Raw genomic sequence first — 72,089 nt, 5'->3', positions numbered from 1 at the left:
TGATCCACAGACGGCAGAATATACTTTTCCCGGCACACAAACTCATTCAAGCCGGTATAGTCCACACAGTCTCAGGCGTGGACTGTTTTTTCTTTGGTACGACCACCATACCGGCACACCAGTCTGTTGGCTCCTCCACACGGCTGATGATGCCCAGCTCTTCCATTTGCTGGAGCTCTTCCTTGACTTTCCCCACCAGCGGCAGCGGAATTCTGCTAGGGGTTTTCAGTGAGAAAGGCACAGCGTTTGGTTTAAGTCTGATGTGATACGCCTGTTTCACCTCACCTAGCCCACTGCACAGTCTAGGGTATGTCGACTTGAGAGTGTCCAAATCCACGCTGTCAACACGTTTGAGCAGGCCAAGGGCTGTAATGGCTTGAAATCCAAGCAAGGGCGTGCTCAGATTTTTGACCACATACATTTTTCTGCATGTTCTGCTTGTTTCCACTCCTCAGCTGAAGTCTGGCGAACCCTGACACATCCAGCGGAAACCGTCCCGGACCAAGCAAGGGTCTCTCTGCCTTCTGGAGAACAGGCTGCTGTGTATCGGAAAATATGCTGTTTATATCAGTCTGTGACACAGCAGTGACATCCGCTCCAGTGTCGAGTTTGAACCGGATTGTGGTGTTCCTTATTCTTATGTTAGTGGTCCATGCAGCTTTGTCGGACGTCACAGAACCCAGGAAGAAACTGTCATCCTCCTCCTCTGTCTCAATACCGTCCATGTTTTCGCCTGCACGACAGACACGCTGAAAATGACATTTTTTCCCACATGAATGACACTTTGCATCGTTGGCAGGGCACTCATGTCTAGGATGAGGTGGGCCACCACATTTGTAGCACTGGGAGCTGTGTGGATGTCTACTCTGGCTGCTGAAGTGTGGCCTTGCTCCATCACTTGTGTATTTGTTGAATTTGTGCGTCTCTCTTTGCCTTTTGCCTTCAAACACTCTGTCCACAGTGGCAGCATCCATCTGCACTACACTACTGGCATCACTCCTCAGTGTGTTTTGTTGCTTTTTTATCTCCTCTGATTTTCTTGTCATGTTAACGGCTTTTTCCAGGTTTAAATCCTTCTCCATTTGCATACGTTCGGAGAGCTTTGCATCAGAAAGTCCCACTACGATCCTATCTCTGATTAGCTCGTCATGCAATGTCCTATAATTGCAGTGCTCTGCTATTGCATGTAGGGCAGTTACGAAAACGTCAACTGTTTCATTTGCCTCCTGTTTGCGCATGTTAAAACGTGCGCGCTCATATACAATGTTTTTCTAACAATGAAGAAAGACTAAAATCCGTCCCTCACTTTTGTGTATACCTGTTGGTCTGCAGCACTTAGTTTTAAGCCTCTCAAGATATGGGGGGTGACAAGTGCCCTCACACACACAAACAGCATGCACTGTATACTAGCATTGCCCACACGGTGCGTGTCGTCTCAGCCTTTTTATCATTGGTTCCCAATGGGAGTGATGGCGGCGACGTGGCGACGTAGTACGTGAGGGAACTTTGATAGCGGCGACGTATGCGGCGATGTTACCTTTGTCTGCAATGATGGACGCCGCTATGCCAAGCGTCTGCAATGCTGGACGCCGCTATCGAACGCCAACTGTGCCAAAACGTCTGAAATCACGTTTGTGTACACACGTCAATTTTTGACGTGTACAGACGTCATAAACGGACGTGTGTACACAAACGTCATTTCAGACGTTTTGGCACAGTTGGCGTTCGATACGCCGCTACGCCAAGCGTCTGCAACGATGGACGCCGCTATGTCAAGCGTCTGCAACGATGGACGCCGCTACGCCAAACGTCTGCAACGATGGACGCCGCTACGCCAAGCGTCTGCCATTATGTGGTAAGTTAGCTATAACCGGTCTCAGGTTGGCAACTGTAGGCTAGCTAGCTAACTATCGGAGATAAAAAAATTAAGTAGCCCACATGATCAACTGTGGCTTTTTCAGCTAGGTAGTGTTGGGCTGTATTGGCAGACCTTAATTAGACTCAGAAATTTGTGTTGTGTGTAAATATAGTTTTAAGTACGTTTTCATGTCATGTTTGATATGTATTAGTTTCGTATTTTATGCATCACATTCTAGTAATGTTTTCAGTGTTGTAAAATGTATATTTGCTGGTTTGATAGCCTAGAGTTTTGTCGTGCAGAGGCCCAAAATGTGTTTACATATTCTCTTGTAGTCTTGATGCAAAGGCTTATTTGTCTTACTGCAGCCAAGTACCGGTGATGGCCATTTGAATTTGTATGTGTCAGGCAATTGTTTCTTCATATAGCCGGCGTCGCTATTTTAGTATGCAGGATGGGTTTACAAAAGGAGAAGCTAAACCTATCACTGAGTTTGATTAGCCTCCTATACTTGCTCAGGTTAGGTGCGCCAGGTTTATTTGCATTTAAAATACCTTTGTTATTGTTTGCTCTGAAGGTAGCGTTTGTTTCTGTATTGATTTTGTTACATAGTCATAATGTATTGATTATCCTACTATTTTGATAATAAACAGTCTGCTTTCAATGTTTGAACAATAGTATTTGCTGGAGTCCTAAGTCACTATCAAGAGAGAGCCTTTTTATGTGTCCTTGACAAACAAGAGGTGAATATGAGTTGTATGTGCTGGTTTTAAAATGTAATCCCATTTTATGTATTTTAAGTTGTTTTGTGTCCACAGGATTGGTTTTCACCACTGTTCTACCATTTAGTCTGATTGTTAGCTGAGTTCCAGTTCAAGTCTTTTATTATCAGATGCACAGAACAACATAAGGTCAGACTGGGCACTGAAATTCTTAGGACAAGACAACGCAAACCAACCCGGCATAACATATAAGTACTCTGAACATATTACATCTATGATAACTAAATAAAAACTCCTAAATATACAAAATAATATACAATACAATATACTAAACATGTAATACACATAATAACCTATACTAACCGTTTAAATCTATACTAACCTAAAGACAAGTGGGGTAACAATTAGTGCAATATTGCTGATAATACAACCAGTAGCTGAAAGTGACAGTTTGTAAATTAGCTCGTGAGAAAGTGGTGAGAATGTATCAGTCTCCATTCAGAAGCCTGATGGCCCTTGGAAAGAAACTATTCTCCAGTCTACGTGTGCGAGAAGGAATGCTTAAATATTGCCCGCCAGAAGGCAACAGGGAAAAAAGACTGAAGGATGGGTGGTAACAGTCAGCTTTCCTGAAGCATCGTGTGTGGTAGGTGTTCTGTAGGGCTGGAAGCTTCCTGCTGATGATGAACTCAGCAGACCTGACCACACCACGTAGGGCCTTGCGGCCCCTGTCTGTGCTTCTCCCATACCACACCGAGATGCAACCAGTCAGTATGCTCTCTATTGTGCATCTGTAAAAGTTAGTGAGGATGACTGAGTCCATGCCAAACATTTTTTCAGTCTCCTCAGGAAGAACAGGCATTTCCGGGCAGCTTTAACTACCGTGTGAGCAGACCAGGTGAGATCATTGCTGATGTTCACCCCGAGGAACCTGACGCAGCTGACCTGCTTGCAGCTGACCTGAAGCAGCATGCTCCTCCTCCTGCCGCCTCCTATAGTTCACAATAATCTCCTTAGTCTTGCTGACATTGAGAGGTTATTGTCCTGACACCATGATGTCAGGGTATCAACCTCCTCTCTGTAGGCTGATTCGTCACTATCAGAGATGAGGCCCACAATGGTTGTGTCGGCAGCAAACTTAACAAGGAGGTTGGAACTGTGCGTTGCAAGGAGAGCAGCAGAGGGCTGATCACACAGCCTGGGGGGTGCCTGTGTTGGGGATCAGTGTGGATGAGGTGCGGTCAGCTATTCTCACCACCTGTGGCCTCCCCGTCAGGAAGTTGAAGATCCCCTTGCATAGGGAGGTGCTTAGTCCAAGGTCCACAGGCTACGAGCTGAGTCTGGAGGGGATTATGGTATTGACTGCTGAGCTGTAGTCAATGTACAGCACCTTCACATACGTATTCCTTTGTCCAGGTGGGAGAGAGCAGTGGGCATAGTCAGGGTGATGGCATTGTCTGTAGACCTGTTGTACCGGTATGCAAACTGCATAGGGTCCAGGGTGGGAAGCAGCGATGAGCAAATGAATGTTTTGACTAGCCACTTGAAGCACTTCATGATGACAGAGGTCAGTGCTATCGGCCAATAGTCGTTCATGCAGTTGACCTTGGTGTTTTGGGGCACAGGGACGGTGGTGGTCCTCTTGAAGCAGGTGGGGAGTACAGACAGGCTGAGGGAGAGGTTAAAGATGTCTCAGCTAATATAAAAAGGTTAAAATCAGACTATTATTGTTATTAACAATTGTTATGTTGATTTATTTGTTGTTACTTTTAGAACATACAATAATAGCATTTATGGGTGTACAATTACTTGTGTAAGCATCATTATTTGAATTAAAAAACTAGTCAAGAGTGGTTATAGTGGTTTGGTTCAATATTGAAGAATTACATGAATTAGAATATTTGGGTTTGGGTATTGTGTGCCGTGTTAGATGGGTCTTGATCTGGTCTGGGTCCTCAGGAGGTATAGATGTACATTCATAGAATGGTCATATTTGAATGGAGTCATGAATTTGTCATAAGACTCTTAGATATTGTATTCATTGAGATTAGCAGACGCTTTTGTACAAAGTGACATAAAAATATGGGATTTAGTGCTAGTTGGCACAGCAAGTAAACTAACAATTTAGTGTAATTGAAGGATATCGATACACATTTGTACTTTTCTCCAAACTATCATATTCTTACTCAACATATCGATAACACAGGCCAACTGACAACTGGGACTGGGCTGTGAGTGTGAGGAAAGGCAAAAAACAATGACAGCTACAGTAGCCTGCCTAGCCAGCCAGTTGCACAGTTTGGTGACGGTTTTTTAAATTATAGTTACAAAGTAAAAACGAATGGGTGAAACTTATTGGTTAGTTACAACTTTTAATTGACAAAATTACAACTGATGTTAAGAAACTTGACTTTAATCGAAGGATCGCCTCACATGGTCACTTCCGGTTCCTTTCCGGTCTCTGGTGAGCTAGCTATCTTCCTAGCTATCCACAAAATGTCAGACGCTTGGCGTAGCGGCGTCCATCATTGCAGACGCTTGGCGTAGCGGCGTCCATGATTGTCAGGCGTAGCGACGGTTGTGTTTTGTTCTGCTGTGCGAGGGTATGGCGAGCGGATATGGCGAGCGGAAAGGGACATGGATAACCTGCCTAAGGAGACTGTCGTTTGACATCTACTTCTGGATAAATTGATACGTCGTCAGACCTATTTGTGGATTACGTACTTGTGGATAACGTCGTCGCCATACTTTTAAGTACATTTTAGAGTAAATTTATAGTTATAAAGTTTTTGCCAGTTCATCATTTTTGGAGCTTTTAACACGAAGCAAAGGCATTGTCAGAAGATGACTAGTCGTAGCCCGACATTTAAAACATTTTATAGTCGGTTGACTGATCGCGTTGTTGTACCCAGTCAAAAGAATAAACACACAGGAACATCATGAACATTCAATGGTCTAGCCCAGTTATCCTGGCAAAACATGTAACATAAAGTTCTATATGTATAGGCCAGGACACGGTCCAAGTAGCCTAGGCATACGTAAAATTGAAAGCTAATTCCTTTGGAATGTCTACTTGATGTTACATGTTGATGTTTAGCCTATTCCAGACATGAAAATCCCTCACCTTTCGGCGAAAATCGCAGTTTTGAAACCAAAATAGGTGACCTACGTGAATCGTGTAGATCAGAGGTCGCCAACCTGTCGATCGCGATCGACGTGTCGATCTCGGAGACTTTCCCTGTCGATCTCCAAAATAATTTCAGAAATACTGATCTCCGACTAATTCATGAACGCGGAGGATTCTTAAACTGAACGCGCGTTCTCTTGTACCTGGATTTGCATATTGGCCTGTGCGTGTTGCAAAGCAATTCACCGACAGAATAAATGGGCGTTTTTTCCCGAAGACGACCTTTGAGAGACCTGCTATCCCAGGATACCTGTGGGCGTGGTTGCCGTTGGTTTGTTTATTTACCCGGCCGTGTTGTCCACATAGTGTTAGCAAGCATGGCAGAGGCACCACGAAAGAGGGCGAAAAACTACAGTTTCCATCATGAATGGGAGGAGGAATTCATCTTTACCTTGGTAAAAGACAAAGGCCCTCTTGGCTCTCGACGAAGGCGGTCGCATTTTTCTATCCTCCCCTCCCTGACCTTCCCTGCTTCGCTCTGTCTTGTCTGTCTTGTCTGTCTCAAGATACTCTCTCACCATCACTCTCCGAAACTGGAAGCATGGAATTAATTAGCTGGTCTCTCAATGCAATTGACACCATCTTCTCGAAGAGAAGATCGGGTTCGGGGGAACCCAAATGTCCGGACGGGACGTTTGCAGCTGGCTACACGATGGACGCGTGGGACAATTGGCGTGTCGTGTGTCTAGCGGCGCTTTCCGTTGAGGATGTTGAAGACATCTTTATTTTCGGAACCATGATTACAGGCTTTCTGCTGTGTGGATTAGGCGGTTGGCTTGTGTATCGGAAAGTCAAGGAAACGGCTGCAGCCATCAAAAGCCCCCTTAGGCTGCCCGACCTGATTGAGACGGTGGGCAGAGCCGTTGGAGCACTGACTGTGAACTTACAGCAGAATAGGGAGTACAACAGGGATAAGTTCGCGGCTCAGCAAAGAAGGTTTGAGGATCTGGAGGCCTTCCTGAAGGGTGGACGTGAAAATTGAGTCGCATCTACTCGTCTAAACATCTACACCAATCTCATCTACTTTCGGCCCCGTAACCAGCTCAGGCCTTGGCCAAGGCCGTTGCTGGAAAACAACTCCCCTGGAGAGCGCTGAAGCGAGACTATCTTGCTCTTCCCTTCCCACTCCCCCACCATCAACATCTGTGGCTTGGTCTCTACCCGGGTCATGACCAAGGACGTCTCCTTGCCAACACTATCTGCATAGAGAGACTCGGACTGATTGTGGCCTAGGTCGAGGGCGCCAACCCAGACCTACTCACACACTAACTTTCACCTACTACAGATACCACCACCCCCCCATCCCCATCCAACGCCTTTGATTGCTTTTCCCTGGGTGGCTGGCGGGTCTGTGTCCAGCGCCTATTACGGTCGCAGGTCCAGATGCTGCTGGTCTACCCCACCGCCCTTTCCCATTGCAAGTGTTTGTAATGTTGTGTTGTTAATGTTTGTGGGCTTATGTGCTGAGGTTTTTGCCTGTTCCCATACTGTACTCCTCTAGGAGCATTGTATGGGGGTTGCCTTTTTCTCTCCTCCTCTCTCCTCATGTTATGCTTTGCTGTAATCTTTCTGGTGGGCGCCTTTGATGGCTGCCTAGGTAGGCTCTCCTGCCAAATCAAATTCCGTGTCTGTGCAAACTTTCATGGCCAATAAACATCAATTCAATACAAGAGTGTGTGTATGTTGTGCCACCAGCCACAGGCACTGTCTAAGCGAGGGAATTTGGAGCGGCACCACAACACTAACCATCCGAAATTCAAAGACTGCTATCCACCAAAGAGCGCAATCCGCGCCAAAAAAGTTCAGGAGCTGAAAGTGGAGTTGAAGGCTCAACAGTCGCTTTTCTCACAACCTACGTCTCAAAGTAAGGCTGCAACTGAGGCGTCATTTCGTATTAGCCACATTTTGGCTAAACACAAGAGACCTTTTACAGATGGGGATTTGTTTAAGGAACTATTGACCGTCACCGCAGAGACTGTTTGCAGCACCTTCAAAAACAAAGAGGACATAAAAGCTGCATTCCGTGCTGTGCCTCTTGGTCCTACAACAGTGACACGAAGGATCGAGTTACTGTCGGATAACGTTGGTCAACAGGTGTTGGAGGACTTGTCACTGTGAATATTTTTCACTGCAGTTTGATGAATCGCTGGATGTAATGGACACGGCTCAGCTTGTTGTATTTGTCAGAATGGCTTTCCAGGACTTTACAACAAAGGAGGACTTCCTCACTCTTCTCCAGTTAAAAGAGAGAACGAGAGGTGAGGATATTTACAACGTTTTTAAAAGCTATGTCCGTGAAAAGAACATCCCCATTCAGAAACTGGTGGCAATCACTACCGATGGGGCACCGGCAATGTGCGGTGTGCACGCTGGTTTTATAGCACTGTGCCGTAATGATCCGGATTTCCCCGACTTCATGAAGTATCACTGTGTGATTCATCAGCAAGCCTTGGCTGGGAAAGTTGTGGACTTTTCTCATGTCATGTCACTGGTGTTCAAAGTGGTAAACTCGATTTGAGCAAAAGCGCTTCAGCATCGCTTATTCAAGGCGTTATTGGATGAGCTCGATTCGGCGTATGGAGACCTGCTTCTGCATGCTGATGTCAGGTGGTTGAGTCGCGGAAAAGTGCTGCAGCGATTTGTTGACTTGCTGCCTGAGATTAAGACGTTTCTGTCGAAAAGGAACGAGGAGCACGAGGAACTTTCAACGGATGCGTGGCTACTGGACCTGGGGTTTCTGACGGACCTAACCGGAAAACTGAACTCGCTCAACCACGAACTCCAGGGAAAAGACCGGCACCTCCTCCACATGATCAGCGCAGTGAATGCGTTCAAGGCCAAACTCTGTGTCTGGACCACGAATCTGAGGAAAGGGACGCTGACACACTTTACAAACCTGGAAAAAATGTCACAGTCCATCAAAGACTCTTCTGACTTTCACCCTGAGCAGTACTGTGTGCACCTGGACAAACTGGCAGCGGAGTTCAGTCGACGTTTTGGTGAGTTAGAAATCATGAAGGATATTGCTGCATTTCTTTCAAACCCATTCCTGCCTATTAATACAGAGGAGGTTGCAGACCAATTCGAGAAAGCATTTGCTTTGCCAAGTGGAGTGGACATGGAGATGCTTGATTTGCAAAATGACATTGAGCTGAAAGCCAGGTCAAGGGACAGTGACTTTTGGGGACTTGTAAGCCGAGAGAAGTTTCCTCTCCTCAGTGCATGTGCACTAAAAGTGAGTGCCTACTTTGGATTGACCTACCTCTGTGAAATGGCATTTTCACAGATGAAAATCACCAAATCCAAGTACAGGAGCCGGCTTACTGACAGACACCTCACAGACTGCCTCAGACTGGCTGTCTCTGCTTATGAGCCAAACTACAAGGTACTCACAGACAGTGTTCAGTCACAGCCATCACACTGACTTGTCACATGAGAAATTTGTCAGTGTTGTGTTGTAACTTCAGTTTATAAATAAAACCGTTCATATCCAGCCTGCTCATTGCAAAAGTGTTTTTTCTTGTTCATATTGTTCACAAAGTGTTTGATTTCATTCAATTACAATAAGGCCAAATATAAAGTTAAGTTGTAAGTTCAGTCTGGAGTCTGTTCTGTCTCTCAACGCCTCAATAGGTAGATCTTCGGGTCACCAAGGCAAAGGTCGGTGATCTTTGGCCTAAAAAGGTTGGTGACCACTGGTGTAGATTCAAAAAAAAAAATTGGGGAGGGGGGGGGGGTTGGTATTCATATTCAGTGAACTGCGAACAGGTGCGCGTGTCAGATGGGAGCGCGAGTGCATGGAAATATTAACGCAAAGGTCCTTGCATCACCAGTGCAGACCAGCATCAGAAGCTGAAAGCACTCCTGGCCTCGGCGATTTACTGGACTGAATTTGGTGAATGATGGTTTCAATCATTTTTATATTTTCTGCTATTTTAAGTTTAGTTACCCAGGAGCTCTGTTGACATAGACTTAGCTAACGTTAGCTACAGCTTGATGAATTGAGTCATTGAACACAGCAGAAGAGAACGCAACGTTAGCCAGCTAGCTAAAGCTCCCGTGGAAAATTCCAAATGAACGTATGCAGCCCTTAATGCCGCTTACACACAACAGTGACACTGACAGAAAAGCTACTTTGAGACAATATAAAGATGGAAAACCAGGCTAAGAAACGTAAACGTAATTGCCTTCACTAGACAACGTTATGTTTGTTTCAAGCTCCAAAAACCATTTTTCGCTCAAATCAGGCAAAAAAATTCACTCGCGCGCTATGCGCGCTCGCATTAACCATGGAAGTCCCTAACTAGCATCACACCAGACAGAATTTGCATGCATTAGCAAGGCGCTCGGTGTGGTGGCATATACGGGACCGGTTCTGGTGGGCCGGTCTGGATCAAAGTCCAGCGCCTATTTTTACTTCCAGTCCGTCCCTGCCGTTCTATCAATAAGCAGACCTGCCAACCTGTACGCAATTTGTGTAGCGGATACGCATTTTGACTTCAAAATACGCTGGTACTTGTATTGGCTGTCAATCATGATGGAAGAGTAGACAAGTTAAGTTACAGCATGTCCACCATCTTTTGGGGGGTTATGCATGAAGCCATTTGGGGTGCCCTTACCACATTGTGCCTCATATACTGTCAATGTTAGACCCAGTGACAGGCTGGCATGAAATGGCTTGCATAACACTTAGTAAGGAGGCCATAATACATTTTGACTCATGGCTTAAGTTACGTTTCTCCAGTTCTCCCCAGGTTGGCAAAAAAGTATCTCAAAATGATTCAGATTGATGCTTTAAAATATGGAATATTCAAATTTTCCTTTTGGGGTAGCATGCACCCAGACCCCCTTAGAGAGGTAATATCCTTCTCACCTTTTTCACCCCTGACCCGTTTTCATGCCTGCTATTCAATTTAACAACTTCAGAAGGACAAGACAGGCAGTGGATAAAATACTGGTTGAGAATGTCTATTGTGGTGCTATTACTAGAAACATTGGGACTCCAGTTCCAAGAGTGGATGGCGGGAGAAGCCCATATGAAAGTAACAGCCTATTCTATCTATTGCTAGATAGGCCTACTAACTAGCCTGCCAGATCATTTAGAGTTGGCCTTAAGTTTTCTTCACTTTACATCTATGGACTAAGTAGAATAACTGATTTATAGCCTAGGCCTTATAATAAGATAGACCTGTATAAACGATTAGGCTAATATTTTGCTAAACATGTAAATCTAACTAGGAAGAGAGATCATATTTCTTCCATTAATAGCTTCTCTCAACTGCCTCCCTGTAAATACAGAATCTAATAATAAATCCTTCATCTCACCTACAAAGCACATTGATGGTTGGACACCATCATAATTTATAGAGCTTGTAAGGCTGGGTGTCACCCTGTCAGTCTCTGCTTGATGGGACTCACTCGCAAGGCCCTACGTAGTGTGGTCCGGCCTGCTAAGTTCATCATTGGCAGGATGCTCCCTGCCCTACAGGACACCTACCACACACGATGCCTCAGGAAAGCTGGCAGGATCCTAAGAGACTGTTACCACCCATCCTTCAGTCTTTTCCCCCTGTTGCCTTCTGAATGCACATTGATATGTATATTGATACATTGTCGACACACTCACTAGTCATTTTACACATTACATGGTTTTTCTTCTTCGAGTAGTCATCATGAACTGTGGAAGGGACATGGCAGCCTTTTTTGCCCCAGTAAATAAAAAAGTTACAGAAACATATCTAGGTATTGAGAGAGCTGAGGAGCTGGAAGACACCAGTACTAAAGGTGCAGACACCTGCACTTTATAGATCTATAATAAATACGTTGAATTTATCTTGAACTTGTACTTGGTGATTCACTTCATTGACTTGGTACTTTCACAGCAATTGGGTACTATCTAATACATCTTCAGTATTAACCCTGAAAGTTGTGAATTTGATGGTATAGAATCATGTTGAAAGCAATATCAATAGGCTAGTGACAAATAAACTTTGGTATCCTGTTATAACAGTGTGCTAGGGTCTGTTAGTGTAGCGTCCACACAAAAAATGAAAACCTTCACTGATGGTCTGAATATGTTTAATTTGCTGTCTTGCACTTCTACACCAGAGCTAAGCAGAAAAGTGTAGTCAGAGGCAAAATTATCAATTAAAACTCCATTAGCAACAGGCTACATTCATTAGTAATGTATTAGAACCACCAAGTTAGCAAACACATCAAACAAACTCAATACAACTAGACGATACTGTTGCCACATGTTGGGAAATAACCAAATACAAGCAATATAACAATTGTAATGAATGCAAACTTTACAAGCACCAAATACACTGTATTGTGGTCACCTAGACTGTTCTAGGTTGTGGTTCAGTGAAAGCACAGCTTCTTCAGTTGGCTAAATACTACTTGAGAAAGCTCACAGATGTTCACAGATGTCAATAGGACATTACAATTACCTGAATGACTTGTAGTGATCGGGAGGTTATGCCTGTTCTGATGATGGCATAAACCATGTTAGATTGTTGGCTCTGAGCATTGTTTGGTTCTCTTCTCCCTGTCTGTTTCTGTGTCTTTGTTTCTGTTGCAGGATGGCAGGCAGGTAGAGGAGCTGTGATTGCTGCAAGGGTACACCTGGGATCAGTACCTCGGTTCTTAATAAGCTGTGCCCTAATATGCTTGGTCTCTCTATAACTAGCAGGAACATCATCACTGTTTGCTTTTTAGTTTGTAATGATTCTCTACACTCTACACTTGCACTGATCCCACATCCACTCCCTACACTACTAATTTGCATGACCCTCACATCCAACTGTTTCTTTGTAAGCCCTTTTTATTGAATAAATACACTGTTATCCTTATTTTCTGTTCCTTGTCACTGCCTGAAGTGCCTACGTATCTATCTATTCTTCCTTCATATATGAACCCGGTTATGACAGCTTTAAACAAGCACTGGTTGGCTACACACCTTATGCCGGGCTTATACAGATGTGTGTATTGGCACTTTGAAAGGTTTAAATGATTATATCCACATATCAATGTATAATTATTAAATGTCAAAATGTTCAAAATGTGAATAGCCTACAAACAATTAGAATACTACAGGCTAGAGGCGATTCTAGGTTTTAAAACATGCTCAAAATGAATACTGGATCTTAATGTATAATTAATCATTAGAGTACAACAAACCATGATATAACATACAACTCTGACATCACTTTAACATGTTCTAAAAACCTTTAATCGTTTGTGTACATTAGTTTGAAAATGTAATTTTTTCATCCCAACAGTAGGGGGTGCAAAAGCACCCCCTGCACCTGTTGTAAAATCCTCTATGCTACAGACTGTGCACAGTTGGCTACTCTTACACTATAGCTCTCAATAAAGAAATGTTAACATATTAAACACGTAGCCTTGCGACTTTATTTCACTCAATAAGGTTTGAAAAAACAAGTCAGTGACGGCGGCGATGTAGCTACTTAGTAGGTGTGTTGTTTGGCGACGACGGCTTAGTGACGACGTACTTATCTCAGACGTACTTAGTAGGCGTAAGTATTTTGTATACTTTCGAACATGCGTCGCCGCGACGTCGCCGCCGGTAGACGTTCCTTACATGCCGTCTATGGAAGGCCTAGTGGGCAAGTATTAAGACGCCCCCGTGTGTTAGCACGCGTAATTAACGCCGACTTGGCATGCAAAGTCGGCGTCTTTTGCGCCTTGTTTGACACGGCCTCGTCTCAACCACGCGTAAAAAACGCCGACTTCCATACAAAGTACGTCTTTTTCGCCTCGAATTGAGGCGTGTCACGTGACACGTTGCATTTACACACGTACATTACGTCTCAAACTTTGAGACGTGTCGAGCAAACCACACGAAATTAACGCCTGGTTTGGCACAATCAGCGTCTGGTTTTCCAAAATTAAAGTCTGCTTGCTTGAATCTCCGATGGGAAATTATGACAACAATTGTAACAACTAATACGTAAGTCAAGTAGGTCAAAGGATGCTCATGCGAGCTACTATCAAATGCAATGTTGGTTAGCTAGTTAGCTATTAGTATGAAGTTGGTGGTCACAATTGCATTCCTAAAAAGGGGTGCAGACTAAAGACAAATAAATGCAGTAATATCAGGCTGGCTGGTTGTCTGGCTTGAAGCTTTGTGAACTTTCCTTGCACTGCGATTGCGTTGCCTCAGTATTGTGCGCGATTTGGTTTCACTACCAACATTCCTTAATGTAAGAGGCAATGTGCAAACTCAGTTGGTGGCAAAATACAACTGTTGTTACTATTCATGTCAAGTGTATTTTATTGTCATTTTCAAATACTTATGGTTATACAAACGAAACAGAGTTTCCCCAGGACCATGATGCCATATTAAAAAACATGACAGTAAGGTGCCAGGGTCAACGTATATGTAGCCTACAGTGACATGACAGTATGTACAGTGACAGGGCAGTATTGCCAGTGACAGGACAGTATGTTCAGTGACAGGGCAGTATGTACAGTGACAGGACAGTATGTAGTGACAGGACAGTATGTAGTGACAGGACAGTATGCAGTGACAGGACAGTATGTACAGTGACAGGGCAGTATGTACAGTGACAGGACAGTATGTACAGTGATTAGAGGTAGTAGTTATGAAGTGATATGTTTTCATGCCAATATATTGTGATGCCAATTTGTTGAGCGGTCATCTTCCTTGTATAGACCTAGAAAAGTGAAATACACAGCCACGGTGACATAAATAAAGGTTCATCTGCTGTCCTTCACGTTCACACACTGTTGTCCTTATACTTAACAAATCATCTATGATGTCTCAAAGGCCCAACTCATTTTCAGGTCTCCTTCTGGCAGCAACCATGCTGCTGGATTTCACTGTGCAACCAGGCCTACCCAAGCTGCTGCTGGGCCAAGGGCTAATTGGAATGGCAAACTGGGACTTGCAGATGACCTGAAATAAATATTTGTCTTTAACGAGTGTCTAACTTTAACACTGCTACAGAGAATAATAATGATGATCAATTGGAGATGTATCAGAATATCTGGTTCTTCGGAAAGATGGTACTGTTTGCACTACAGAATGAAACACACAGAACACGTTGGCTATATTTCAGAGGTAATAGAATTGTTTTTGTTATTGTTTTTGATAATTTGTTTCTCTATTACCTCTGTTTTATTTTTTCCCTTCTCATGGAAAAAAACACATTTACCAACCAAACAACAATTGCAATTGACTTAATGACAATAACACAAACAATAGTAATTCCCCAAATCAATATGAAAGTGTCAATACATTGTTCTCCCTGATTCCCTTAAGTTTTATCTATTTATTCTTATTGGCTTGTGACTTATTTTTGCTTTTAAAATATCTATGGGATTATCACTATATTATATTGATTTAGTTGTGGGACTCTTATTTTGGAAAACGGGCTTGACTTTTTGGATATTATTTTATTCTAATTAAATGAGAGGATTATTGATTTTGATTGAAAGTACAAGTATAAAAAACAACAAATATATGAATACACAAGTCAAGTAGTAGAACAACTAATTCTAAAAAATTCCCTCACTCCAACCTCATCTCTAAATCACAGCATATACAAAACACAGTGCTGCGGCGTGAACTCACGCGCACTCACAAAGATTTTGTACAAGTCTTTCAAAACAACAAACAACACAAAAATGATCAGTCCGGGTCCAAGTGTCTGGCTCCAGGGTAGTCACAAAACAAATCAAATAGAATCAGGCTCTTGTCCTACCAGTCGTAGCAAGGCGCTTTCTGCTTGATCTCTCAGGCAGCCAGCAGATAGTTGGCCACAGTAGCTAGCAACCCGTAGATGGCTCGGTAAGGCTCTCCAGTTCACACCACTCCAACACTGGTACTCAAAGAACCGATCGGGTGTAGCAGGCGAAATCCAAGTCAGTTCGCTGGATTCTCCCCAAGGAATGTAGAAAAATGTAGAAGAAAAGAAAAAAAGGACACAGCTGAGGCAGCTAACAGTTCTCCAACCGTACTGTAGCAGAGCTTCTTCGGCTAGCCCACCGTAAAAACAAACCACTTCCGGAAAACAAGAAAACAAGAAAAATGACAAATATTCTCTCAATCGATACTCATTCACAAAACAATAACATATATTACTAGCTAACCAAATCAATATCTTCGTCTCTTTCTTTCTTTCTTCTCAGTAAAATGCTATTTGTTTTTCTTTCTTTCTGGTCCCTCGTCTCTCGTCTCCCTCTAGTTCGGTTAGCCTTCCTTTCTCCGCCCGAGAGCGCGCGAGACCCCCAAACTTTCCCGCCTGCACCCCAAAAGATGCATTCACAGCAAGTTATCACATGAAACAAATATGTACATGGATCCACAGCATCAACCTGGGACAAAACCACACCGGCATCACTTTTCTTAATCAACAAATAAATAATAGTTCTTGTATATTACTTTTGTGAATATAATAGTTATTTATTTGTAACTCTTTATAAATAATTTTATTTTACATTTAATTAATTTGTGCCCTGTAACCCTGGGTTACATAGGCCTACTGCTTTTAACTTGTTGAACGCTGTTAAACACTGCCATGGTCAGCAAACACTAGCCATGGCTCTACTTCAGAAAGGATACTGTTCACAGCTGTATGAGTCAATAGGACATTACCATTACCTGAATGACTTGTAGTGGTCAGGAGGTTATGCCTGTTCTGATGATAGCATAAACCATGTTAGATTGTTGGCTCTATGTGCATTGTTTGGGTCTCCTTTCTCTGTCTTCTGTTTCTGTGTCTTTGGTTCTGTTGCAGGATGGCAGGCAGGTAGAGGCGCTGTGATTGCTGCTAGAGCACACCTGTAATCTGTGCCTCGGTCCTTAATAAGTTGTGCCCTAACAAGCTGGGTCTCTCCATTACTATCAGGAATGTCATTACTGTTTGCTTTTTAGTTTGTAATGATTCTCTACACTCAACACTTGCACTGATCCCACACCCATTCCCTACACTACTAATTTACCAACAGTTTCTTTGTAAGCACTTTTTATTAAATAAATACATGTTTATTCTTATTACCGTGGCTTGTCACTTCCTGAAGTTCTTATCTAATCTTCCTATGAATCCAGTTATGACAGCATTAAACAAGCACTGGTTGGCTACACACCTCATGCCAGGCTTATACAGATGTGTGTATTGGCACTTTGTAAGGTTTAGTGTAGGCTACTACCTCATGTGAATGAATACATTCAACGTTTGTGTAGTGACCTGTATCCATTTACGACATGTCTAGCACCTCTAGTCTAAGGAAAATACTATATTTTGACTATCTTTCTGTCCCCTGGTCCTCCCCCAGCACCAAGGGTGTTCCCAGAGGCCAACACCTGTGACATAACCCTGAGACTGCCCATACACACAACCCAGTTCAAACAGTACATGAAGTCTGGGATAATACAGTCACCCACCTTTGGGCAGGCATAATGTCACGGCCACAGCCGTGCCCCCGTTTTTGGTTTTGCCCTGCCCTACTTGTGTCTGCCATTGTCTTCACCCGCGTCTCGTTGAGTGGTTTCAGTTCTTGTTTGTATTATCGTGTCCACCTGTGTCTTGTTTGGTTCTGTGTATTTTAGGTTCCTGTTTTGTGTCTAGTCTTTGTCTTGTCCTTACTCTTGTTAACGTAATACCCTGTCCAGTGCCGGTCTTTCCTATAGGCGACATAGGCAGCCGCCTAGGGCGGCATAAGAGTGGGTGCTGGTGAAAAATCAGTCTAGGGCGCCAAATGTGCTTGGACCGCTACTGACCCTGGCTGTTTCCCGTTTAAAAGAATAAACCCTTTGTTTGAGGCAAAGTCTGGCTACTCTCCTGCGTTTGGGTCCTACCACCACACACCGTAAAACATAAGGCATAATTGAATTAATTAAAGACATCAAATTAAATTGTATAACCTTACTTTTAGAGTGTTTGATTTTAAAAGGGTTTCTTAGTAGCATTGGCTTCTGAGTGTAGGTGGCAACCTACAGATATTACCGTTGGACTTACAAAAATGTCTTATAATTCTTTAAACTTCTCTTTAATCAATGCATCTGCGGTCGTAATCCTGAATGGAAGTTTAGTTAAAATCTAGTATTTTTCAGACCTTTACCAAGACACTGTAGCCTAATGATGGTACATTGTGTTAGTTTGGAGTATGTTATAAGGCTGAATGTAGGGGAAAGTGTATTACATGAGAAGGAAATGTAACAAAAGGTTAGGGTATGATTTCCCAGATAATGAAAATGGTGTTACCCATATAGATGGTGTCACTAAAGGATAAAATGACCTGAGCGTCAGGTCACCTCATAAAAGTAGAGGACGCATTGAGTTATTTGTTATGGAAAATTATCCCTAGTGAGCGGGCACTGTGAAGATAAATTAAAGTTATCACAATTATTTTATTGGTAGCCTAATACTGCATTGCGAGAGCAGGTTTCTTCTCTTTTGTGTTTTTCTGCAGACATTGAGAACTTGGGTTGGACATCTTTGAACAGTGCTAGTTCATGACTATACCATATCAAGCTTGATTGTCTATTCGCCTACCATTTAGTTAGCTGACGATTAGCAGTGTACGATATTTTGTGTTAACCGGGTTCATAGGAAGATTAGATTGATACTTTATTGCTCCAGAAGTAAATTAAGGAAGTGGAAAGCCACATGAATATGGATAACAGTGTATTTCTTCAATAGAAAGTGCTTACAAAAAAACGGTTGTATGTGACGGTCATGTAAATTAGTAGTGTAGGGAGTGGATGTGGGATCAGTGCAAGTGTAGAGAATCATTACAAACTAAAAGGCAAACAGTGATAATGTTCCTGCTAGTAATGGAGAGACCCAGCTTGTTAGGGCACAGCTTATTAAGGACCAAGGCACAGGTCACAGGTGTGCCCCTGCAGCAATCACAGCTCCTCTACCTGCCTGCCATCCTGCAACAGAACCAAAGACACAGAAACAGAAAACAGGGAGAGGAGACCCAAACAATACACAGAGCCAACAATCTAACATGGTTTATGCTATCATCAGAACAGGCATAACCTCCTGACCACTACAAGTCATTCAGGTAATGGTAATGTCCTATTGATTCATACAGCTGTGAACAGTATCCTTTCTGAAGTAGAGCCATGGCTTGTGTTTGCTGACCATGGCAGTGTTTAACAGCGTTCAACTCAAATTAAAAGCAGTAGGCCTACATCTTACACAGCAGAAATAAAAATGTATTTCACGTCATCTGCAAGTCCCAGTGTGCCATTCCAATCAGCCCTTGGCCCAGCAGCAGCAGCTTGGGTAGGCCTGGTTGCACAGTGAAACCCACCTGTAAGGTTGCTGCCAGAAGGTGACCTGAGAAGGAGTTGGGCCTTTAGGACATCATAGATGATTTGTTAAGTATAAGGACAACAGTGTGTGAATGTGAGGACAGCCGATGAACCTTTATTTATTGGCTGTGTATTTCACTTTTGTAGGTCTATACAAGGAAGATGACCGCTCAACAAATTGGCATCGCAATATATTGGCACGAGAACCTGTCACTTCATAACTGCTACCTCCAATCACTGTACACACTGTCCTGTCACTGTCATACTGTCCTGTCACTGCATACTGTCCTGTCACTGTACATACTGTCTTGTCACTGAACATACTGTCCTGTTACTGTACATACTGTCCTGTCACTGAACATACTGTCTTGTCACTGCATACTGTCCTGTCACTGTACATACTGTCCTGTCACTGCATACTGTCCTGTCACTATACATACTGTCCTGTCACTGTACATACTGTCCTGTCACTGTACATAGTGTCTTGTCACTGTATATACTGTCCTGTCACTGTACATACTGTCCTGTCACTGTACATACTGTCCTGTCACTGTAGGCTACATATACGCTGGCACCTTACTGTCATGTTTTTTAACATGGCATCATGGTCCTGGGGAAACTCTTGTTTCGTTTGTACTACCATATGTAATTGAAAATGACAATAAAATACACTTGACATGATTAGTAACAACAGTTGTATTTTGCCACCAACTGAGTTTGCGCATTGCCTCTTAAGGAATGTTGGCAGTGAAACCAAATCGCGCACAATACTGAGGCAACGCAATCGCAGTGCAAGGAAAGTTCACAAAGCTTCAAGCCAGACAACCAGCCAGCCTGATATTACTGCATTTATTTGTCTTTAGTCTGCACCCCTTTTTAGGAATGCAATTGTGACCACCAACTTCATACTAATAGCTAACTAGCTAACCAACATTGCATTTGATAGTAGCTCGCATGAGCATCCTTTGAACTTCTCGACTTACGTATTAGTTGTTACAATTGTTGTCATAATTTCCCATCGGAGATTCAAGCAAGCAGACTTTAATTTTGGAAAACCAGACGCTGATTGTGCCAAACCAGGCGTTAATTTCGTGTGGTTTGCTCGACACGTCTCAAAGTTTGAGACGTAATGTACGTGTGTAAATGCAACGTGTCACGTGACACGCCTCAATTCGAGGCGAAAAAGACGTACTTTGTATGGAAGTCGGCGTTTTTTACGCGTGGTTGAGACGAGGCCGTGTCAAACAAGGCGCAAAAGACGCCGACTTTGCATGCCAAGTCGGCGTTAATTACGCGTGCTAACACACGGGGGCGTCTTAATACTTGCCCACTAGGCCTTCCATAGCCGTCGCCGCCACGTCGCCGCCAGTCTCTCGTTTGCAGTCCCATTCACTTCCATTCAAAAAATCCACACGTTCAGGCGGCGACGTATGGTTATATGGAAGCAAATCGTGACCAAAATTCAAATGAAAATGCATTTCCAGAAATGCATTTTCATTTTAAGAATGTGGCTGCATTATTTGACTCATAAATCAAATTAGTATTCAATCATCCTATTTGCATTTTCATTTTCTTCTTTAAGACTGCTCATTCTTTCCCTTAATTAAAATGAAAACGAAAAAGACATTTGAAATTTAATTTTCAAAATATGCCCCAGCAAATAGATACCAAAATTCAATTTGAAATGTAAAATTTGAAAATGAAAATGCATTTCCAGAAATGCATTTTCATTTTAAGAACGTGGCTGCAAAATCGTGACCACAATTCAAATTCAAATGCATTTCCAGAATTGCATTTTCATTTTCAAGAACGTGGCTGCAAAATCGTGACCACAATTCAAATTCAAATGCATTTCCAGAAATGCATTTTCATTTTAAGAACGTGGCTGCAAAATCGTGACCACAATTCAAATTCAAATGTATTTCCAGAAATGCATTTTCATTTTAAGAATGTGGCTGCATTATTTGACTCATAAATCAAATTAGTACTGATTAGTACTGAGCGGACATTGCATTTTCATTTTCATGTTCTGCCCGCAAAGAACTGCCCATAATTCGAAAACGAAAATGCATTCTGAGCGGCGCAGTAGAGTGACGTCAGTAGCCGTTCTTCTTCAGCTCCCTGCTGACCGAGCTACCCATCTTGTTCGGTAGGGGGCGGTGTGCACATACGCATTGCATTACATGACAAATGTGCCGGGAAATTGATTGAATTGCCGGGTCTTTAGAGGACGCATCCAAATCATGGCGCTCCCTCAAATTGTGCAGACACTGATGGAATTAGCTGAGCTGGTAGAAACTAATAATATATCTGAGTCTGATGCCCGTGACCGAGTAGAACAAGTCACAGAGAGCTTGGCTGCATACTCTGCCGTCACAGACGTACACATTAATGAGGTTGCCATAGTAAACCTCTCTTCAGTCCTGGAACGGCTGGATGCTGTGGTGGAGCCTCAAATGGGACGGGGACGACCAACCATCCACATCCCGTTCGAGTCCATCGAAAACTATTTATTAAATGGTCTACTTTTTCCTGTGAAAGCAAGCTGTTTCACCTTTGGCCTGGTTCAGACAAAATCTGAATTTCCGCAATCTGAATTTGAATTTCCGCAATCTGAATTTCAAGAATCTGAATTCCTGCAATCTGAATTTTAGAATGTTTTATTTTTGGATCAAAATAATTCAGTTGTATTAAATTTGGCATACAAATAATTCAGATATTATATATTCAACAGCAATATATTTCAGTTTTATGAAATTCGACACACAAATATTTCAGATCTTTCATATTCAAATTCAGATACTTTTGTCAGCTTTCTAGCTCCATAAATCCGTTGCTTTGGATCCTCCGACGGATGGTCTGGTGGCCGACAACAGCTCCGCTATGTCCTTTATTTTTAAACCATTTAATAAATAGTTTTCGATGGACTCGAACGGGATGTGGATGGTTGGTCGTCCCCGTCCCATTTGAGGCTCCACAGCATCCAGCCGTTCCAGGACTGAAGAGAGGTTTACTATGGCAACCTCATTAATGTGTACGTCTGTGACGGCAGAGTATGCAGCCAAGCTCTCTGTGACTTGTTCTACTCGGTCACGGGCATCAGACTCAGATATATTATTAGTTTCTACCAGCTCAGCTAATTCTATCAGTGTCTGCACAATTTGAGGGAGCGCCATGATCTGTGATGCGTCCTCTAAAGACCCGGCAATTCAATCAATTTCCCGGCACATTTGCCATGTAATGCAATGCGTATGTGCACACCGCCGCCTACCGAACAAGATGGGTAGCTCGGTCAGCAGGGAGCTGAAGAAGAGCGGCTACTGACGTCACTCAACTGCGCCGCTCAGAATGCATTTTCGTTTTCGAATTATGGGCAGTTCTTTGCGGGCAGAACATGAAAATGAAAATGCAATGTCCGCTCAGTACTAATCAGTACTAATTTGATTTATGAGTCAAATAATGCAGCCACATTCTTAAAATGAAAATGCATTTCTGAAAATGCATTTGAATTTGAATTGTGGTCACGATTTTGCAGCCACGTTCTTGAAAATGAAAATGCATTTCTGGAAATGCATTTGAATTTGAATTGTGGTCACGATTTTGCAGCCACGTTCTTAAAATGAAAATGCATTTCTGGAAATGCATTTTCATTTTCAAATTTTACATTTCAAATTGAATTTTGGTATCTATTTGCTGGGGCATATTTTGAAAATTAAATTTCAAATGTCTTTTTCGTTTTCATTTTAATTAAGGGAAAGAATGAGCAGTCTTAAAGAAGAAAATGAAAATGCAAATAGGATGATTGAATACTAATTTGATTTATGAGTCAAATAATGCAGCCACATTCTTAAAATGAAAATGCATTTCTGGAAATGCATTTTCATTTGAATTTTGGTCACGATTTGCTTCCATATGGTTAGGCTGCTCCTTCTCCTTCTCCTGGTAAGCCTAGGAATGTCCCTTTCCGCTCGCCATACACAGCACTTCTGACACCATGTCAAGACAGACTGTGTACTAAGGTTGACATGTTTATTCAGTTGCTGTTTGATTTAGGCTACTGAAATTATTATGTTCTACTAGCCATTGCCTTCTTCAGCAAGTCACTGTATTTCCAAACCCAGATAGTGTAACTGAGACGACACAGTAAAAATTACTCTTTCAAGTAATAAGCCCCCGTCAGGGCTCAACATTAACATTTTTTGCCACTTACTGACCTCTCCAAAAGTTGTAATTTATCATTGTTAAAACAAAACCAAAGACTTATAAGTTATGTTAGTCTGTTAAAATGTTTAACCATTTATCGAACACATCCTGGATATAAAAAGAACAAAAATGAAATCACATTTCTAGTGATAGAAAAAAAAGAAGGTAATAGGCTACTCAGCAAAACAATTGACTTTTAATCTCAAACATGACGTGCTCTCTTCCCTGCTGATAGCCATCTCTGCACAACTCTGTCTGGCTGAAACGGAATCCTCTGGTCCCTCAATGCTAATATATAAAAGCTTCCATAGCATTTCATCAGTATGATACGAAGTACCCAAGTCGACTCCGTTCATCTGCTGCAGTTCAATATCCCTGGGGAACGAGGTGAACGGCTGGACCGTCTTAATTACGTGATACGCTGTTGTTATAAGTCGTGCAATAACACAATGGGCATCTGCATTTAAATTCCTGACCAGCATGGCAACGGCCATGGAAGATGGATTGACAACCATCCGTTTAGCTGTCACGCACACCAGGTGCTGTCTGCTAGCATGGCTGGTCAGGGATTGTTTTCGAAAATTGTCTGTGCCTGTGTAAAAAGATCCACTTTTGCATGCTTTAGGAGGGAGGGCTCTACTTTGCTGCCATCTTCACTTTATTGTCTAGCGCCAGACTCGCGCCAGTTGTTAAAAAATGTATCGAGATTATAGAATTACAATTTGACAACCACTCGTCACTCACTACTCAACTCTTGATTTGCCAACTGTGCGCTCCACAAAGTGTTAAGTTATTTATGCATTTAGCAGATAGCAAAAAATATGAAGGATGTTAACATTTACAATGCAAATTTTTATTCAATCAATAATTTGCAGTGGCCCGATCGGGCCAGTGAGTTACCAGTTCAACTGTCCCAACGTTACTTTTTACTGGCCCCGGGCCATCGGGCCATCGTTATTGTCAAGCCCTGCCCCATTCAAGTGTTTAGCATTAAATTGTACTGTCTATAGAGATCTTGGGACAAAGCCACATTTTTGTTCTAAAACCGGGCTATAAACCGCTTCGAATCATAAACCGTACAACCACAAGAAAACTGTACTATTGGGGTACTGGCCGCGGCTTTATTTTCCAAAATTATATCAGTTTAAGTGTGGGTATAATAGCGCCATTGATAGCCCAAGTAACATTCTGCAGGAATATGTCATGGTCCAAGAAATCTTAGTGTCATAAGGACAGCTGAAAATGGATCTGACTGAAATAAATGAAGTGTAGGATTATGCTACACGGCCCACCTTGACCAAATCTTCATAGCTGTATGTCCTAATGATGCAATAATGAGTAATGTGTTAAGCAAAACTACTTTTCAGTTCTGCAACACAGAGCCAAAATGTTATTGATTTCAGTTTATTTTAGGCAAAATAAGCTAATTCTTTGCTTTCTGTGGGCTGAAATGTTTATTACAGTCTAATGTGTACCTATTTATTTGATTTTATGTTTTATGTTCAATGTGCCAGTAGTATGGTTTATGCAAGAGTGCTGTACTACATTTCATGATTATATTTGACTGACTAAGCATTGTATGTAATTTCAGTCTCTCAAGGAGTAACTATTGTCTGATTAATGGGATTACATTTTATCCCTGTCTGTAATCTTTGTAGTCCTGGGGTACATTTGCCTCAGTTTTTCTAATCAGAAGATTGTCAGGCATATGTTAATTACCATGGTATTCTCAAGGTATGTGTGTTTGTTTGGAAGTGCCCCATACCATGGTTGATTGTTGTTGATTGTTAAGTGCCTTAACTTTTTACTGTTTTTAGCATGATTTAATATGTAGCTGCACAGCAGTAGAGTGTGTTTCCAAATAAAAGTTTACACATCTGGTAATCCTTTCTCTCCTTGTCTCTCACACTGTATGGAAAGTGATGTATTATGGAGCGATATCCTACGGTGGCCCTGAAGTGCAACACACAACGGCAAATAGAAAAACACAACGGCAAATAGCAAAACACAACGGCAAATAGCAAAACACAGGCAAATAGCAAAACACAACGGCAAATAGTAAAACACAACGGCGAATAGGAAAACACAACGGCGATTAGGAAAACACAACGGCGAATAGGGAAACGCAACGGCAAATAAGAAAACGACAAATAGGAAAACACAACGACATTAACTTCTGACGGAAAAGGTAGAGCCTATCTAGCAGAAGATGGACCCTCCTGATTGGACAGACGGACTGTCTGTCTTATAACAGGAAGGAGAACGCCTATTTTGAAACCATGAATCCTCGAAAATACTTTCACTATTTTTAAGAATGATTTTGATGCAAGGCATAGGCTACATACAAGTGATAGTTGATATGTTGTCAACTAATCACAACATCAGGATGAGTATAAGCACTTGAAGTCACGTTTGTCAAATTAGTTCTAGTTATCGGTGTTTGTTGGCATACAAAGTTAGTCTTCTCTTATTAGCGTAGTTAGTGATTAGAGTTAGCAACAATAGGGGTTGTGCGCAACATTCTTCCGGGTTCTACAAAACAGATGTAACTACTTCCGGCCGGCCGCTTTTGAGGTAAACACAGCGTAGTAAAGGCCACCTACTATAGCCGGTGTTTAAAGGAGCTACCCTTAATTACAATTTCCCATGTACACAGGATTGCCAAACGGACTTCCAGAGCCCCGAGTACCCTGGGGAGTACCCTTTTTTTTGTTGCTCACAGACGATTAAAATAGTCAAACGAAGACTGTACCTCTAGAAGTCCAAGTGGACTCAAAGAATGGAGTGTTTGGCAATCAACTGCAACAACTACCAGTGTGACAGTATTTATTTACATGTCAATTTTGTCGGTAACGTAATCTTATACACCTGCTAACTTTAATGTTTTTTTGGGCCTAGTAGTAGGCTAGTAAACGTCATTCCTTCTAGGAACGATAGGTCCTAGCTATAGAAACCAGAATAATGATATGGATATGAAACTAAATTAAAATGAGCTTCTTAAATTAATTTGCTGAATTCATATATTTCATTGATAACTTAGCACTAGTTGTGTAGCTATGTAGCCTACTGTAACGTTGTAGTTAATGTGTAGAGCTAGTGTTAGTGCTACCTCCTGGGAAACGGTCGAAGCGTTAGGCTATTATAACGTTATATGAACTCATCACTTTATTCCTGTCACACTTAGCCTAATGTAGAGAGTAATACAACTTATAAAATCCTTGAACTTCCCTGTCAATATAAGTTATTTGGATCACCTAGCGCTGCAGATGTGTACAGAAGTGAGAATCGGAAACGATTACATCTGTTTTCCGGTTCGAACGCTGGGACGCTCCGCATAACCCTTATTAATTGCAGATCAAGGGTTCCTATCGTCCAGCTAGCTCTCAATGCTCGGCAGAAATTTCAGGTCCACTCACTAAAAACAATGACCCTCTCACTGGACATATTGTATAATAAAATGTTTTTCAGGTCCACTCACTAAAAACAATGACCCTCTCACTGGACATATTGTATAATAAAATGTTTTAATGAATGCAATTGGTTGCCTTGTATATTCTGTTCTATTTACCAAACTCCTTGTTTTAAATTGAGAAGTTGCTGGTGTGATTGCTATCTAGATTAGATTCAACTTGCATCAAGTAGGATACTACAAATATAAATGTTCAAGTTCAAGTCTTTTATTGTCAGGTGCACAGATCAACACAGGGTCCGACTGGGCACGGAAAGTCTTAGGACAAGAAGCAAAGCAACCTGGCATAAAATAAGCAGTGATGGGCAGTAACTTCGCTACTTGTAGCGACGCTGCTAGCTTAACTACATTTGTCAGTAGCTTGGCTGTAACGTCGCTATTTATTAAAACTAAGTAACTTTTCAGTAGCTACCCAGACAGCATTTACATCTGTGCCAGATCCGTTTTCGAATCAGCTGATTCGCGCAGCAGTCGCACTCACAATGTAGCCTGGTCCTAACCAGCCCCTTGTACATTTCATTTGTACAGAGGGTCTGTGATGTCTCAATTGACAAACGTTAACTTCCTTGAAGGCGGGTCCTCTGTTGTATTGGATCCACCCAGAGCCACTCTGATTTGCCATAGCCAATCGCAAGCGTTCGCCTTAGCCAACTCCTTCACCACTACTGTAACGGAGCTAGTTGCGTAGCTGGAAAATCAAACTTTTCCACAACATCATGGCCACCAACAAAACTCAGCAAGGAATGTTCTTGCTCCGGCTTTAACCTATATTCGGCAGCGTTGCCACAACCGCAGAATAGTTTAGCTCGCATCTTTCTCCGCCGCCATTACTGAACTACTCAAACAAGTGCACGACATTAACGTCATCGTTCTCAGCCACTCCCTCTGTTCGCTGATTGGACCTACAAAAAATTTGTTTCTGGAAACCGACTTCAGAAACGACATCCCAGACCCAGTACAGAAGCAAAATCCTAATTGAGCGGAAGTACGTAGGAGGGCAGAGCCAGGCTACTCACAATGCAGATCTGCACCAAATCTGGGCCAGACCTCTATAGCAATTCTCGCTGTGACATTCCGTCCGGCGGGTGCGGCGCCGATCCGGGGCAGCTGCGCAGACCAGACGCGCCACAACTGAATTGACGTCCGCCCGGCGGGTGTGGGCCGGATCAGAGCCATATACAAATATGATAAAAAGTATTTTTCTATGGGTCTGGGCCGGATCCGCGGCAGCTGCGCAGACCAGACGCGCCACAACTGAATCGAGTCCGCACGGCGGGTGTGGGCCGGATCCACGGGAGTTACGCAGGCCAGACGCGCCACAACTAACGGAACACTTTTCCCCCGCATAAACCTGCCACTCTATCTGACTGCAGAGTGGGAGACCGCAGGCTGCAACATCGTTGTGATTGTTGTGATTTATGATTGTTGGTGAGTGCATTATTAGTAGGCCAGTTATCTGGCTGACAGTTGTGTTGATCACTAAAATTGTATTGACTTGGCATGCAGTTTGTTTAACTGAAAGTAATGTATCAAGCTACTTTTGACTGATTTTTGTAACTTAGCTTGCTAAATTTTTATGACAGCTTCTGTGTAGTAAAGCTGAATGTATTGTTGAGTAGCTAGTAGCTTAGCTCACTACACATTTACATTTGTGCATTTAGCAGATGCTTTTATCCAAAGCGACTTTCAAGAGAGAGCTTAACAAAAGAGCATAGGTCACTGATCATAACAACGAGGTAGTCCCAAACATTGCAAGCAGTCAAAACATGAAGCATACATTGTGAAAAAACTAAACAAGTGCCAAAAGGGAAGACCCATAAGAGCATGCAGTTATACAAGTAACAAATTAAGACAACATGAACCACAAAAAGTGCAGGACTGTACCCGTAGAAGAACAGGTACTGTTGATTCTACCCGTAGAATCAACAGTAAAATATTTCACAGCGAGTATAAGACTTAACTTCGTTATAACTAACCTACAAGAGCAACACATATCAAGTAGCTTGCCCATCACTGCATATAAGTACACAGAACATAACACGTTGTTAACGTGGTAAATTGCAAGTGGGCTGATGAATAAAAAAACGTGTTTAAAAGTCCCATTTACTTCAACAGTCGAAAGTTAAATGTTCAGTAGAACAATAGTCCTCAATCATTAGGCTACAGTACGCAGCTAGCATAGCCATTCCTAGCTCTGCTTCACAATATGGCTGCCTATTGTTACAGATTAATCATGTAATACATGACTGTTAATAAAGTATGAGACATATACATGATGCAACACACCAGTAACCAATTGATATTATGTGTTAGTATACCGAAAATGTCAGTAAATCGAGATAGTGCTGCTGTCTGTCCCGTCGAAAACCATTCAAACGTGTTTTTTCACCGCTCCTTCCTGTTAAAAGACAGACAGTCTGTCTGTCCAATCAGGAGGGTCTGTCTTCTGCTAGATAGGCCCTACCTTTTCCGTCAGAAGTTAATGTGGTTGTGTTTTCCTATTTGCCGTTGCGTTTTCCTATTTTCCGTAGCGTTTTCCTATTTGCCGTTGCGTTTTCCAATTTGCCGTTGCGTTTTCCTATTTGCCGTTGTGTTTTTCTATTTGCCGTTGTGTTTTACTATTCGCCGTTGTGTTTTACTATTTGCCGTTGTGTTTTTCTATTCGCCGTTGTGTTTTACTATTTGCCGTTGTGTTTTGCTATTTGCCGTTGTGTGTTGCACTTCAGGGCCACCGTAGATATCACCCTTCGGATTATGCAATACATGAGCATGGTTTAACATCGTTTTTGGCGCCATCCTCTGGTAAATGTCTTATTTCAAGTACAATCTGAGGGGATTAATTATAAAATATGGGATTGGCCTTCCAGTCATGTACAGAACCTTTTAAAATATTCAGACCCCTTATCTTTTTTTGACCTTTTGTTGTTATAGAGATTGAAATTAATCAGTATTTTTCATCCATCATTCTCTTTCATCCCTTCATACAACAATTATGTTGAGGCATAGATCTGTAAAACACTGTTAAAACATTTGAATTTCCTAGGACCACAAAGGGCTCCAACTATGTAAAATGAAAGAAGCTTGGAACCACCTATTGTGTTCCTAGAGCTTATTATCCTTCCAAGAAACTTGGCAAACAAGGTCCTCTGTCAGGGAGATGACCAAGTGCCCAATAGCCATTGTACACATGGACTTACATTTAGCAAATTTCACTTCAATGCCACGTGGAAAATCTTGCAAAAACATGAATACGTAGTGTGCATTTCATGACCAATGCCATTCCTACAGCACTACGCTATGAGGATGCTTTTCATTAGCAGGGACTGTGAGACTGGTCAAGATTAACGGAATGATGATTGGAGCCAAATATCTATGTTGGATTTCCGAGTTACATTGGGACACGTTATAAATAATGGGTCTGAATAATAATATTCCACAAATGTTTTTAGTTTGTAAAAGAAGTATTGGCATATTGTGTAAGGATGGATTATGACTTATAATAGGCTATTACATCCCTTTTAAATTTAATTGAAAAATAAATTAATTAAGTGTATGACAACAAACTATGAAAGGGTTTGAATACCTTCCAAAGTCACTGTACTAAAATACTGACATACTTTTAACCCCCCCCCCCCCCCCCTCTTTCTCTCTCTGGGAGTTTGAGTGTGGGTCTCAGTTATTGGAACAATAAATGATGACGTCCAAAGGCATGACAAAAACAACATTGTTGAGGATGCAACCCAATGACAAGAGTGAAACTGCTGTATTCTCAGCCTACTCCTTTCCCCTCAATCCCAAAATTGCAGTTCCACTCAAAACATTTTTTTTTTACCTTTCTAAGGTCTGCTCTTTGCATTTGGATATCATTCAAAAAGACAACTAGTAGCTGAGGTTGCAGACTTTTTATTAAAGTTGAGAAACGGCCATGCTACCTCAATGGATTCAAAGAAAAAGGAGGAGTTTAGATGAGGGCATTATGAGAGGAGCCTGTGCCATCATGCTTTTTTATCCTCCAGTCTGCTTTCATCAGTCATGTTGACAGTGGATAAACCTTCACCACACAAAAAAGGTATTGATATGTTGACATCTTATATATATATGTTTTGGAATGGTCAGAGCTGAACTTTTAATTTAACATGTTTTTGGCTTGGGAACCCATTCATTTGTACAAACACACTGTGAAGTTCGCAGTCCCATTGTTGTTTTATGCAAAAGTCTGAGGCTGGATAGGACACACCAGAGACTTATGCAAATGATCCTCCATCTGTATGTGTGGGGGATTGAAAAGGTGAACGTTCCTCTACCAACCCACTTAGGTAAATGCAGATGAGCATCAGTTTTTCTCAAATTCCATTAATAGGACAAGAGGCATATATAAATGTGAAACTTTTTGCGGGATCTTCAAACTAAGGTGAGTTATCTTTTTATGCCGTCATTAATTGTTTATTTATGAGTCCATTATGTTTAGGTTTTACATAACTAATCCATAATGTCATATAAATCTTTGTGCCGTGTTAATAATCTATGTGAATGTGGGTTGACTTGGTCTGTATTGTTTTGACTGCGAGAGATAGGCAAACAGGAGTAACTGTGGTGAACACTGAATGGGGATACCCTCCAACCTATGAATATGAGAACAGCAATCTCATGTGGGGGGAAAAATTTGAAAGTACACAGCACATTAGAATAACCTCAAGATCATTTTACTTGTAGCACTGACTGCTGCATTGTTCCAGCAAAGGTACAATCCTTTAGGAAAATAAGCAGTATTTATCATTTCAGATATTAAGATGAGCACTGACATAGTGGAACAGTCTCACCATGAACAAACAGGTAAGCATGTTGTAGTTGACTATCATTTCATTCTTTTCTCCGGAAGCATATCTCCAAATATTATGCCGACATATCTGGAAAAGTTATCATATTTGCTTTTAGTCACCTCTTTTGCCCTCGATGTTCATCTTTTCTTTCCTGTGAGTAAAAAAAACATATTAGTATTTAGTACTTATTATACACAGTACATACAGAGAGTATGTATTCAGTTATGTTACAGTCAAACATTTTAAAATACACATTGGTTTATGTTCTGTATTTCATCCTTGTCCAATCAATAATTTAACCACAATATTTTTGCCAAATGGCCATGTAGTTGATACTTGCCTGGAAATATACTTTGTGAAATGAACGTTTGAGAAAATAGAAACAATTTTTTTAAATTAAAAAACAAAAAAAGAAAGACAACTTTGTCATAAAATTCTCTTCAATCACAGAAAATGATCAGTGATTATGTCAGCATTTGCTTAATAGTATACAACTAATTTAGCAAATGTGCTCATTGTTGCCCTAAAATCAAATAGTAACAGCCAAAAAGTTTTGTTGAAAACTACATTTAGACACATTGCTGTCCATACCAGTATCTTCCTCAATCTCATTTCATTGAAAAAAAGGCTGTGTTGACTGTCAGTTGGAAGGCCTACCAGGATGCACCCGAGGCTGTTTGCAGAGAAGCACTCCAAGCCATTTGTTGTGTGCTGACACACTAGGTAGTAAAATACAGAACAAACTGCATGAAAAATGGAACTTAGATTCACAACAAAAGAGAAGTGAATATTTTCAGTTGTTTAACCCCTGAATTGGTCCAATTGCAGAAATGACAACTATAATCTTATCTTAATGATCCCAAAAACATTATATACCCTCTGGAAATAAGACAGTCAATACTTATATTCAGAACTGTTCAGAGTGATTATATAAGTCTCAGAATCATTCAAAAATGTATTTAATAGATTTTTACATTGAGTATTCTTTATGCTAAAATATCAGCCTTACTACTAAGATGTATTTATTTTATTTATTGTGCATAAAATGTTGGTTAGAAATATATTTCTCTGTATTTAAGTAAATGGATGTCCCCTAAGCAAATGCAATGCACAATATAAGACCTACATTTCGTCACTTGGTGACAAATGTGACGTGATGGAATGCAGAGCACCCACTAAGGTCTAGATCACAGAGTCATTTTGTATGTATGTGTGTCTGTGTTAGTATACTAGTGTTGCGAAATAGAGAGACACAGACATACAGATGCACCTGTGAGTCTGTAAACATTAAAATGGAAGGGCCTGAAAAGGTTGCCATGGCTACAGTCAGCTCATTTGCATGGGTTGATGATTTCCATACTGGAAGTTTGGTCGTAGAGAGGGGTTGTATTTCCATATTGTGGGTCTAGCAGGCATGCCACCCACCGCAAACTCCCAGAGGTCCCATTTGACATTCAAATAAGGGAAGATTACCTGCCTTGGCACAGTACACCTTTGAACCCAGGCATATATCATGTTTTTTTTCTAGAAAGGAAAGGGTTTATTTGAGATTATGTGAATGTGCCATTTTGGACAAGGCATTATTCACCACTGTAATGCTATGGTGCTTGTACCATAGAAAAGAAAATACAAAACATGATGGTACATAAATTGTGTTTATGGTGTTTTTTCTTTGCAGACATTGAACAAAATGGCATTGACTTCTCCAGACAAGTGAGTATTAATTTCCACACTTTTCTTCAGAACTAAACTTTCTTAAATGGAAATGATCTTAATAAACATAGGTTAACATAGATGACCTTTTGTCAATACATAATAACATAATTAATGTAGCTTTTACTCCAAACCCCCTGACTGACTTACCGTACAGTAACTGAAGTATTGCCAGTATTGTTTATGCTTGAGAGAATCTTTCTAGTGGATGTTTACCAACCCACCTGTCCACAGTCATTATAAAAAAGGACGTCAAATTAACATTTAAGATAAGCACATTCTCCCATATCTGGGTACATAGCCTAATGTGACATTCAGTATTGTACTACAGCCACTGAAATTGACTTTGGTAAAACCCTTAGGGGAAACAATTGTGTTTCTTAGTTTATTTTACTGTTTAAACATTTCAAACAACTTCTGGCTATTCTGAACATCCCTCAAATATTCCTTCAAACTTTGGCAAGATGGGTGATTGCCTGTAGTCCTCATAGTTACAGGAACTGCCCTAAGCTTTAGAATACATTTGCATAGCCTACTGCATTGCCCGAGGGGAGGGTGGGACTGTATTGCTGTTTGTATCTCGTGTAGCAAGTCCTGCAATCTAACTTAACCGGTTTAAGAGCTCACATGCATGTGAATGCACACACAAACACATGCATACAAACACAAACACACACCATCCACTATTAGAACACAGGTGAATGTCAACTTAGGGTAGTTCTGTAGAAACCGCCAACTAAATCCATGGAGAGAAAAAAGGTTTATAGTTGCATAGTCTTTGTTCAAGGAAAATGTTTTCCTGTTAAAGTAGGAGGAGTGTCATTAGTGGTGGTGTTTTGTTGCCAGATCAAGACAGAGGACATCAATGACTCCCCTCACTCAGTCACCTCTCTGAAGACATGTCATCTGACACAAGGCTCACCGGTGCATGGTGGTCAGCTGAGCGGGGTGAGACACTATGGTTATACTCTGTCTCAATAGATGCATGCACACTGCATGTTGTACTGCAATGCAGGACTGGCATTTATTGGCACAAGCTAACTATTCTTGGGTGTGTGTGGGCATGCATATCCATGTGTTGTAACCCTCCATGGAGAGTCCCAGGATGCATCTGTATGATAACACTACCCAGGGATAAAAAGGAGCAGGACTGGGAGGGTCCGAGAACCTCAATTAGTCTTAGGACCCACAGTTTGGGTGGTCTCACAAAATTGATCTTTTACATAATGTATCACATAGGGATGCACCAATATGGACATTTTGGCCGATAGCAATAACCTAGGCTGACCAGATGTCCTCTTTTACCCAGACATGTCCTCTTTTTGAGACCAAAAAAATGCGTCCGGCAGGGATTCCAAAATCGTCCGGGATTTTGCCTCGTTGGATATTTGTGTTTTTTCTGGGTCTTTCACAAACTAATTATTATGCCCGGCCTTACAAGTTTTGGAAGGGTATCTCCCATAGAGTTAATATAACGTATCTCCCTTAAGTTCCACCTTCTTGCGCGAGCTCTGACCGTAGAGAGAACTGTCATTGGTCAACCGCCTTTTCAGTGTTGCCAGATGCACGATAATTATCCTCCAAATACGATGATTGTGAGCCTTTGGTATGATACCATTTCCAATCTGGCAACAATGAGCACCTTGACGCCTTTGTTGAATATATGAGCAGGACTGAAAAGTGTCTTAATTTTCTTATGTTAATATGTGACCATAAACAATTTGTTATTTAGAATTTTGTATTTGTTATCATTATTGCTTTAATATAACAAGCATTAAACAACCACTGAAAGCCACAGAAGCACTGGACTAAATGCCCCCCCCCCCCCCCCCCCCCCCCCCGCGACGAAGTGTCCTCTTTTTCACAAACTCAAATCTGGTCACCCTAAATAACCGATAACTCTTTATATGTGGAAGCCGATAACCGAAACATGCCAATCAATACAGAGTCTGAGTGTGGTTACAAAAACAAAAGGCAAACAAATATAGTGGATAACGGCTTTTATTAAAACCTTAACTGCGTAAAACATCTACATCTTTCTTTTACCAAAATGATCAGATTCTTACATTTTGCAAAAAAATAAGCGGTTCAACGTGTGGAAATTATCCATAATTTATAGGCTTTAATTTATCAAACACATTTTGTTATTGGACCGATAACAATAACACTAAAGATTGTTTTTTGCGGCCAATACAGATATGGCCGCCGATATATCTTGCATCCCTAGTATCACATTAGTAAGGCTTCATAAATGTGAATATCAGATCGGCTTATGTTATGTTATTGTCCATAATTGTCCAATTCCAAATGTAGGATTTCATAACAAAACAGTAAAAAGTGGAAAAAAGTAAAGAATAAGATAGTGTACCAAAATAGCCTTCCGATTTATGGGTTATGACATTTAAGAAGGGACCCCTCCCTGTTACTATCCCTGTTCTACAGGAGCTGCCCTCCCTACATACCATGCAGCAACTGGTCCTGATGCCAGGAGCTCACCCATCATCCTTCCTGCTCTCACAGACTCAGACAAACCACCAAGGTAAATACCCATTTGTGTCTAAAAATATATTTATAAACACTGTATTATTACGTCAACAGACTAATCCTTTTGTTAGACTGAATTCAGTCACTCTCTATTAGTCATAGGGAGTATTCAACAGTTCAGCACCAACTGTAAAAAAAAACAATAATAAAAAAAACTAGGTGATCAATTGCTGAAACACTCTTTACTTTAATTCATTATTTTATTATCTCTATCTTTCTGCTGCTGTAAACACCCAATATCTTGTTCAGCACTTTTGCAGCAGAACCTCTTGTCCCTGCCGACCCAGAGTCAGTCAGGCCTCTTGCAGCACCAGCCTGGATTAGCTCTCACACCCCAGGTAAGCCTAACCCTGAGGGGGAGAAGGTCTCATCCCACAGAACCACATCACTCACATAATTGTTCTTTTGTATACGTGGAAGAAAACTATGAGGTTCATTTGCTGCCATAATCCCAGTCAAGGTAAAAAATGCTCACAACCTTTTCATTCCAAACGAATGGATCCATTGCATGGTCCACTGTCCTTAATGCTGCATCCCCTCTGTGTGCCTCTTTTCCCAGTCCATGAGTCGTTCAGGTTTGGCTGGCTCAACCATGGAGGGTCATCTGGACATGTCCCACCTACAGGTGCCTAAACACATGGGAGTTAGCCAACAGGACGAACCTAGTGACCTGGAGGAACTAGAGCAATTTGCCAAGGCCTTCAAACAGAGACGTATTAAACTGGGCTTCACTCAGGTACAGTATGTACCAGACACTGGTGCCTGTAGCTAATACATTGATGTGTGGGATATAATTTCCTCACACATTGGCAAATGTGTTTATAATTTATGTATTTTTGATTTTGGGATAGTGCATAGAGATATGTATTACAAAGTGCTTGTATGCTTGTGTTTGCGAAGGGGGATGTAGGTCTGGCTATGGGGAAACTGTATGGGAACGACTTCAGCCAAACGACGATCTCACGTTTCGAGGCCCTTAACCTGAGCTTTAAGAACATGTGCAAACTGAAGCCCTTACTTGAAAAGTGGTTAAGTGATGCAGGTAGAGTGCAGCATGAGAGCGTTAAACACAATATTTTTCAAACAACTGAGTACATCATACATCGACATGCTTCATCATTATGTACATGAGAAATGCAATGTTTATCTTTCAATGCCTCAAATGGTTTTGATTTGTGTATATGAACTGAAACTACTTTGGTTAAGGTTGCCCCTATCAATGTTTCCCTGTTAGAGAACTCTCCATCTGATCCTATGAGCGCCTCTGCCTCTCTCCCTCCCTTAATGGAAGGATATGGCAGGAAGAGGAAAAAGAGGACGAGTATCGAAACCAACATCAAGCTAACCCTGGAAAAACGCTTCATGGATGTAAGTTTGTGATGTCATCTACAGTATCTCCAATGAAGCAGAAACACTAAAAGCAGTGCTAAGTCATCCTTTTGTCAGAGATTGTTGAAATGTGCAAGTGACAGAACATTTATGTTGTACGTATTCTAAAGATAAATGTCACCATCATGTTTATTCTACGTCGCGTCATTCCTAAAACCCTTGTTCAATAATTATTGTTGTGGTAAAATTTGTAGTTTAGAGTGGAACTAGCAAGCAGCACATTGTTATGACAAAAACATTTACATTTGATCAGAACCCCAAGCCCAACTCCGAGGAGATCACTCTGATCTCAGACCAACTGTCCATGGAGAAAGAGGTGGTCCGTGTCTGGTTCTGTAACCGCAGACAGAAAGAGAAAAGAATCTACTGCCCTGTGTCCAACTCACCCATGAAGTCTCATAACTTCAACTCCAGAATGGTGAGCCACAAAATTACCTGAATTTTATCAGGTATCTCTACCAGTGCCATTTTAGAACTATGTTTATGTTTTGTTTTCTAAGAATATAATGTAAAAGAGCTAAGGATTGTAAACAAGTTAATTTGCAACTTCTGTTGGCGAACTTTAGTCATTGTAGAGTCATTGTGTGAATCAAAAGCATTTCATTGAGCTGAACTGTGAAATTATGCAATATTTTAGATTGTACTATTGTGGCATTGTGTCATACAGACTGCTCCTTAATAATAATGACTATTATACTGTCAGAACTGTGCACTTTTAGACCTTAATTACTACTGGACTTAACATATGCACTACTATATTGTTGTTTTTGATCAGTGTCAGGTAAATGAAGAAATATAAATGTAAACTGCAATGTGTTTTTCCTCATCAGCCATCATGTAACACATTATTTCAGGCGTCCACATCTAGATCATACAGCCCTCTTGCTTCAGGGGGAGGTAAGTATTACACTTAAAACACAAGTCTGTGACATTCTGTGACAAGATGATACTACACGATGAGCATAAAAACACAAATTAAATACATTTGTATTGTCAAATTCCTTCAAAGTACAGTTCAGAAACTTACATGTGTATCCATACTCTTAAGAGCATAATTTGTATTGAAACGTCGGCTGACTGTGTTCCTCTGTGTTTCAGTATCGTCCAGTTCCTCTCCCAGTAGTCCCAGTCGCGGGCCTTCCCCAGGCACTCTCTCTTCCGCCACCGCTACTTTGACCTCCCAGGTCAACCAGTCCTACAGCACTCCAGGGTGCGTGACAGTCAAGCTCCCTGGTTTCCATGCACTTAAACACATACAGAAATCAGATGAACCCTATTGACTGGCAAAAAAATATGATATTAGATAAATATGCTGTGTTTTCATTTCAGGTCATGGTATCGAACATGGAACCCAGCATCATATCACCACTGAGAGATACTTCATTAGTAACTGTCCACAATTATTTTGATAACGCAGACAAACTACTGATGTCAGTAGAGTGAAAGGAAATATGTACCTACAAATGTAATATTAAATAAATTATGCAATTGGTTTCAAATACACCTTAATGCAAATGTTTTTTCACTGTGATAATCTGTGAGATGCACAACAGCTCAATTATTGCCAGAAAAAAATCCCTTCACAGGAGCAAATTTCAGACCCGTTTTTGTAAAACTTGCAAAGAAAGTTAAATCTATGCAATGTCTTTGTTTACAAATGACCATCAATGCAAAAGAGTATTGCATTGAAAAATGTATACGTAAACACTTGCACGCAATGAACAGCAGCAATACTACAAATGTTTAAAATCTCTGTCACTAAAATCTCTAAATTGGGCATTGCAGGTGAACTGACTTGAGCGACATGTTTAGGCTACAGTATGAAAATGTTAACTGTTCCTTTTGTTATTTATCATGAGTTATTGTGTGTGAAGGTATTGTGTGAAGGTGTACATATTACAATGTAAGACAACAACTGTATACGTTGTCCATTGATTGTATTTTTTATATTTGCATGTATTTGTTTGAACATTAGTGACATTGGTAAAAGATAGGAGTGTATAGATTTTGGGGAAAAATAAAGTTTCTACTGATCAATATTTGGTGGCCAAGCCGCAAAGTGGCGAAGCCACCTTAAGTGTTTCTACTTATTCTTATTATTAGGGACCAAGCAGCAAAGCTGATTCTTATTGTTAGTTTTATTATTATTAGGGGCCAAGCAGGGAAGCTGCGAGGCACCTATTGTAATTGGTAGTATTATTAGGGGCCAAGCAGCGAAGCTGCGAAGCCACTTAGGTGTTTCTACCTTTTCTTATTATTATTAGGATTCCTCCGTAAGGAGGAAACCTATTGTTATTGTTAGTTTTATTAGGGGCCAAGCAGCAAAGCTTATTGTTGTTATTGTTAGTTTTATTATTAGGGTACCTCCGGTATTAAAACCCTATTTTTATTCGTGGTATTATTAGGATTCTTCCGTAAGGAGGAAACCTATTGTTATTGTAGGTTTTATTATTATTCTAGGACCATGGGAGTCAATGGCAGCCCCTAGAACCATATAGTAACTTTTTGTGAAATTTGGCACACTCATTAAAGACAATCCCTTCTATACTATCACCAAGTTTCGTGTCTCCCATTAGACCACTCTGGCGCCACCAATGGGTCAAGTTGGACTTGTGTTTGAACATGCAACTTTTGAACCGTATGACTGATTTTCAAAGATAAGTTACCCTTGGATTCCCTGGATCAAGATGAGTTCAACACACCCTACAACGTCAATTTACGGTTATATAGATCTTCAGCCATTTCCGGTTTTATCAAAAACCTTTGAAAGCCTACTCCTCCTACAATTATTTTCAAATCTTCCCCAGAATTGTAACACCTCATCATCAGAGCAACCCTCACTAATGTAATTAAAGGATATTTTACATTCAACGCCGTTTGTCCGGTAAAACCAATCAAAATCAACAACAAAGCAACCAAACAGGAAATTTGATAAAATCTCGGCCAATCTTGGAGATATCAACAATAAACTTGGTATGTTGACTCGGAACCCTCTTCTGAGGATGTCCACACAATTTGGTGTCATGTGATCACTGGGCGTGGCCGCAGGAAGCAAAAATGTGTTTTGGCCAATAACTATTAATTTGTTTGCCTTTATTCAGTGATTCCTTTGTCTCATGATATCTTGGGACATTCCGTGTGTGACACTTGTGATAAAAGCCGAATTGATGCAGCCGCCATTTTGAATTAATTGAAAACGTTTTTTTCCCTACTCCTCCTACACATGTTGTCCAATCTTCACCAAATTTGGCAGAGATTATCTTCAGACCAAGCCTCATAAAAGCCATCACATGGTTTTTGATTTTCGAAACCGTTTGCTTGGTACAGGCAATCAAAATGTGCCGTTAAGCCAGCAAACAGGAAGTTGGGTCGTATCTCAGGAAATCTTTGATGGATTCACACAAAACTTGCTGCGTGTACTCTTTACCCTCTTCTGAGGATGTCTACAATGTTTTCTGGGTCATTTGACTGCTTGGCCACCTCATTGCTGCTTGCAGCCATATTTGGATTTGGTCAGATTCAGTATCCCGTTGGTAAGTCTACAGCATGAATTTTTCTATACAGTGACAATTTGTGAAGAATAAACATATACTATACTCTATACTATACTCTTATACTAATAATTATCAATTGGAGTATTATGGAAAAAAGCTACTTGAGAAAGAAGCAGGAAGAAGGGTTGCATTATGCATTGAAATGCAGTGAAAAACTTAAGATTGCGTGGCTCATTGGCTCATTCCCATGATGCAAGGCGGTAAATAGTGTTAAAATGTGCTGATAAGTTTGCCGTTTGTTCGGAATACAAATGTAACTTCATGAATTTTCTTTTTTAAATGTGTCTGCTTAGAATGTAGTGTTTTCTTGCGTGGTAATTGTCATTGTTGTGCTGGTTTACCATTGTAACCATAAGTTAAATGTCTGTTATGTTTGATTGGAAAAGCTGGATTTTTACTACATGAGTGTTTACACAGGAGTTAGCTTCTTACAGATAATAACCTGCAGTGTCACTTGGCGAGTGCATTCGTTCTCATCAAGTGACGCAAATTGGCGGAATTTGAGGGGCCCCTAAACATTTAAATATATTAGTAAATCATAGTAAATGGACATTTATTATTTTACTTCTTGAATTACTTGCATTAATTGAAAGTGCACTTGAAAGTATTCCAAAGTCTACTTTGAGGTACTTAAGGAAGTATACTTTATGAACTGAAAGTGCACTTCACAGGTTACTTTAGAGTATTCAAAGGTATACTTTGAAGTACTTTAGGAAGTATACTTCATAAACTAAAAGTGTAGCCTGGCTGCCAGCCCAACTTCTCCCCGCCCCCAAAAAAATTTGGGTTGGGTCTGCAGGGTCTCGTATTGGGGACCAACTACAGAAAACCAGAATCTGTGCGGACCAATGAAATTGCCAGGGCGGGTTTTATACGATGATGGACAGATGATCCACAGTAACGTAATCAACAACATCACGAAAGAGCGCTTGGGTTGAATTTGTTTTCAACAAACAACATATTACGTTGCTCTGATTGGTTGTAGGTCTATCCAATTGAGCGAAGAGGCATTTGTTTTCCAGGCTCGTTTGAAACACGCCCCGTAGTCAAAGCCCAACGGAGAGTTCTCAGACTCATATTCTGACTAGAATTATGAGTATGACAACGTCAGGCTACTAAAAGTGCACTACACAGGCTACTTTACAGTATTCAAAAGTAAACCTCAAATACACTATAAGTGTACTTTAAAGTGTACTAAATGAGCAAAAAAGTGGGCCAATTCAGTTTACTTGGTACAAAAATGTCATATACATAAGTACACTGCTAGTATACTTTAAGTATCATGATAATAGTGTACTTGTTATACTTAAGTATACTTACAAATTAAACTTGAAGTATACTTCTTTTTCGTAAGGGGCAGTATAACGATAACGTTTCACTGTCAGAGGATTTATATTTAAGAAAAAGTGGATTTATTGTGCTTTGTAGATATAACGCTGCTACATCTAGCCAGTGCATTTAGTCTCAAAATGACATATTTACCGTACGCAAACGGCTCATTGTTACAAAACTCGGTATACGTCTTTTGCGCAATGCCGTGAGGGTAATTGAAAGTTTCGGGGTAGCGCCACCGCGTTGCCGAAAAGTATAATGCGATTTTTAAAAAGCGAATGTTTTTTATAAATAGTTTTGCTTTGCTTTTTTAGCCACTGACTTTCCATATTGAATGCTGCTTGGCCCCTTCATTGCTGCTTGCAGCTATATTTAGGGGCCAAGCAACAGCGAAGCGGTGGCACCTATTGTTGGTGGTCAAGCCGCGAAGCCACCTTAAGTGTTTCTACGTATTCTTATTCTTATACATCTTCTTCTGCCATGGGAGTCTATGGCAGCCCCTAGAACCGTATTGTCAGAAGTTGTGAAAATTGGCACACTCTTTGGGGCCAGTCCCTTCATCAATTTCACCAAGTTTCATGTCTCCATTTCAAACCCTCTTAGCGCCACCAATGGTTCAAAGTTGAAGGTGTGTTTTCACATGTTACTTTTGAACCACATGTCTCATTTTCGAAATTGAGGTATTGTTGTATTCCCTGGATCAAGACGAGTCCAATGTCATACCCATTTATATAGATTCTCTCTGTTTGATTTTCGAAATCATTTGTTAGTTACAGCCAATCAAATTGATGTGGCCGAATTGATGTGCCCGCCATTTTGATTGAATGAATATTACGTTTTTTTCGCTACCCCTCCTATAAAGTTTGTCCAATCTTCACCAAATTTGGCACAGATCCTCTTCAGACCAAGCCTCACAAAAGACCACGTTTTTTTGATTTTCTAAAACTTTTGACTGGAACAGCCGATCAAAGTTGTCAACCAAGCCACCATAAAAAGAAGTGAGGTAATATCTCAGCACCTCTTTACTGTATTGACACCAAACTTTGTATAAGAGGTCTAATAGGTCATGCCATTTCACCTCTATGTGGCGCTGCAATAAGCAAAAAATGTTCATCAATTATCATCAGATCAAGCCTCACAAACGTTTTCACATGGTTTTTGTGATCAAAGTCGGCGATGAAGCCGCCAAAACAGGAAGGAAGATCATATCTCAGGAAATATTTGCTGAATTGACATCAAACTTGGTACAGTTGTTCGGGGCCCTGTTGCAAAGAGGACCATAAAAGGTTGTGTCATCTACCCGCTAGGGGGCGATCCCGTGTCTGACACATGTTAACTTGTGATACCAGATGAATTGATGCGGCTGCCATTTTACGTTTTATAAAAGTTTTTTCCCTATTCCTATTCAAAATGTATCTAATATTCACCAAATTTGGCACAGATTATCTTCAGACCACAATCACCTTGACATGTCAAAATAGTACTAAATTACTGTATAAACTTAGGCTATATCTGACAACCGCTTGCCATTTGATAAACTGCTTATATTTTTACAAAGTATCTGAATACAGTAATTTCCAGCACTGAGAGTAGCTCACTAGGATAAATTGGTGTCCTGGCAAGGACAAAGTAAGACGTTCAAAGCCAACGAGCCTGCCATGTCACTGGTTTTCTGTTTAGCGAGACTGTAAGCCATTGCAAAGGAAGCCAGGTACAACGCAGTAGCTAGCTACCTTTATATATATTGATTTTTTTGTCCACTGGTTCGGGTAGACCTATTTTGCATGTAAATTACATTAATATCTTTAAATTCAAGTTTATATTTTAAATGAAATAATTTATTTATGCCCAAATCCTACCAAACTGACTCCAGATCAGCACATACACACATGGACATGGGGCACGCACGCATGCAGACATGCACTGTGCGTGTGCACACGTGCCTAATGCTCTCAGTCTCCTGAGAAAATCTCCTGAAAACTGGTTTTAATGCTGGCATACTAAACATTTGGTGTTACTTTGAAGATATTACAATAGATTTGGCAATGAAAAGCAATGCTGTTGGACTTTAAAAGCAGTGTATATGGTTTGAATCCGTGTACCCTTCGTTCTTTAATTTTTCTGTTTTAAAACCATAACGGAAAAATGTGGAAAAAGAACAACAGAAATCAGTAGTTCTGTAGCGGTTTTTGTCTTTCAAAACCAAAACTGAAAAACGGGAAAATTACGTTTTTGATTGTTTCGTTATTGTAATATTTTGATCGTGGAATTCTGGTGGAAATGTGTAGGTGCAGATGCATCTAGTGCACAGTTCAAGATGGCTGCAAGGCAAACAAACAAGTTTGTTTTTAGGTTTTTCCGATTTGGTTTTAAAACGGAAAAATTAAAGAACGAAGGGTACACGGATTCCAAACCAATCCGTGTACCCTTCGTTCTTTCATTTTTCCGTTTCAAAACCAATCGGAAAAAACTAAAAACAAACTTGTTTTTTTGTTTTTCTGTTTTAAAACCAGAACGGAAAAACTGGGAAAAACAACAACAGAAATCACTAGTCCTGTAGCGGTTTTTCTGTTTCAAAACCAAAAGGGGAAAGGGAAAACAGAAAATCAAGGCATATAAATTCACTTCAAGTTTGGTTTTCCCCATAAATGCAATGCGTGGAACTTTTTCCGCCAAAATCACCAAAGTCCTATCCTATTCACGACTACATGCTGCTGAAAACAACATGTAAGCAGCTAAACTTTGGCAAATTGATATTCATTTTTTGTTGTTTAAATTGTGTCATTACATATGCATGCACTGAAGGACCGACGAATCAGCGTTAAGCATATTCCTCTTCTATTTAAAAAGGGTGTTGTAATCTAAATCCCATCCCCTACCATGCCGAATACATGGGCCATATGAAACACATGGACCAAAATAAAAAAATGTAACCCTATGTTTGGGGCCACCCACGTGGCCAGAATTGTGGCAAATGCAACCATACCCATTAAAAATAATTGTATTATTTATGATGAGGTGTACAGGTGAGTACTATACTATGCAAAGCAAAAGTAATGTTGTTTCTCTTGACAAAGGAGCACATAGGGATGATTGACAGCTATCACTCACCCCATTTCTGCTTTGTAGAACATTTTAGCCCTCCTAGCTGTCATCACATGCTTCAGCACTGCAGAGAATCTCAACTATTCCCCTTTCTCCTCCATGTCACTATAACTAAACTCACACTACCCTCTATCCACAGGGGGTGTCTGCGGACATCACTTACACACAGTACCCCTCTCCTCAATTAGGTACCCCTTTAGGCATCGGCCAGCTACCAAGCCAGACATGCTTAGTATCAACACTCCATTTAAAACATGCTTTTTAGCGCTCCCTATCAAGCACTGAATTAATACATTTGAAATTGTGTTTTGCAAATTAAATGTATCTTCAGTATGTCTGGCCTATGCATTGTATATCATTTAGTCTAATGCATTTAATGGATTTGTGTATGACTGTTGCACCAACTGGACATGTTATTTTAACATATACATTTGTTCCAGATGTGCAGTAGTCAACAATGGGATGTGGGACCAGGTGAGGGTCGACCATGGAAAGGAGTTTTACCTGTGCCTGTACATGCAGGAAATCCCCTGAAAAACATTGAAGCCTTGTAGCCATCTTGTGCACTAGATGCGCCTGCACCTACACATTTCCACCAGAATTCCACGATCAAAATATTACAATAACAAAACAATCAAATACTTCATTTTCCCGTTTTTCAGTTTTGGTTTTGAAACACAAAAACCGCTACAGAACTAGTGATTTCTGTTGTTCTTTTTCCCTGTTTTACCGTTCTGTTCTTAAAACAGAAAAACCTTTGTTTTTCGTTTTTTCCGATTTGGTTTTGAAACGGAAAAATGAAAGAACGAAGGGTACACGGATTGTTTGGCAGGGGCATATTTTGAGTTCTGATATTGGGCTGGTTTTTGGGCTGGTTTTATTGGCCATAAGGCTGGTTTTGGGCTGGTTTTGATGGCCATTGGGCTGGTTTGTCACACAGACCTGGCAACCCTGGTAGGCTATCTGTTTGTGTCGTTGGTAGCTGATGTCCAGTAAGTAGTTGTAAGAAAGGATTGGTTTGACAATTTATTTCTACCACTCAGTACTGGGCTGGTTTTGATGGCCATTGGGCTGGTTTGTCACACAGACCTGGCAACCCTGGTAGGCTATCTGTTTGTGTCGTTGGTAGCTGATGTCCAGTAAGTAGTTGTAAGAAAGGATTGGTTAGACAATTTATTTCTACCACTCAATACAATATTCATAACTTTCACCATTTTCCCTGCATTGGTCACTATTTTAGCTAGCTAGCTAAGTAACATCACCAGCTGTTTGAATTAGAGTCAGAGAGAAGCTAGCAGTGCAGTAGTTGTGTTCCTTATTTACATTTACATTTAGTCATTTAGCAGACGCTCTTATCCAGAGCAACTTTCAGTAAGTACAGGAACATTCCCCCCGAGGCAAGTAGGCTGAAGTGCCTTGCCCAAGGACACAACATCATGTGGCACGGCGGGGAATCGATCCAAAAACCTTCAGATTACTAGCCCGACTCCCTCACCGCTCAGCCATCTGACTCCCCTTATCTGACAAGGTGACTTGAGTGTCTACTATCTGAAATGCAGGTAGGCCAAGCTAACGTCAAATTAATCCAGTCAATCACACCTCAGCGATGTCAATATGTTGGCAAGGTTCACACACACTAAGCTAGCTACATTTGCATAGCTAGCAAACAAACCGATAGAGCAAACATTAGCTAGCACCTATTCCATTTGGCGTAGTCAAAAGATGGAAACTTTGCTATCGTCAATTTAATCCAATATCAGCACGGATATTGTAGTTCTTCGAAATCCATTTGCCATGGTTAGCGATACTGAACAGAACTATACTATATTCTACCATTGTCATAATTATCTTAAATGGTCTCGTTGCAAAAGCTAAATCGTCTGTAGGGACTTTGAAGCACCTGTGTGCCGATCTGGAGTAAACTGGCGATAGCAAAGATACCACACAAACGGAATTAGGGCTCGCTAGCTCTGCAAATTCAGCTATTCTGGGAAGCCAGCCAATATAAAACCAAAACATGAATTATATTAATATGACAAAAGGTTGCAGTTTGCGTTGTGTAAAGGGTGAACTCATACCGCTGTCAATCCTTGTCAATGCAATCCGTTTCACCTTTCCTAACTGTCTAGCTACCTGGTAGATCGAAGCCTATTCTAGAAGAATGGTAATACATGATAGAAGCCAATCTCCTACTGTAAATAACCTGCACATTGTGTGTGCGGCCAGCATGGTAGAAAAATTGCAGAAAAAAGAAAGACGGACATCAGAGCATTTCAGGACACCAGAACGCAAAGAAAGAACCCTAGTGGCCTAATCTCAAAGACTAGTTGATAAAATGTTAAAAAAAATGATGTGAAATGTGCTAATGTTTCATAATGATGTCGTTTGGCAGAGGAGGCACCAGATGACAAACAGACAATAGAGCTACAGGTAGGCAGGAACAGACTGGCAGAGACAGGGGGTCTCGGGTAAGTATGTTGAGTCTCTTGTTTGGCAACATGATGGGTTCTCTTCTTTAGACTTGTAAAATAGGGACATAATTGGACAATGCCATGGATACCCCCACTATCTACTTAAACTGGTGACTGAACCAACATTAGTTTGAGGCAATGGTTTTGTTGTTGTGATTAATTGTGTAGTATTTGGTACTGGTAGTTAGAAGGATGGCAAACACCTTATGTCTTTTCTAGGAGACAGACTTTGAGTCAGTGAGGGTGGTGAAAGGGAAAGAGCCAGGGAGAGACTTCAGATGTCAGTGTCACAGCCATGGCAGGACCAGGGATCAACCTTTTTGCCAGCAGGAAACAGTGGCACAGTACTGTCTAGTTACCTCTGTGGTGGCACAGAACTATATCAGCCAGACCCAAAATGTATAGAACCGCAGACTCTTCCCAACAAAGTGTTGACACTTAAAGAGAAATGGTTTCGCGATTTTCCCCGACTTTATGATGGTTCAATTGAGATTATTTTAGATGAGACTGCACCATGCCCATTGTAATTACATAAACTGCACCCATACAGTGTACAGTACACACTGGCCTTTCTTGGCATTGCTGGTTGTAAATACTGTATACCTGCATTCATACTTGACTGATAAGAAACACTACTCTAACTACATTTGAACAAGTTGAGACAACCCTTCAGTTACTAACTATAAATTATCCAGGAGTATTAATTATGGTTCCTCAATATACATTTAGCATATTACAATGTAGGCTGTATTACAGCAATTATTTTGGTGTCCCCCTCAGAAATTGCTCTTGAAAAAATGTCATATAATTGTCCCCCCCAAGTTGATAGCTGATTTTCGCCACTGCTACGACCAACACCAAATAAGCTATCTATTGATCCAAAAATTAAGCATGAAGAGTGAAAATTGTTGCATTGCTGGCAAACTACAAATACTTTTTGAAACAGATTTCAAAGCTCTAAGCGTTTCAGTCAGCACTCTAGGCTCTCCACACACACACCCATGTAAATCTCAGAAACAATTTGAAAAACTCATGGAACATAATCAGTGATATTGAAAAAGGTTGACTAGATATCAAAAAGCTGAATTACAAAAAAAAATGTTTGGGGTTTAGTCAACATTTTAAAGTTTAAATGGTGGCTGTAGCTAAAATATTGAGGAAGAAGAAGGATTTGAAAGTTGAAGAAGTTTAAGAGAATTGAGAGGATTTGAAAAAAATAATATGAATATTGATGTATATTAATTCAAACAAAAGAGGTAGAAAGCTGAAAAGTCATAGCAGTCATAGCCTGAAACTGCTGATTTTTTGATAGTTGAACGGTTTTAATAGCTGAAGATTTGAAGGCGCTGAAGGGTGTCACGGAAGAAATAGAAGTTGAATAAAGATTCAAAGAACAATATTTGGAATGCTGAAGCAGTATTCCAACAATAAACCCGTTTGTGCTATTTCCCCCCCCCCCCCTGCCCAATAAGAATCTATAAGAGAATCAATAAGCAATCAAATTGATAAGCAGAAATTGATAAGGAATCGGAATTGTTAAAATCTTATCTCATCCATAATCCTCACACAAACTATCACAATTATTTTAGATTTTCGAAACGGTTTGATCGGTACAGCCAAACCGATCAAAATGGGCAAAATAAGGCAAAGCTGGCAAACAGGAAGTTGGGTCGTATCTCAGCAAATCTTTGATGGATTCAAAGCTGCATTTACTCAGAACCCTGTTCTGTGAGGATGTCTAAAATGTTTTTAGTTCATTTGACCTGCTTTACCGGGTTGGACACCTCATTGCTGCTTGCAGCTATATTTAGGGGCCAAGCAGCAGCGAAGCTGCTGTGGCACCTATTGTTAGGGTTCCTCCGGTAGGAGGGAACCTATTGTTTTTGTTAGTATTCCTATTATTATTATATTTCTCCGCTAAATGGCCCAACAGCTCAAAAAGTCCTGGACCCGATTTTTTCCAATTTGGCCCAATGATACAACAGGTCACTCATTACTCCCAGACGGCTAGTGGCCCATAGGCCCCCATAGGTGGCGCTATAAAACATGCCCAAAGTCTACGTGATTTCCCCAGCGCCCCGTTACTCCAAAATGCCTGAACATACATGCCTTATTTCTCATGGGGAACAAAAAAGCCTCAAGGACCCATATTGTCAGACTTATGGATGTTCTTGTATTGTCCAAATTTGGTACAACCTTCAAAACCCTTCTACTCATAAACCATAGACCCAATCGACTTGAAATTAATTAAAGATGTGTAGAATACATGTCTTTACATAGGGTGACATGGAATAAGAAATGCAATACAAAATGGCTGAAAGAAGTGTATTTATGTAAATGTCCAAATTCTCTCAATATTTTTTTTGTTAATAAATCAAATATAATTTTGACTGATTGTTTTTCAAACCTAATAGGGTTCAAGACGACATCAATCTCTAGTACCATAAACAATTTCACCTTGGTATGTCAATATATGATTGAATTCAATTGAATTGCTCCACAGTGCGCACGCTCCAAATTCTCACAGACTCATCCTGCCCCTTGACACTAGGGTGACCACCTGTCCCGCTTTGCGTTGTGTTGCACATAATTTTCACCCCTTGTTCCGCAGGTCGCATATTAAAAATGCTGTGCTATACAGCGAAAAGAGGGACAGGTGGTCAACCTACTGACACACGCGCGAGCTTGGCGAGACGCACACACATCCTTTCTGGAAATGGTGTGCTGACCAAGCCCCACCCTCACCCTCATTCATCCTTTCTGGAAATGGTGTGCTGACCAAGCCCCACCCTCACTCTCATTTAGCTTCCAATCACAGCTCGCCGTTACGAATATAAATTATTTTTCGGCGGCCATTGTTGTTTTCAACTGGAATCGCCTTATAGCCATGCTGGAGGCAGCCACGTTCGGTAAGTCCTATTTTTACACATTTTAAGCTAGAATCAATGATTGGGTTCGTGAAAGTACACTACTCTTTAATTATGGTGAAGGTTTGAGCACTTTGAGACCTTTAGATCGTGAGTTTGAAGTGACGGAAAACCGAACTCGAAAAGTAGCTAGCTTTTTCCCTCTGTGTAATTACTGAATCATGTAACTAGCATGTCGGCGAATTCATCAAAAAGGTGGAGGGGCAGCTTTTGGGAGAACAAGCAATTACCCACAGACCTGTCGGCTCAACATTTTGATTTGGGTCGAGAAAGTCTTTGTAATAAGCCTATGTGCCAGGGAGACCGCATAGGCTTAGGCGACAGCCATGTTTTGGTCGCGTGATGTTCACAAGTTCACCATTTCACAGTTCGGTCGACACCAAAAATATGTTTGTTACCAAACCTCGAGGAGGGAAGCCTTTAGGAGATGTAGGAATTGTGCTTCTAGCCAGATGCTCCGATTATTTTTGTGATTTGTGGAAAACTTGCAAGTGGAGTGAGACTGCGTCCCGAGGGTACATTGTTTTGACTTTGCTTCAGTGACAGACTTGGCTCGCTCACTCACTGGCAGTGTGTAAACGATATCGTAATTCACTAAATTCTAGTCCTAAAACGTCAGGGAGGGCTGCTTTTTGTAGACAAGAGTCTACTGAAGATAGCCAGTATATAGGATCTTTCAAAATAAGCCTATTTCATTTGTCATTTTCCTGAGAAAGTGAGAATTTTCCTGAGAATGTTTGCCAGGCTAGTTTCACTCGGTCAGCCTATTTAAAGGTCTCTGACAGTCAGAATCACTGTTTACAGGCAAAGGTCGAGCTGGTCTTTGGTCAGATGTGTATATTGACCAGTTTAGAGCTAAATACTCTTGCCAGAGCCTGGAATCGAGCCAAATGTTTTGAGTGACTTTGCATGGCCGGGTCTCCATCAGTCTAACACATTTGGATTCAAGTTCAAGTCATGCCACTGCATTTAACAGTCAAAACTGTAGTTTATGTCAAGTGTAGATGTAAAAAGCTTAATTTTTCACAACTGACATGGATCCTTTCTTCACTTTTACAGGTCTGGAGGGTCATGCAGAGGCCTGCTCAACAGAGTTCAACAGAGGAAGCTGAGAGAAACACTGATCCCTTGCTGGACTACCCCCCTCTAGCTGGACAGAATCAGCATCAGGACAGCTTCTCTTCAGCCCTGACCCCAGGACAGCATCCAGCTGGCCTGCCCTGCTTGCCCCTGCCTGCAGGCCCTGCTTGCCCCTGCCTGCAGGCCCTGCTTGCCTCTGCCTGCAGGCCCTGCTTGCCCCTGCCTGCAGGCCCTGCTTGTCCCTGCCTGCAGGCCCTGCTTGCCCCTGCCTGCAGGCCCTGCTTGCCCCTGCCTGCAGGCCCTGCTTGCCCCTGCCTGCAGGCCCTGCTTGCCCCTGCCTGCAGGCCCTGCTTGCCCCTGCCTGCAGGCCCTGCTTGCCCCTGCCTGCAGGCCCTGCTTGCCCCTGCCTGCAGGCCCTGCTTGCCCCTCCAGAGACAGACAGTCACCCCACAGACACAGCAGCTCTGCAGGCTGCTTTTTTGAGGATATTGATGAAAAAGGACAAACCAGCATGTTTTACTTTGACGAAAGTCTAAATTTTTTATCCTTTCCATGTCCCAGCATGCCAAGCTGCTGACTTTTAGTGTCTTAAGTAATGAAACCAGTTCAAGTTATAGACTTTTGACCTGAATCCAATGATTAGTCATCTGAATAAAAACCACTCAAGAGTACTGCTTCTTGGATGATTTGTGCTCCACATCAGTACATCTCACACATTTGCCTTTGTTTCCATGGGATTAATGGAATTGCTAGTTTTTGCTCCACCATTGTGTAATAAAAAATATAATTTAGGACAGCAATTCCATTTTTGTGTTATCCTTTCGCATTAAACACATTTAGACAATGTACTTAAACTCAACCGATTGTTGTCATTTTACCATACTGTTCATATTGAACAGACATCAGTGTTTGGGAAGATGACTGTATATTTCCACTTTTGATCTGTATTTTCATCGTAAATTTGGTCTTTAATTTCAATTGGAAGGGGTATTAAAAGGTCTTAAAAAGTCTTAAATTTAACTTGTTTACACCTGTAGACACCCTGTGAAGCCCCCACCCCCCACTCCAGAGACAGTTGGTGACAGAGAGGCGCAGACATTAAGTTAAACATAGTTATGCCTTAAGAGTAGATAAAAAAATAGAGACTAAATGTGTATATGGATGTTGAAACTCAGTTCTCTGAGTTGGTGCATGTCAGTTTAGGCAAAGGTTGTCTTTTAAACCTCTAGGTTTAAAAGGAATTCAGATTTGATTGGAACTCTCTTTTATAAATTTATAGTTGGATTTGACATTTAACAGCCATTGAATTCAATAAACAAGTTGTTTAACTCAAACAACCATAACACAGTACATATGGTATACAAAGCTGCAGTCAGATTTGGCTAAATTGTTAGCTTCGATGTTATCTTGACATATACATGGGGTTTTTATGATGATGCGCACGCAGCTTCAAGGCAGAAAGACGCCTCACATTTTAGGAAATGCCGAGACCTTAGCGCAGGGGTCACTAAATGGCGGACCGCGGTCCGAGTCCGGACCCAGGCGGCTTCCTATCCGGACCCGGACCTTTAGCCGATATATTATTAGCCAATGGAGTTGATTCATTTTGACGGAACGTTTTCATTTTAACCGGCACATTTTTTATTGCCTGTACGCTATTTATTATGTCTATGGTTTTCCTACTATGTGGTTTCTATCTTCTGTGTCCAATCCAAAGATACAATCAGGAGCTGTAATAGCAATCACCATGACAACTCATTCACTCACGTTGGCCGCAACCTCTGTGGGTCACGCAGGTTGTGTGTCATTCGCAACAACGCAAGCTAATCGATTTGCTAATGGTAGCTAGCCTACCTGTTCTTCCTTAGCAAAAATAATGGCGTGTCAAAACCCAGCGAAAAGTTGATTCCGAAAAATGGCACATTTTAGACAGGGGACTGACAAGAACGCATTTGTGTTGCCGGTGGGGAGCACAAAACCGATGTGTTTAATCTGCAATGAGATGGTTGCCCTTGTCAAAAGTGGTAGAGCTAATGCTAATGAAACGTCACTATAGACACTGAACAAAAGTACCCCCCGAACTCTGGTCTATGGGAGAAAGATGCCCAGGGGCACGGGCACTGTGCCTAAACCTAAGTCAATTTTGAATGGGAGTCAATGGGAGAGGTAAGGGCAAAACAAATAAACCATGGTCCGTTCCGGACCCTCGACTGAATGGAAATTTGGTGAGTGGACCTTTTGAGTTTCTAATTGAGTACCCCTGACTTAGGTCGTACTGATTTCTCCGCGATGTGTTTCAGAACAACGTTACTCAACAACGTCTCTCCAATGGTCTTTCCTCTACCTTCGCTTTGCTCCGCATTCAACGAAACTTTTTTTTTAATACTCAAACAGCTCAGCGACTTATTGAGTGGTGTAATAATCGCGCGACACAACGAATCGATAACGAAATTTGTTGCCAACGCTTTTAATAATCGAATTAAATCGATTTAATCTATTTGTTGTTGCAGCCATAGTCAAATCTGGCAAAGCTCGTCACGGGAGAAAGGGCTTCCTTTTTTTAATAAAGTAACCAAACACAGCATTTCCCAGCAGTGAGAATAGCTCACTGGGATAAGACGGGCTCATTTGAAACGCAAGGTCGTAGGATCGAATCCAGCCACAGTCGTCAAGCATGTCGTGACACTGGATTATCTGATTAGCGAAGCCAGGTATGCCACAGTACCTGTCTAGCAGTATTAGCATAATAGTAACGATAACGTTGCATTGTCAGGGAATTTATCAGTTTAGTCAAGAAAAGTTTAGTCAATTTATTATTAGTCAAGAAAAAGTGGATGCTTTGTAGATATAATGCTGCTACATCTAGCCAGAGCATTTAGTCTCAAAATGACATATTTACCAAACGCATCGGCTCATCATTACAAAACTCGGTATACATCTTTTGGGCAACGCCGTGAGGGTAATCGAAAGTTTTGGGGTAGCGCCACCGCGTTGCCAAAAAGTATACTGCGATTTTTTTAAAGCAAATGTTTTTTATTAAAAGTTTTGCTTTGCTTCTTTAGCTACACAATTTCCATATTGAATGCTGCTTGGCCCCTTCATTGCTGCTTGCAGCTATATTTAGGATTCCTCCGTAAGGCCAAGCCGCGAAGCCACTTAAGTGTTTCTACCTTTTCTTACTATTATTGGTGGCCCAGCCGCGAAGCGAGTGTTTCTACCTTTTCTTACTATTATTGTCTGGGGCCAAGCAGCGAAGCTGCAAGGCACCTATTGTATTTAGGATTCCTCCGTAAGGAGGAAGCCTATTGTTATTGTTAGTTTTATTAGGGGCCAAGCAGCAAAGCTTTATTATTATTATAATTCTTCCGCCATGGGGTCCTATGGCAGGCCCTAGAAACGCTTGGTCGAAAGTTGTGAAATTTGGCACACTCATTGGGGACAGTCCCCTGGTGCAATTCACAAAGTTTCATGTCCAATACTTGAGCACTCCAGCGCCACCAATGGGTCAAAGTTGGACTTGCGTTTACACACGCAACTTTTGAAACGTATGACCCATTTAAAAAAATGAGGGACCATTGGATTCCCTGGATCAAGCCGAGTTCAACACACCCTATGAGGTCAATTTCCGGTTGTATAGATCTTCCGCTATTTCCGGTTTTATAAAAAACCTTTGAAAGCCTACCCAGCTAACACAGTTACGTTGCCCTTACGTTGCCGCAACTTCATGCGATGACCAAACATACCAAACATACAACGTCCCCAAAGACGTTGCGGGACCGTGCATCTGTGGGACGCCAGAAAGTAACCGCAACGTCCTGGCAACGTCATTTTAGACGTTGCCAGTCCGTAACCGCAACCTCCTAGCAACGTGATTTTCTGACATTGCCAGTCCGTAACCGCGACCTCCTAGCAACGTAATTTTCTGATTGCCAGTCCGTAACTGCAACGTTAATTAAGTAACCTATATTTCTCAATTCTACTGCTTATATTGGGGCGGTTCATGTGCAGACCTAATTTGCCCCAAATGCTACTTGTTCTTGTTTAATAGGCTACATATAGCCAACTTCAGGAGGATTATGTTTGTGTGGTGTGTAGCCTAACTCAAGCTAATCATAAGCAAGGCAACATTTCCATGTAACATTCAGTCATTTTATTTCAAACAAAGTGCCAAACAGTGAATTAAAATCTTCTGCCAGTCCCCGCTACAGGTCCTGTCTGTTGGCCCTGACAATGAAGCACAAAATGAGTTAGTGTCCTATCAACATAATTGCAATTGTGAAAGGGGCTGTACAAGTCATTAAAAACATCACATCTATCATTGAATTGTTGTATTCAAAGCATTAGTATTTGACAAATATATATCCCCCCGCCACGATCAGAACAACTTATGTATGCCTTACAATGAGTTGGCAATGCTATTGAGAAGCTTTGAGTATTTTTTTGAGTGTCTTATATTTGCACTTGCCTGGCTGCCAGCTGTTTTCCTGGGCACCCTATGGGTTCTCCTCCACCAGACCAGAGTTGACACCTAGGGGTATGGCATCTGGTGATGCAAAAGTTTAAAGTCATGCTTTTGCTTCAAAACATAGCCTTTGCCATGACTCATACAATTATTGTCACTGTTATAAGCGGTCATTCATTACTTTACCATCATTTCCTTGGGACACAGTGCTAGGCCGTGTGACGGTGGTAGGATAATCTGTACAGAAATGAAAGTGGAATGTAGTTTACGTACATGGTATTAGTATATTGATATTAAAGGAGTAGCATCGCACATGTGTGATCGTTCGAAAGCAGGGCCCCACAGCGTAGCGTCACATATGTGTGATTCTGAACATTCCAACCGACTATTTTCCGATGGGCAAAAACTATATGACAAACGCCATAGTATGGCTTCACAATGTACAATTAGTAGGCTAACAAGTAACACTAGCAAGTAGTAGCATTGGTACGAGTATTATGTTAGGTTGCTAGGTAACGAAAGCTAATTACAGATAGCTTCTGTTTTGGAAAAATAACTCACTCTGTTGAAAGTGTAGGAAATATTTAGAAGTCACGCATCTAAAAGGTTAAAACAAATAAACGTATCCAAAAACAGATGTCATGTACAAATTGGAAGAATTAGTGACATGATACTTTTACAGATGCCATTGTTGTGCATGCCATGACCGACTGTGAACGTGATCAGCCACGCGCTAGCTCCAGAGTCTTTGAAAATTCAGGGCCAAATAAACTATTTTGGGACAAGGTCAGTTCTGAACGTTTATTTTCACTGATTCTTTTGTGTGTGATTTGTGAGATGCTAAACTTTGATAACATGTATGCATTTTGAGTATTTCAACATAACTTTCTGGAGGGGTTTAACCTAGCTAGCGAAATCCTAAGGTAAACAATGTGAATCTGATAGCACACAAATAGGCTAATTAGCCTCAATTTCAAACCTATATGCCCCATCCAATTTCTGAAAATATGTTTATATATTTAAAACCATTTCTGTAAAGAAACTCACCTTTGAAGTAACTTATTTCCAGGTCAAATCCAATGCGTGAAAGACGGTGGGGCAAAATCTGTTTAGAAACATGCGTTGAAATGGGCATGCGCAAAGTTGTTTCTCAGGGGCTGACTGAGGAGCAGGTTTGCTAAGGAATAATTTTTATATTCTGTGATGACTTGTCTTTGGAAATGAAACTCTTAGGAGTCGCTTACCTTGTGGTCACATTTATACAACGGCGTATTAGGGCCAGTAGGTAAAAAAAAAAATCGGAGCCGTAGGAGAGAGGGGGGGTAATATTCCAAGATTAAAGTCGTAAATTTGCGAGACAAAAGTTGGATATTCTCAGAGTTTATAAAGTCACAAATTTGTGAGAAAAAAACTAGTAACTTTCCGAGAAAAAAGTTGGAGATTGTCCGAGTTTATAAAGTCACAAATTTGCGAGAAAAAAAACTAGTAAATTTGCAAGAAAAAAGTTGGATATTCTCCGAGTTTATAAAGTCACAAAATTGCAAGAAAAAAAATTAGTAATTTTGCGAGAAAAAAACTTGGAGATTCTCCAACATTATTAAGTCAAAAATATGGATGAGTTTTTTCTCAAGGAACCTCATTCCTTCACTTTGCATGGTCAACCTCATCACAGCACAGACGCCGTCGCTTGCCATGTACAAAGCCTACAGTAATGGATGACCTGATCAAAATAAACTTTTCAATTGGTTCGTGGTTCAACAGGACACAGCCAAGACGCTGCTCTTTTCTTAACTGATCCACACCTTGAGGATCAACTAATTTGAGAATCTGTCGTATTGGGTCCTGATGTTGAACCACAAATCGAATTTGAATTGCCCGTGGATGTAACTAGCGATATCCTTGCATCTGTCCATTGCATTGTAGTTCCTGATGCACAAAAGCTATCACCTCATCCAAATAAGTATGTTTCCTTCTGAACAGACCTAAATCACGGCAATGTCTTTTCAAAGTCCGAATGCTTATTACAATCTGGTGATTCTGGGCAAAAATCAGGAGTAGCCTATTTCCTTATTGCTGAATCCTATTGAATAGTATAATTCAGACTTTTTATCGCAAATTTATGAATTTTATCTCTGAATATTACCCCCCCTCCTCCAATTTTTTTTAACCTACTGGCCCTAATACGCCGTCGTACATTTAAGTGTAAGAACTGAGAGCAGTCCAGTGTAATCTCTCCATCTCTGGGTAAACCACTATATTGCAATCGAGATCCGTCGTCCTGCGACCAAAGAGCGACTTAACGGCAACTTAGCCCATATGGTAGCAAAATGTATGTATTCAGCCGACCAAGGTACAACGTCATGGCAACGTTGTCCACGGGACAAAAATAACGTATCCAACCGACTAAGGTACGACGTTGCGGCAACGTTGTCCATGGGACCAAAAATAACGTAACCAGCCGACCAAGGGGCGACATCGCGGCAACGTTGTCCAGGGGTCTAAAAATAAGGTAACCAGCTGACCAAGGTACAACGTCGCGGCAACGTTGTCCATGGGACCAAAATATAACGTAACCAGCCGACCAAGGGGCGACGTCGCGGCAACGTTGTCCATGGGACCAATTGGCAACATTCCCTTTATAACGTTGCTACGACGTTGCCACGACGTTGCCAGAAAGTAACCAACCGAGCACTTACTGGCAACGTTGCCGCAACGACATGTGTTAGCTGGGTACTCCTCCTACAATAATTTTGCACACATCATCGTCAGAGCAACCCCCAGGCATTACTTTTATCTTTGAATGTCAAAACCGTTTGTCCGGCCAATCAAAATCGGCAACAAAGCAACCAAACAGGAAATTTGATCAAATCTCAGCAAATCTTTGAGAAAATAAGCCCCTTCAGGGCAAAACAAAACCCCTTTGCTTCGCATCGGCGTGCTGTTTGCCCTGTCGGGGCTTATTTTCCCGAGAATGACCGGCGTTCTATACATTATCTACGGTGGCCGACATGTGCAAACTAAGAAAACACATGCATAGACAAAACACAAGCAAATTAAGAAAACATCTTCATTAATTTGACCACACATGTGCAGCATTTAGCAAACACGCTGCAAATACACACAACACAACCAAATACATAAACACGCTGCAAATACGCGTTGCAAAAACGAAAAGCACGCAAACCAAAAACGCTGCAGTACATAAACGCATTGCAAAAACGAAAGCATCTCGATATTCAGGTCCAGTGAGCCCACGTCCATGTTGCTGATGGTTGCTGATCAAAGTTGCTCATACTGCTAGATGTCTCAGCTGACATCAATGGATGGATACATGCCAAACACAAAGCTTTATACACCATGTATGCAAATGACTCCTCCCTCATGTTAGAGAGAATGGGCATCCAGTTTTCATAACAGAAGTTTTCCAGGCCTCTAGGGGGAGAGCCAAGTGGAACATCTTGATTTTCGGCCCCATGGAGCGAGAGAGAAAAAGAGAGCATATGAAAAGTTTGGACCAACATCGAACTAAGTCTTTTGAAAAAAAGAGGAGGTGCACATGTAAAAATGAATACTAATCTTTTTATGTCGCCTATTTACTTTTTCGATTTTGGTCCTATTCCAAACAAACTTCTCATCTGCCCTCTCTGGTTCTAAAATTGCGCTCTTCTACTTAGCGCTCCCACTGGCCTGGAGCCCTTCAGTTGTGTTATCTGGATGCAGCGTTTTTCTGTTTGCACGTCGGCCACAGTAATTATCCCTTACAAAAGAAACATTCTCATTTCCGGCGCTTTCAAACAATCAGTGAAGTGTGGATAGCAACAGCAGCTAGCTTACCTCTAGCAAACTGCTTTTGAATTAGCCATGTCCCCCTAAATTAATATCAAACTTATTTACGTTTTGGGGGGCTTATTTTCAGTTAGCAGACGGTACTATTTGAATCGCAATTCCATCTGAAATACTGCCAGTGACAACGTTGTTACAGTAGCTTGTTTCAAGGGGGTTTCTTGTTTCAAAGGGTGTTCTTAATGAATTATGCAATATGATTATGCTAAATGCTTGAAAATATCACTAGATGGGAAAACGGACCCACCTGCAACCGACGCAAGCAAGCACACCCTACAATTTCCCCGGAAATTGTACCTTCTCTAGTTAATCGTTGTATGCTCCACGGACAAAACTTGCACCATCATCCTTCTGCAACAATGCTGCCATGTCTTCCTGTATCGGCCCTACTGCTGTATGTTTTATTCAATCAACACATTGAATCCTTCTAAGAAAGCCGAGTAAACGCACTCGATGATAGGCTACCATGTCTGCTACTGCTGCTATTACTATCCCAACTATAATTTCAGCTGTTAAAACTATATTATTCTTGTTACGACTAGCTAGCCTACCTCTTCTTCTGTTTAATAATTCAGCTTTCAGCTTCTCCCGCATTGTAGGCTATTTAAGCTCTTAGCTTTGTTAGATGATGCAGTTCAGCTTCCACACTTTCTCTTGAAATTCAATTTTTTCTTCGATTGCTTCACAACGTTCAAACTTATTCTCCCGCATTGTATTTAAGCACTTAGCTTTGTTAGATTATGCAGTTCAGCTACCACACTGCCTCTTTTGTGTGACAAAATTAATTTCAGCTTTCAAATTGCGGGTATTTTCTCATTTCTGTATTTTCAGCCTTAATTCTTTTTTTTTCAGATTTCAGCATTCCAACGCATTTTCAGCAGGAAATGCACTTTCTAGTTAATTTTCCTCTTTTGCCCACTTTTTTCTGTCGCCTTCTAGTTTCACACCGTTTAAATATTTATATGATTATGTTTGGCAAATCATCCTTTATCCGGAGCCATTCTGACAAAAAATGTCTCAGTCTGCATGACTTTTTTTAGAAAACCTAATTTTTAACCACTTTCAATACAAGATAGAGGACAGGTTAGAGTTAATGAAATGTGTGTAATTTTGCGTGAATTCAAAACGGCAGACAGATTTCAAGTCTTTTTTATTTGTCAGGTGCACAGAGCAACACAAGGTTAGACTGGGCACTGAAATTCTTAAGACAAGACAACGCAAGCACTTGGCATTACATAACATATAAGTACACAGAACAAATTTACATCTATGCTGAGCTTAGATAAGTGAACTTCCTAAATATACAGATAGCAATAAATAAACGACTATACTAACCCTAACACTAAAACTTCCTAAATTACAGATAACAATAAATAGTACGCTATACTAACCCTAATACACAAAAAAAAAAAAAAAAAAACCTGTTACAACCCTATAAACTAATCTAACCTAAATGGAGTACAGTGCAGTAGTGCAAATTTACAGATCAGTGACTTTGTCAATGACCAAACAGGAGCCTGGTGGCGAGGTACAGTAGTGCAATGTTACTGAAAGAGCAACCAGTAGCTGAAAGTGACAGTGTATAAGTGACTAGTGTGCAGTAAAAATGTCCATATCAGTGTCCATTGAGAAGCCTGATGACCCTTGGGTAGAAACTGTTGTCCAGTCTGCGTGTGCGCGACCGGATGCTGCGGTAACGCCTGCCAGAAGGCAACGGGGTAAAGAGACTGAAGGATGGGTGGGAACAGTCTCTTAGAATCCTGCTGGCTTTCCTAAGGCAACGTGTGTGGTAGGTGTCCTGTAGGGCTGGGAGCTTCCTGCCGATGATGAACTCAGCAGAACGGACCACACTTCGTAGGGCCTTGCGGTCCCGGTCTGTGCAGCTCCCATACCACACTGTGATACAACCAGTCAGAATGCTTTCTATAGTGCATCTGTAAAAGTTAGTAAGGATGACTGAGTCCATACCAAACTTCTTCAGTCTCCTCAGGAAGAAGAGGCGCTTACGGGCCGTTTTGACCACCTTGTCCGTGTGAACAGACCAGGTGAGGTCATTGCTGATGTTCACCCCGAGGAACTTGAAGCAGCTGACCTTCTCCACTTCCGATCCATTGATGAATAGGGGTGCATGCTCCTCCTCCTGCCGCCTCCTAAAGTCCACAATCATCTCCTTGGTCTTGCTGATGTTAAGAGAGAGGTTGTTGTCCTGACACCATGATGTCAGGGTGTCAACCTCCTCTCTGTAGGCTGACTCGTCACTGTCAGAGATGAGGCCCACGATGGTTGTGTCGTCAGCAAACTTAACGAGGAGGTTGGAGCTGTGCGTAGCCGCACAGTCGTGGGTGAACAAGGAGAACAGGAGAGGGCTGAGCACACAGCCCTGGGGGGTGCCTGTGTTGGTGATCAGTACAGATGAAGTGCGGTCACCGATTCTCACCACCTGTGGCCTCCCCGTCAGGAAGTGGAAGATCCACTTGCAGAGGGAGGTGCTTAGTCCCAGGTCCACAAGCTTGGAGACCAGTCTGGAGGGGATGATGGTGTTGAATGCAGAGCTGTAGTCAATGAACAGCATCCTCACATATGTATTCCCCTTGTCCAGGTGGGAGAGAGCGGTGTGCATGGTCAGAGCGATGGCATCGTCTGTAGACCTATTGGACCGGTATGCAAACTGCATAGGGTCCAGTGTGGGGGGCAGCGAGGAGCAGATGAATGATTTGACTAGCCGCTCGAAGCACTTCATGATGATAGAGGTCAGTGCTATTGGGCGATAGTCATTCAGACATGTGACCTTGGTGTTCTTGGGCACAGGGATGATGGTGGTCCTCTTGAAGCAGGTGGGGAGTACAGACAGGTTAAGGGAGAGGTTGAAGATGTCACTGAAGACCCCTGCCAGCTGGTCAGCGCAGCCCCTAAGGGCCCTACCTGATATGCCGTCTGGGCCAGGTGCCTTGCGAGGGTTGATCTTCTTAAAGCATAGCCTCACCTCAGCTACAGTTAGTGTAGGCACACCACTGGCTTGGCCTTCAGGTAGCTCCACTGCAGGGGGTTCACTGTCCCTCTCAAAGCGAGCGTAGAAGGAGTTCAGCTCGTCTGGCAGTAGGACAGAAGACTGGGTCTCATTGTAGCCTCTCCCTTTGTATTCTGTAATGGCTTTAAGTCCACTCCACATGCGCCTGGGGTCAGAGCCATGGTAGCTGGACTCCACCTTGGTCCTGTAGGCCCTTTTCGCTGCTTTGATGGCCTTCAGAAGGTCGTATCTGGCCTTCCTGTACTCATCAGGGTCCCCAGAATTAAAGGCGACAGTACGGGCTCTCAGCTTGGCCCGGACCGCGGCATCAACCCAGGGCTTCTGATTTGGGAAAGACCGGACAACCTTCTTGGGGACAACGTCATCAATGCAGTGCTGGATGTAGCTGGAGACAGTGTCTGAGTATTCGTTAATGTCCCCATCTGCTGCGTCCCTGAACATCAGCCAGTCAGTGGTGTCAAAGCAGTCCTGGAGGGTCGCCACACACTCGTCACTCCATAGGTGAACTGACCTCTCAACCGGTCTGACCTGTTTGAGCTTTTGTTCATATGCGGGGAGAAGAAGAATGGAGGTGTGATCAGCCTTCCAAAAGGCAGGGCGGGGGAGGGGTTTGTAACTGCCCTTGAATGTTGTATAACAATGGTCAAGGATCTGGTCTCCACGTGTGAAGAAGTCAATGTGCTGATAGTATTTGGGCAGGACTTTCTTCATGTTAGCTCTGTTGAAATCACCAAGGTAAGATTTAAGGTAGACGTAAGGGGATGACGCAATTCCAAGCTAGCGCGATGGCTCTTCACAACTAAAAATCATTTTTTCCACAATCTACCAAATATGCCAAACAAGGTATGTACATTGAGGTTAAAGTGTATATAATCTAGCTAGACAATTTTTCTTTAAGCAAGTTTCACAGTAATCTGCAAAAATCGAGGCTCAACACTGTCATAGCCAACCGTCACGAACAGCCAAACCGGGGTCATGAAAGCTTTACTGCAGCTGGCGTTACTACGAACAAAGGCTTTGTAACTGAAAAGTTTTACTTTTAGTTTACGATATTGACCACAGATGTTAAGAAACTTGTCTTAACTCTAAAACCTAGATACTAAGTTTGCTGACAATGACCAACCGTTGCTACGTTACAAGAAACAAGGAACCAATCCGATTGGCCAATGTTTGTTGTAGAAAAAACAATGCTGTAATTATGATGATGGAGAAATTATTATGGATTATATGATTGAAAATGAACCATTTAATCACCTTTTTTACTTTTGATGATATTAAGCCCAAGCCCAAGTGCAAATCTGGATGTTTAGGGGCTCAGGGCGAGAGAAGACTGTGTGTATAGCTGGTGCTAAAACCCTCTACTTTCTTAACAAAATTAACTCTGCTTCAAACCCCCACAAACTTTTCTCTACCTTCTCCACCCTTCTTAACCCACCTCCCCCACCCCCTCCCTCCACCCTGAGAGCAGACAACTTCTCCTCCTTCTTTGAGAAAAAAGTCGCCGACATTAGCAGTCGGTTCCCTAAACCCACTTTCCTACCCCCTCACCCTCCATGACTGACCTAACTAAATGTCTAAACTCTTTCTGTCCCCTGTCCGAGGCAGAGCTCTCTGACCTCATTCTCTCTCATCGCCCCACTTCCTGTCCCCTTGATCCTGTCCCCTTCCCTCTCTTTCAAACCATCTCCCCCTCTATCATAACTGTTCTGCTCCATGTTCTAAACTCCTCTCTTACCTCTGGCACCTTCCCCTCTGCCTTCAAACAGGCCAGAGTTACCCCTCTACTCAAAAAACCCTCCCTTAACCCTGCCGTCCTCCAGAACTACAGACCGGTATCAGTGTTACCCTTCTTCTCTAAAACAATTGAACGTGCTGTATCTAACCAACTGTCTAACTTTCTTTCTAAGAACAACCTGCTTGACCCCAACCAATCGGGCTTCAAGACCGGCCACTCCACAGAGACTGCCCTCCTTTCAGTCACCACTGCCCTCCAGTCTGCCAGAGCGGCTTCGAGGTCATCCGTCATCATTCTGCTGGACCTTTCTGCGGCGTTTGATACGGTTAACCACCAGATCCTGCTCTCCAGACTTTCTGAGATGGGCATCACTGGCACTGCACTCCAGTGGATCTCATCCTACCTGTCGGGAATATCCTACCAGGTCTCCTGGGGAGGCAAACTATCAGACCCCCGCCAGCTCTCCACTGGTGTCCCACAGGGCTCCGTCCTTGGACCCCTCCTCTTTTCTCTGTACACCACCTCACTTGGACCAATCATCACCTCCCATGGCTTCTCCTACCACTGCTACGCTGACGACACGCAGCTGTACCTGTCGTTCCCCCCGACTGATCCGGGGATCTCAGCTAGGATTGAGGCCTGCCTCACAGACATCTCCGCCTGGATGACCGAGCACCACCTCCAGCTGAACTTTGCCAACACGGAACTTCTTATCATCCCGGCCAAACCCTCCATCTCCCACGACCTCTCAATCACCCTGGGATCTGCGACGGTGACCCCCTCATCCTCTGCCAGGAACCTTGGGGTTACCATGGATGACGAGCTCTCCCTCACGGCCCACATTGCTGCGGTCTCCCAGTCGTGTAGATTCACCCTCTACAACATCCGGAAGATCAGGAGATACCTGTCTGAGCACTCCACCCAGCTGCTTGTCCAAGCACTTGTCCTCTCCAAGTTGGACTACTGCAACTCGCTGCTCGCCGGTCTCCCAGCATGCGCAACCCGCCCTCTTCAGAGGATTCAGAACGCAGCGGCCAGCCTGGTCTACAATCTACCCAGACGCTCCCACGTTACCCTGCTCCTCATCTCCCTCCATTGGCTACCCATAACGGCCCGCATCAGATTCAAGACCCTGGTACTGACCTTCCGAGCAGTGAATGGGACTGCACACGACTACATCAAGTCTTTCCTGCAGCCTTACACCCCCACCCGCCATCTGCTGCATCAACTTAATGCGGTAACAGTTCCTGTTTCCAAGACTACCAGCTGTGTAAATCCAATCTGCCACAACTGGCCAGTTAGGTTGGACACACAGTATCTCACAGGGCCATTGTCCATGTCTAGTTCCTCTTGATCAAACAATTGCATAAGGGCTGTCTTCAGTGGATAGTTGACACGAATGTTGACTTCAGGCCAGATTCTTTCAACTATATGGTTCTGAATTGGCAGTGAAGATTTGTCATTAGTCAATTTGTGCTGGTCCATTTGGGAAAAATTATAATTATGCAAAATTCCCAATAATTCTGTAAATTTACCAACTCAGAAGTCAATATGCACATTTACCAGAAAATCTGCACACCGTCCAACTAACCAGGTAAAATAAAATCAGGAATACAACCGGTAATGTGTTGGGTGATAATTGGTCTATAAATTAGCTCCTGAGGTCATTTCTTTGTCTGATGCCGTATTTCTTCGAATAAACGCCGACCTTGAATAAACGCTGCACCAAAAATGAACGTTATTTAATAAACACCACAGTGTTTATTTGAAGAAATACGGTAAAATGGTTAAACACACGCAAAAAAGAAAAAAATCACAGACTCTGATATTGAGGTTCTAACAACAGAGGTGGAGGCGAGAAAATGTGTCATGTTTGGCGGCCTGTCATCAGGTATTTGCGACAAAAAAAATTCCGCGGACTGGAAAACTGTCACTATTTGCACCCTTTCTTGTTTTTAACCTGTAGCACTTTGAGATTTAGCTCAATGTAAAGTGCATTACAAATACAATCATTATTATTATTATAGGGCCATAAATGCTGTGGATTTGGAGAACCGGACCATGGCAGAAATTAAGAAGAAATGGTCCGATGTAAAACTTTAAATGAAGAAACGAGTGGTGGCGCATTGTAACAGCATGGCAGCTATATGGTTAGAGTGACATGCATTTCCTGAGTGATTTTGTCATTTGTTTGACACCCTCAAGTTTAACAGAAGTTATTAAATGGTGGCGGATTAAACAGAAGGCTATATAGCATTTCGCGTTTTGGCATTTTGATGTGATCATCCATACTACTGATCGTACTTTTATTTTTATGTTTTTTGAATAGTCAACATCATAAACGTAGTAGTGGAAACTTTATTTTGTAATGTTTGGTGAGTTTCGGCACTTTTCAGTTAGAATTCGCCATGTTACAGAGCCAGACTAGACTTTGCGGACGGTCCGCACACTCTCACGTCTGCTCAAAACTTTCCGTGACGGCCCGTACATTCTCACGTCAAGTAAATCTTTATACATCACAAACCGTACGCGAGCTTTTTGTGCGTACGCACCGTTTATCCATGAAGCCCCTGGGCTCTTAAGTTAAATGAACATACCTGTCAACATTTTGGTACACAAAGTTCGGGGCGTACTCACAAACACACACGCACGCACATACAATAGCAAAAGGGACAGGCTAGCAGGTTATAGCTTTTGCCACTTCTAACTCTAGATATGTGTCAGTGAGTCCCATCAAGTTTGAGCCATTTTCAGCGCTAAATCTCCTCACACTTCTTGCTGAAAATCCTCTAGGTCCCCCACTTTCATTTTATAGGCGTGCAGAGATTTTGTCAGATGACATGCCTTTTTGTGCCATTTCTATAATCAGGCCAGAGTAGGGTTCCAGAGAAATTTTTGCCTGGGCTAAAGAAGCATCGGCAATCCTAAATTTGGCGCATGTCTTGTCTTGAAAATGACCACATCCGGTCTCAGGATTTGAAAAAAGGTGCCTTTTTTCGTTTTTGTTTTCTAGTGATTATATTTTTGTTATCATAAATAGATAATGAAATTCAAACTCATAATTTTTTTTCGCTCATCCGTTTTTTACCGTGAAACAGAAAAACGCCTTGTATTTCTTTTTTATTTTTTTAAATTTTAAAATCTAAATCAAATAACCACTCCTTTTTAGTTTTTGAAGAAGAGAATGTCTTATATGGGGAGAACTCCCAGTCTCGGGAAACTTCCGGGTTCTGAACTGGTTGCAGTTCCATTCTAGTTCCATATGAGGGCGCTAACGGTTGAGTGCAGAATGAATGAAGGTCTATGGAGCTATACCCCTCAAAATCCACTTTTCTCAGGATATAATTTTTTGTCTAGTAATTTGAATTCTGAATTCGAAAGGGGAGGCAAAAAGAATACACACCGCTAGGTTATGGATTTTTTTTAAGTCACCTTTCTGTTCTAAAAAGCCTTTTAAAATGTCGCTGACGTCCTACTGTCGTCGAAATAATAGTTTAAGTTTTTAACCAATATCAAAATATAAAACAGCACGGAAAAGTATGATGCAAAGTGTTTATTTGAATCCAACACAACGGATTGATTCCAGCAAACGTGAGTAGACCCCGGAGTCTGACTGCAATTTTTCTCCAGACATCTGCTTTTATATTTTTCCTTCATTATTTTTGATATTTTACCATTGGTACATTACATTACTCTGCAACATCGAGTGGACATCGGGGACAGTGCCTCTGGACTGGCAGACCAGGGTGGTGGTTCCCCTCTTTAAAAAGGGGGACCGGAGGGTGTGCTCCAACTTTAGGGGGATCACACTCCTCCGCCTCCCTGGGAAAGTCTATTCAGGGGTCCTGGAGAGGAGGGTCCGTCGGATTGTCGAACCTCGGATTCAGGAGGAGCAATGTGGTTTTCGTCCTGGCCGTGGAACAGTGGACCAGCTTTATACCCTCTGCGGAGTCCTGGAGGGTACATGGGAGTTCGCCCAACCAGTCTACACATGTTTTGTGGATTTGGAAAAGGCGTTCGACTGTCCCTCGGGGGCTCATGTGGGGGGTGCTCTGAGAGTACGGGGTACCGGATTTCCTGATCGGGGCTGTCCGGTCCCTGTACGACCGGTGCCAGAGTTTGGTCCGCATTGCCGGTAGTAAGTCGAACTTGTTTCCGGTGAGGGTTGGACTCCGCCAGGGCTGCCCTATGTCACCGATTCTGTTCATTACCTATATGGACAGAATTTCTAGGCGCAGCCAGGGTGTTGAGGGGGTCCGGTTTGGTGACCTCAGGATCGGGTCGCTGCTTTTTGCGGATGATGTGGTCCTGTTGGCTTCATCGGGCCGTGACCTTCAGCTCTCACTGGAGCGGTTCGCAACCGAATGTGAAGCGGCTGGGATGCGAATCAGCACCTCCAAATCTGAGGCCATGGTAATCGACCGGAAAAGGGTGGAGTGCCATCTCCGGGTCGGGGAGGAGATCCTGAACCAAGCGGAGGAGTTCAAGTATCTCGGGGTCTTGTTCACGAGTGAGGGAAGAATGGAGCGTGAGGTCGACAGGCGGATCGGTGCGGTGTCCGCAGTGATGCGGGCTCTGCATCGGTCCGTCGTGGTGAAGAAGGAGCTGAGTCGAAAGGCGAAGCTCTCTATTTACCAGCCGATCTACGTTCGTACCCTCACCAATGGTCACGAACTATGGGTAGTGACCGAAAGAACGAGATCGCGAATACAAGCGGCCGAAATGAGCTTTCTCCGCAGGGTGTCCGGGCTCTCCCTTAGAGATAGGGTGAGAAGCTCGGTCATCCGGGAGGGGCTCAGAGTAGAACCGCTGCTCCTCCGCGTCGAGAGGAGCCAGCTGAGGTGGCTCGGGCATCTGATTAGGATGCCTCCTGGACGCCTCCCTGGTGAGGTGTTCCGGGCACGTCCCACTGGGAAGAGGCCCCGGGGAAGACCCAGGACACGCTGGAGGGACTATGTCTCTCGGCTGGCCTGGGAACGCCTCGGGGTCCCCCAGGAAGAGCTGGTGGAAGTGGCCGGGGGGAGGGAAGTCTGGGCCTCCCTGCTTAGGTCGCTGCCCCCGCGACCCGATCCCCGGACAAGCGGCAGATGACGGACGGACGGACATTACATGTGGTCACAGAGTCAAATATGCATTTCAAACTCGGTTGGTCCATTGTCACAGAATTTGCATAGCCTGGACTTTCCCTAACTTTCTCCCTCCAGGTCCACGTGGGGCCTTGCAGCCCAGCTGCACAGGTTATACAGAGTTTAAGGACATAAATCTGTCCCCTGATGTCTAGCGCTTGTAGTTCTCAATATCTGGGCCTTGTAGTCTTTCATGGGAGAGGCCTAAACACACACTTCTCTCTGTTGCTCTCTAACTATCTATCTGGACTTCCACATTTTGGCCTTTATATCTGCTACGTTTTAGTGGTAATACTAATCAGTCAACAGCTTTGCATCTGGTTTTCAGTAATATAGCATATAAAAGTAATAACGGTGATTAAGAGGTTCATTTTCAATCATATAATCCATAATCATTTCAACTTCATGATTACAGCAGTAGGATATTTTTTCCACTACACCACACATTGTATGGCCGAGATACTGCTTGACGGCAAGCTCTGGTTACTTCCACTTTTCTTTCGAGGCATCAACAACACAGCTGACAGGGGAGCCTGTCAATACACATGCTATAAAGAGTTTCTTCATCGTTTTCCACACCGTTTTTGCATTACCCCCTCCACACGTGGTTGAAGATGTTCAACAATTACTTGCTAGTGGTAGCATCGAATACAGACGGTTGGCCAGATCCTCGCAAACATGCACTCCTTCTTCTCACTGCCTTGGGACTGAAGGCCAGAGACTCTTTTACACATTGCCAGAGCAAGGTGAGACTCTGGAAGCCGCTATAACAGCGCTTGAAAAGTACTTTATTCCTCAACGGAATGTCGTGGCGGAGCGCCATGCTTTCCGAAAGCGTGCTCAAGCCCCTCATGAATCTGTGCTACAGTACGTTGCTGCTTTGAGAGACTTGGCAAATACTTCTGAGTTTGGTGCAAACTTAGACGAAATGCTTTGTGATCAGTTAGTGGAATACTTGAACAATCCTCGCATACGTGAAAGGCTACTTCTCGAGCTAGATTTAACGTTGCAGAAAGCCATTAACCTTGCCACACAGATAGAATCTGCTGGTGAACAGGCGAAATGCATTGCAGGCGATCGTTTGCAGATCGGACAGACACCTTGCCAACAATGTATCCTACCCTACTGTCTCTGTCAAGTGCAAGACTTGTAATAAAACAGGACATTATGCCAGAGTGTGTCGCTCCTCCGTAACATGCTCTGTATCGCGAAATTGACATGCCTGAAGTGCAGATCCTCTACCTGCATGATCACACTGGATCTAAAAAAATTCAATACACAGTTAACATTGAGACTGCAACTACTACAGTGCCTGTGGAGCTCACAGTGGATTCTGGCTCTACTGTGTCCATTCTGCCAAAATGCTTGTTCGATAAACACTTCAAACATGTAAATCTGCTACCTCCTACAGTTAAATTAGTGACCTACTCTCGTGCCCCTATTCCAGTCATTGGCTGTCAACCAGTTACTGTGTCCTGGAATGATGCTACATGCCAAACTTTCCTCTTCATCGTGGAATCTGGTACTGCTCTGCTGGGCATGGACTTGATCAATTGCCTGAGCCTGTGCTTCAAAGGCACTGCTGTTCAACCTGCTCCTTCGATGACCTCTGCTCCTGTCATGACCACTGCTCCTCTGCCTACATCCACCCTCGGCTGTGCAAAAGGTTTTGTGCATAAGGTTAAAGTGTCCTAGACTGTCATGCCTGTACGTCAAAAATTACGCTGCTTACCCCTGTCTGTGCGGAATGCTGTGAGCTCTGAGATTCAAGATCTCCTTCAGGCAGGTGTGATAGAGAGGATAGATGCTTCCCCCTGGGTCTCTCCAATTTTGGTCGTCCAAAAGAAGTCTGGTAAAATCCGTATGTGTGTGGACCTGTGTGAACCCAACAAGGCTGTGGTTGTGGACTCCTTTCCTCTCCCACACATAGACGAGATGCTGAGCCTGCTGCACGGGGCCACAGTGTTCTCCACCATTGATTTGGAGAGTGCATACTTTCAGTTGCCATTACACAAGGACAGTCGTGACCTGACTGCCTTCATTACGCAAGGACTCTAAGTTTTGCCGTGTCTCTTATAGACAGGCCTCTGCACCCACTGCCTTTCAGAAGATGCTGGCCACTATACTTACAGGCTTACCTAATTTTGCTAACTACCTAGATGATGTCATCGTGTGGGGTCGCACACAAGCTACACACGATAACACA

General features: G+C 42.1%; 1 protein-coding gene across 5 annotated transcripts; it reads left to right on the top strand.

Moving 5' to 3' along the window:
- Window positions 1-30,546: 30,546 nt before the first annotated feature.
- pou2f3 (POU class 2 homeobox 3) lies at window positions 30,547-39,333 on the top strand. Of its 5 annotated transcripts, none has more exons than XM_047018052.1 (14): window positions 30,547-30,823; window positions 31,115-31,165; window positions 31,537-31,587; window positions 33,253-33,287; window positions 34,134-34,235; window positions 35,730-35,826; window positions 36,081-36,169; window positions 36,391-36,567; window positions 36,732-36,873; window positions 37,066-37,199; window positions 37,474-37,638; window positions 38,051-38,117; window positions 38,319-38,430; window positions 38,550-39,333. In XM_047018052.1, exons 3-14 carry the CDS (start codon window positions 31,545-31,547, stop codon window positions 38,590-38,592), a joined length of 1,206 nt encoding a protein of 401 aa, XP_046874008.1. In that variant the 5' UTR covers window positions 30,547-30,823; window positions 31,115-31,165; window positions 31,537-31,544; the 3' UTR covers window positions 38,593-39,333. The 5 variants fall into 5 exon arrangements, with proteins under 5 accessions (XP_046874008.1, XP_046874007.1, XP_046874009.1 ...); XM_047018051.1 differs by having other exon boundaries at window positions 31,071-31,165; XM_047018053.1 differs by lacking the exon at window positions 30,547-30,823 and having other exon boundaries at window positions 30,866-31,165; window positions 38,075-38,117.
- The last annotated feature ends 32,756 nt before the right edge of the window (window positions 39,334-72,089 follow it).

The sequence above is a fragment of the Hypomesus transpacificus genome, unplaced genomic scaffold (genome assembly GCF_021917145.1).
Source record: "Hypomesus transpacificus isolate Combined female unplaced genomic scaffold, fHypTra1 scaffold_88, whole genome shotgun sequence".
NCBI lineage: Eukaryota > Metazoa > Chordata > Actinopteri > Osmeriformes > Osmeridae > Hypomesus > Hypomesus transpacificus.
This window is presented reverse-complemented; position numbering and strand designations above follow the sequence as displayed.

What these genes read in the sequence shown, in the direction of transcription:
- pou2f3 (XM_047018052.1), top strand. Translation starts at nt 31,545, where the DNA reads ATGAGCACTGACATAGTGGAACAGTCTCACCATGAACAAACAG. An exon ending in TGGAAAAACGCTTCATGGAT is followed by an intron (nt 37,200 to 37,473) that starts GTAAGTTTGTGA and finishes ACATTTGATCAG; the next exon opens with AACCCCAAGCCCAACTCCGA. An exon ending in ATAACTTCAACTCCAGAATG is followed by an intron (nt 37,639 to 38,050) that starts GTGAGCCACAAA and finishes TTTCCTCATCAG; the next exon opens with CCATCATGTAACACATTATT.